The sequence below is a fragment of the Trachemys scripta genome, chromosome 13, assembly GCF_013100865.1.
Source record: "Trachemys scripta elegans isolate TJP31775 chromosome 13, CAS_Tse_1.0, whole genome shotgun sequence".
NCBI lineage: Eukaryota > Metazoa > Chordata > Testudines > Emydidae > Trachemys > Trachemys scripta.
The window spans coordinates 8,943,012-9,015,100 of NC_048310.1; the positions used below are offsets into that span (position 1 = coordinate 8,943,012).

A 72,089-nucleotide genomic window follows, 5' to 3' on the forward strand; every position below is an offset into this window, starting at 1 on the left:
AGCTGAATCATGCTGGGAAAAAAAGCACAGAGATGGCTCAGAGTGACCCAGTGGCCTGGCTACTATTTTTCCACATGAGTTGGGAATAATTGCAAAGGTTGCAAATGACTGCAAAAGAAATTCAGCAAATTGCAAATAATGATAAATCCATTTGCAGTCAAGAGTTTAGAGATGATCCCTTGAAGCACATTTGGTTCTAATCAGGCCCCTGCACTGTAGAACATCCTGTTTGTCTACACTTATTATTACTGACAAATTATCCTCCTCTCAAATCTCAGGGAGCATTCACTTTATCCTCACATTAAACCTGATTGGAAACAGTAGGTTTAATTGGACGCAGCATGAGGCCCAGTCATAAACTGCACCAGTTCTTTTTTATTGTTAAATACACTAGATGTGTGAAAATAGTATATATTTAAGATACAGATGCCAACCTGCTGTTAGTAGTATTTGTTAAACAATGCACATAGGCACAGTATCTCATGTGCAACCTCTATGCATTCTTAGTGCACCTCTAACTGAAATGGCAGGAAAATTACATAGACAAAATTCTCCCTGAAGGTCCTGGTCCCCAGCTTTCCCTTTCTTCACAGTTTGTGTATCTAACATACATATACTCTGTATACAGATGCAATCTACAAGAACTTGTGGCTGATGGAAGCTGAATCAATCATGTGCCTTTCACTATGGAATTACAAGTGCCACGGTGAGTCACAAAGATCGGTCCTGAGATAATGAAACCTGGCCCAGATTTGTGAAAATTAGGATCTGGACTTTGAAACAGATCTAATGTTGGACAAAGAGTCAGTGCTGAGCACGGATCAATGAAAGGATGTACTCTTGCTGGTCTGTCTTACCTAGAAGATGGGCCTCCTAGGGTACATCTACACTACAGGGGGGAGTCGATTTAAGATACACAAATTCAGCTACGTGAATAGCGTAGCTGAATTCGACGTATCGCAGCCGACTTACCCCGCTGTGAGGACGGCGGCAAAATCGACTTCTGCGGCTTCCTGTCGACGGCGCTTACTCCCACCTCCGCTGGTGGAGTAAGAGCGTCGATTGGGGGATCGATTGTCGCGTCCCCACGGGACGCGATAAATCGATCCCCGAGAGGTCGATTTCTACCCGCCGATTCAGGCGGGTAGTGTAGACCTAGCCCTAGAGTTGCCTTGTGTTAAGATATCTAGAGTTTCCCCCATGGACTTAGCCCCCATGTCCAGACAGAGCTCACAGCAGTAAGGAAGACTGGAGGTAAGAAACATTAGGCTCATAGGAATATGCAAAAGAAAGGCATGCAGTCAAAGGGTGGAACTACTGCTGTTAGTTGGGTGTCCAGGAGCAGTGATGAATCCCACAGCACATGGAGACAGCACTCTGTCTTGACAACTGGGAGGACAGCACATTCAACGCAGCAGGGTGAGGTGATGTCTTTGACCAGTGCTTTGAAATGTTTTTCTCTTTCCACCGGCATCAACTCTCTTTTGCCTGCACTGAACTTCAGCCAGCTGCTTTTCATCCAGTGATACCTCCGAGACAGTGGAAAAGTTGGGTGATGGCTTAGTCTGCATTCAGTGAGAAGGGGAAGTAGAGCGAGGTGTCGTATTGATGGCCGCGAAGTCCACACCATGCCTCACACTCTTGTCTGCAGGCTGACCAAAGGCTTGATCTTTGTGGGAACCCTGGGGGCTCTCAGGCAAGAGGAGCAGCTGCCCATTACATCACAATGTTCTCAGATCTGTCCAAGAAGGTGGGAGCAAAGACAGGCTGCCAAAGCCTGCCACGTCTCTTTCGTGAGTCAGCAGCAGTTCATGATCCACACTGTCAAAAGCTGCTGGTAGATAATACAGAACTATTATCATTCAAATGTCCTGGGTGGTACAAAATTGTGGAACAGTCTGAACCCACTGGCTCTAAAGAAAGCTATTTAAATTTAAGCGACCTATAACTGTTTGTCAGAGGGTGGAGATGGATGGCAGGAGAGAGATCACTCGATCATTACCTGTTAGGTTCACTCCCTGTGGGGCACCTGGCATTGGCCACTGTCAGTAGACAGGATACTGGGCTGGATGGACCTTTGATCTGACCCAGTACGGCCGTTCTTATGTTTGTTACGATTCAAAGATGGGGAGAGGTGTGATTTGCTGAAATCAAGCATTCCATCACTGTGTGGTACTTTGTGGAAAAAGTAATATGATACCAGGGGATTTTATAGGGATAGTTACCGTTTTAAATTTAATTTAAATTGACTTTACATGTGCCATGACTGCCTAAGTTTTATTTTGTGCAGGAAGCAAAGTGGGAGTGCATGTTCTTCACTCCCGGTTTACAAGCCACTGCTTTGCTCAGGAAATACACCTCTCAAAGGTCCTCATTTAAGCCTGATTACAAGAATAAAAACTATACTGCAAAGGTGAATAATAAGCATGAGATGGAGACTTGTCAGAAACATTGCAAGAGCCCAGGCACAACCGCAGAATCTCTGCTATACTTTCTTTTTAAAAAAACCCACCCACCTCAAAATCCTTGCAACCATCAATGAAATGAGTAACATTAGTATCAGAGAAATATACAGTCCATTGACACAGAAACCTTAGCCTTCATTCCTGGGTATTAGCTGCGTGCTCAATGTGTTTGCATTTGATCGGGCACTGACTGTTTGGGGGATTTGTGAGGCTAATTCTTAAGATATCAAAGTTTAGGGCTTGATTTTAGACATGCTTGAAGGCCAGGGTGCTCAGCACTTCTGCAATTCAGGTCATCAACCTCTAGATGGCAGCCTCTAGAGACTGGATATGTTGTTTAAATATTATCCAAGAGGTTAAGTACTCCAGCACTTCTTGGAATCTCATCAGACCTTTTCCAGATGGATATTAAAGTCATTCAGTATGCATCTATACGCATTTTTTTCTTATAAAACTGCAACATGTAAGAGGGGCTCTCAAGTTTTGTTCGTCTTACTAGAGCAGTAAGCTGTATTGGCTTTTCTTCCTATTCTAGGGGAAAGGACACTTGGTACTGTTGGAAGGTGTCAAACTGACTTCAAGAGTTTTCTGCCTAGTCCTCTATGTATTTAGATGGCCCCAGCTCTGTAGTATCTAAGTGCCTCATTGCCTGTGAGATACAGAAGTACTATTATTCCCATTTTACAAGTAGGAAAATCAGGCTAAGTTGCTTGTCCAGGCACACAGGCAGTCTGTGGCAGAGCAAGGACTTAAACATGGGTCTGCAGCCATCCTAGGCTAGTGACCAAATAACTGGACCATCCTTCCTTCCCACAGACCAGGGCCAGGATGAGCAGTGTCAGATTCATCTGTTCCATGATGAGGGACCACAGCCCCATGGGAAATGGCCTAAGAAGACCCAACAACTTGCTTCCCATGGGGCATTAAGCGTTTTCTGACAGTAACAACTTTTATCTGCTACAGATCTGACCAGGATTTGAACTTGCAGCCCACACCCCATTACCAACCTCCTGAGCGATCAAGCCTTCTATATATAATTGACTCAGCAGCAGCCTTTGTCTCCTGAACAAGGTGATATTTGGGCATCTTTGCTGGTTTGATATTCACTAGGCCATATGCATATGAAATGGTTCCTTTTGGTATGTTGCTTTGGTAAGCTAAAGTAAATTAAAATATACATATAAGTAATCATTTATTTGCAAATATCTGAGTTTCTCTTTCTCTTTTTTTAAACAGTTTTCTGTGAACAAATATATTACTGAGTAGTGGCTGAGATATTCAAATGTCTTAAGGAGCTAGGCATCCAAATTTGACTGAAAGGCATCTATGACTTTTTTCATGAAATTATGTATCCCCTATGATATTTTGAAAGCAAACACACCAGAGTGGTTCAAATAGAGGTGGAACTTCTGACCTGATGTAGGTGGCCAGGACGCTTGTAAACCCCCCTTTGCAAACAGTTAACAGTAACAACACAGAAGGTTTTCATTTTTCTGTCTGGGGAATGCACTCAAAATTATTTCACAATGAGGTGATAAACAGGCGGGAACAAATATGGAGACTCAGTCTGTGTAAAACTTTAGTGCATCTAAAAAAAAAGATTCCATGAGTGAATCCTTTTCCCATGGTGTATTATTTTCCCCAGGCCAACTTTGGAACTGAGCTTTCTTTTTTCAACTGAGCAGCATAAATTAAGCCCAAGCATCAGCATACAGTGGAAAGATGGAGAAAGCTGACCATTCCCCTCAGGAGGTCAGCCACAAATTCCTTCTGTTGTCTGAGAAATGATGAGATACTCTTTGCAGACATAACTTAGATCAGTTAGCACCACAGAGAAACTTTTCAGCAGCTTAAACAAGGATTGAAATATATGTTTTTTTTAAATACTTTTAGACTACATGGACTCAATTTTTCTTTTAACATATTCTTCTACACAAAAAGCCAGTTGTGCGTGGTGCTGTTTCCTCTGGGCAATCTTACAAGAAATGTTCCCAGCTCACTTCATGCCACTACAAATATCTCTTTACCTCAGAGAAAAGGGCAAATCACTCAACTGCAGGTCCAAACAAATTCAACTGCTTGGAACTCTAACGGCGCTGGGTGACAAACTATGACAGGGAATGTATTTCACTCCACCTCCACCATACGTCTCACTTTCATTATTCAAGACTGAAATTCTTCCCTTCCAGATGGGCTGCCAGTCACAGAAGTTAGGCTGTTTGGCCAGCGTTTTGAAACAGCCACTACCTCCTGCTTGGTTTCAAGACAGAACTTAAAATATAATGGAAACTGTAGGTGCGAAGTGGCAAGGATTTAGGAACTCTTTTGTGTTGTGTTGCAAGATGGAATGAAAACAAGCTTTCAATTTCAAGTCAATGCTAAATAATGAGAAATCTTTTCAAACCTTCTGCAGAATGTTTCTTTGGGTTTTTACATTTACAGCAGCCCCATGTTTACTGACTTAACAGATGTAACCTGTTTTAGTAGGGATGAGTGAAATAGTTCAGTACCCAGGAACTTTCACCAAAAACTCACACCAAGCCTAAAATTAACCTTCTATTTTGCTTCTTAAAAATTAGCTTTTTTTTTTCTTCATAATTTCACAGTTTTTCTCTCATTTACTCTCTGGGTTCCATGCAGGAAATGAAAGTTCTTCTGGTAAAACTCCAATCCCATTTTGCTGAGTGTAGTGGTCCCTCGCTCTCCAGTGTGGAGGGAGGCCACTCTGCGTAGTAGTGGGGTGGCAGCCGCACCGGCAGGGCAGAGCCGTACGCAGTTTATGGTTTTCGGCCAGCCTGATAGAGGCAAACGCACAATAGTCTGGGGCTCCTGTCCCCACCCTCGGGCGGGACAGGGCCTGACACAGTCTTTAGCTCGCAGCCCCTAAGCAGGAGTTGACACCAATTAAGCGTTTGGGGCTCCAGCCCATGGGGTGGAGCCTGGCTGGTAGCAGGCTGTAGTCTAAGTCTCCAGGCCCAGGCAGCCAGCAAACTCACTGAGTCAATAAGATCTAGCCCTTTGGGAGTGGCAGAGCAGGGTGCAGGCTTTAGTCTGAGCTTGGGGGCTCAGGCAGCCAGCAAACATATACAGTCAATAAGCTCTAGCCCTTGGGGTGGGATAGAGCAGGGAGCAGGCTTAGCCTTGGCTGGTAAGCAAAGGCAGCCAGCAAACATACACAGTATCAGAGATGAGCACCCACACAGTCTAGGGGCTCCAGAGGGGTTGAGCACCCAATGGGCAGTCTAGGGTGCTGGTGTAACCCACACACTTCCTCTGAGAGAGAGAGAGAGAGAGAGAGATTGATTGCTCTACAGCCTTAGCTAACAGCCAGTTGGCTTTTCGCTCATGCGGTAGAGAGCTCCCGAGGTCCAGGTTCAATCCTGCCTGCTGACGACTGGGGTCTGTCAGCGTTACACTGGCAGGGGTGGTCAAGGCACACAGGCCTCCTGGCCTAAAGTGGGGAGTTGGCCACCCTGTGGTTGGAGTGGCAGGGGGATGTGCGCCTGCCAACAATATCACATCCCAGCCCAAGGCCCTAACAGTGGCAGTATGGTCTGCCACTGGGTCGGTGGGGATCCAGCCTCAACACGTCAACCTAGAAGTGATCAGCCCTATAGCCGGCTAGTTCTGGGCTACTTCCTACCTCCCTAGGGTTTGGTACTTCTGGCATCCACTGGCCCTCAGGCTCCTCTGGGTATACTGCCGACAGTAGTCCCAGCAACCTCCCCCTTCATGTGGTCCAACCTGGGCATCGGCCTGGCCATCTCGCTGTCCGTGGTGGGCGCAACCTGGGGGATCTACATCACTGGCTCCAGCATCATCAGCGGGGGATTGAAGGCCCCCAGGATTAAAACAAAGAACCTGGTCAGCATCATCTTCTGTGAGGCCGTGGCCATCTACGGGATCATCATGGTGATCGTCATCAGCAACATGGCTGAGCCTTTCAGCGGCACCACCCCAGAGACCATCGGCGCCAAGAACTACCACGCAGGTTTCTCCATGTTTGGGGCTGGTCTGACCATGGGCCTCTCCAACCTGTTCTGCGGGGTGTGCGTGGGCATTGTGGGCAGTGGGGCTATGCTGGCCGACGCCCAGAACGCCAGCCTCTTTGTCAAGGTCCTGATCGTGGAGGAGAGGGGGTTGCTGCCTGAGTGTTCCCGGTGTGTGTACAAATCAATTGACCAGTGTAAGTCAGTGTCACGTGAAATAAACATGGTTCCTGTCCCTGGGAAAAAAAAAAACTCCTTGTCTGAGTCTGTCTCCTCCAGGGGCAGGGTGTGGCCAAGCCAGGTTCAGCTCCCTGGTGCCGCAGCAGGGCAGAGGTGTCCATCTCCTCCGCTGGCTCCAGCCCAGCTGAGCTGCAGAGCCTTCCTTTTATATTTCCTGCCCCGCCCTGGTACTTCCGGCAATGAGGCGTGGTGGGTTTGGCTCCGCCCACGAAGGGGAGTGTAGTGGTCACTCGCTCTCCAGTCCGGAGAGAGGCCACTGTGCGTCAGTACACTGAGCTAGGAAGTATTGCTAACTGGTTTAAAGTTAAAATAAGATTCTGAATTTTTCCATGTTTATCACAGTCTAAACTGCAAATCTGCTGAAGATTCACCTTTGAAGGGTTGAACTACATGCCTGAAGTTTTTACAAGGTGAGGTAGAAAATACGACTTTCAATTACAGTCCCTAAATTAGGGTTAATTTGTAATGAAAGAGGTGCCGGGGCTCAAGCAATTTTAAAAATTTCATAACTGATTTGGCAAGCCCAGAGGTACTGCGGCTATGAACTGCCCAAGCCTAGAGGTGCCAGGGCTCAGTTCTGGCAAGCCCTGGCAGAAATTAATCACTGTCTCTAACCTAACCCTAATTTATATAAAAGCCTAGAGCAAGGGGTCCCCAATGAACCTGATTTTATGAAGAAGATCGTTAACCAAGCAAACAAAAGGCTTTTTTCCCTCATGTCTGTTTGGTCTGTAATCACAGTGGACTGCCAGTGCCACACACAACAACCCAGTTGCCTAACAGGATTAGTTTGTTTTTCACTCAGATTCACATATAATGGTTAGTTTAGTCAAATCTTTGTGCTTCCAGTAGTGTCATCCTGATGGACTAGTCAGTGACTGTAGCCACAGATGGAATGAGAGTGTGTTATCTGGTAGACCCTGGTACTAATGGAGAGATTTTGGTTGAGATTTTCAAAACAGTGGTTCTCAATCTTTTCTATACTGTGCCCCTATATTGGAACCATCCTCAAACCTCCTCCTATCTAGTCAGGACCTGATCAGCCATAACATCAGGGGCTCGTTCACCTGCACATCTACCAATGTGATATATGCCATCATGTGCCAGCAATGCCCCTCTGCCATGTACATTGGCCAAACCGGACAGTCTCTACGCAAAAGAATTAATGGACACAAATCTGACATCAGGAATCATAATACTCAAAAACCAGTGAGAGAACACTTTAACCTGTCTGGTCATTCAATGACAGACCTGCGGGTGGCTATTTTACAACAGAAAAGCTTCAAAAACAGACTCCAACGAGAAATTGCTGAACTCAAATTGATATGCAAATTAGACACAATCAATTTAGGTTTGAATAAAGACTGGGAATGGCTGAGCCATTACAAACATTGAATCTATCTCCCCATGTAAGTACTCTCACACTTCGTATCTACCTGTCTGTACTGGGCTATCTTGATTATCACTTCAAAAGTTTTTTTTCTCTTACTTAATTGGCCTCTCAGAGTTGGTAAGACAACTCCCACCTGTTCATGCTCTCTGTATGTGTGTGTATATATCTCCTCAATATATGTTCCATTCTATGCATCCAAAGAAGTGGGATGTAGCCCACGAAAGCTTATGCTCAAATAAATTTATTAGTCTCTAAGGTGCCACAAGTACTCCTGTTCCATTTAACAATATGGATTTAACAAAACTTCTCAGGATGAGCATATCAGGTCTGGGGGCTTGGACATAAATTTTCCATTAAAATTAATGGAAGATGTGTCTAAATTTTCCCATCCTGCAATGAAAATTTCAACCTTTTATGTTTATGAACATCATCCTTTGTATATGCTGTATCCCAAATTATTGGTTGTGATGCATTAGTTCATTCATAGGGCATGGTAGAGAAGTTCTCGTGGGTCCAGTGTCATGTTGCTCTGCAAAATTTGAGCAGTATTTCCCCTTCTAATGTTGGCACACGGGAGTTTTCAATTTTGCGTTTTCTCAGTTACTTACCAAAAACAAAGACAAAAATTCCACATACACACTGGATGATTTTTTATATTATTCACAGGTGGAATAATTTAATTGTATGTAAATCTGTGGTTAACTTTACTAGTTGGTAGATCTTTTGATAATGAAAGCATCAGCTGCAAACAACAACAAAAACCTTCCTTACAGTTCTGAGTTTTTCCTTCCTGTCTGATTATATTTGCTGCATATCACATCTACTGAGCCTACGACAGGAGGTATTGAAATGCAAAACAAAGTGCCATGTATGTCAGAAAAGAGGCAGCTCAGTTCCATTAGATTACTAGGTGCTATGGTATTACAAATAATAATAAGGTTAGTACCTGTTACAAATAGAAGGTCTGATGGGTCATAGCAATTCTGTCCCAAAATATCCCCCATTGGCCATCCGAGTCAATGGTGTTATGTTTCACAGCATGCAAACAGAGAAGTTAGACAAAAACACTCTTGCTGGAAGGTTGCACTGTAACACTACTTTATTTCTTAGAATAAAAACAGAGAGAGAGAAAGCAGACTGCTCTCTGAAACAGCGAGGCACAACTCACTCTACCTTTCTCTAGGCTGTCTGTGTGAAAAACTGGCTCTGATTGCATGCTTCCCTAGAGAGACCCGACCCCCAAATAATTTAAAGTGATAGCTCTCAATTTTAACACAAAGAATGAGGAGTACTTGTGGCACCTTAGAGACTAACACATTTATCTGAGCATAAGCTTTCGTGAGCTAAAGCCCACTTCATCAGATGCATGCAGTGGAAAATACATTAAAAAGATAGATATATATATATAGATATATATATACACACACAGAGAACATGAAAAATGGGTGTTGCCATACCAACTCTAATGAAACTAATTGATTAAGGTGGGCTACAAATGGATACACCACAAATGGATTTACACCAAAGATGAATTTTAACCTATATGTATTATCTGTTGGAGATTGCTAAGATATACATTGGTCTTTCTAAGCATTCAGTGGTTGGCAGCCAGTGGAAGTCTCTTGTAAATAATAAAATGAGGTCTTTCCTACAAGTAAGGAAGCCTGAGTAATTCATATTTAGATCTCCCCCTTTCTCTTTTTCATGCCACAATCCAGAAACACACTGTTGGAAAGTTTAAGGGACGGAGTCCATTCAGTCCTGGATGTACATGCTAATTCACGTGGAACATGATTAAAACGTAAAATCCTCACTCTTTTGACATAAGTCAGACCTGTGTACATTGGAAATGAGACTCAGTAACTATCTGTTGGAGAGGAATAGTTCCTACTGCTATATGAGCAACTCCCTCAGGGAGCAAAGAGACTCAGGACAAGTTAAAGCTCTCTAATATGAATATAAAATTTGCCATATTTGATCAGATCACTAGCCCATCTAGTCTGGAAGAATGCTTCTTGTACTGGTCAACACTCTCCTCTGTATCAGCCTGTGGACTAGGGTGACCAGAAGTCCCGATTTTATAGGGACTGTCCTGATTTTGGGGTCTTTTTCTTATATAGGCTCCTATTACCCCCACCTCCTGTCCCAATTTTTCACACTTGCTGTCTGGTCACCCTACCGTGGACCAGGCTGTGTTATACGACAAACACAATCCCTCCCTGAGCTCCCCAGTTGTGGGTATTGTGGCTTTGCACCAAGACCTGCTCTGGCCAGCTGCTAGATCTCGAAATGGCACATGGCTAGGGAAGCTGTGATACCCCTCCTGAGCTTTAGTGCAGAGATGCAAATCTTCATCATATGTAGTGCAAGTAGAAGAACAGTCTGACCAGCAGTGATACCCAGAGGCTTGTGCTCCTTCTCAAAGCCTCCTGTGTTAAATCTTTGATATATGAAAGTGCGTCTGTAACGCTGGCATGGCTCTTGAGAAACAGACTGCCAGCCTCTGACTCTTTTTCCTGACTTACGGAAATTTAGATTAATAAAAAGATCTTTTTAACATAATAAACTGAGGTCAAGAACCACAGACAGATGGCCATTTCCTCACAAGCCAGCCTATTGCCAATTTGATGGTGCAGGCAAGAGAAACATTCAGATGGAAACCTGCATATTAATCTCAGCGATGGAGAGGTATTATCTGAACTATTGCCCACATCTACATGCTGGTCCCCACATAATACACATACAAATATCTTTGTACCACAGTTTGACATCTTCCCTGGAATGAATGATTTTGGATGGGGGTACTCCTTGGAAAAACCGTTAACCACTAGCTAATGAGTATTTCCAGGGCTGCAGCCTCAGGGACAGGGGCAGCATTTTCTCAAGGTAGGATTTTTAGGAATGACTTAAGAAGCCTAATGGTTGAGCTGTCCCTCAGCAGCTAAAAAGGTGAAGGAAGAAGAGATGATCTCCATTCATCTCTTCCTCCTAGTAGAAGGAAGTAGGAAGACAGGCACTTCCTCTGGCATTCATAAGACTGGCTATCTTGTGCTATATCAAGAAGTGCTATGGAGGTTCAAAGGAAATTGGATGTGATAACAAGGATCCTGTTAAATGAGTTGTGTATAGTGTCTAAAAGGGCTGAAATAGTAATGGGTCATGGAACAATTACTCAGACTTGGAAGGTTTTGTTTGTTTGTTTGTTTTTTGTTACAAATGGAATCCCTTTTTTTGCACCTCCCACCCCAACTCACTCGATTTTATTACTCTTAACAAATCCTCTTATGTGTTTTATTTTTAAAGACAGAGACCATTTCTATAGAAATATGGGTCCAATCTGTGCCACAGTTGCCTTTGAAAGCTGAGGTTTGAAATTAGCCATTTACATTTTCAAAGAGAAGTAAGTTTTTAATTAGCCTTTTTTTCCCCAAATTATGCAGAAAGTGAAATCTGAGGGGCAACGAATTGCCTGAAATGAGGCAATGAAAAGTTCCACCACAGATTTTTCAGAAAAATATTTGCTCATGTCTCTAAAATACATTGACAGTTTTCTTCCTCTGATTCTTCATGGTTTCCCCATAAATGATAATGAATTTTACTTGTTTTTATTTTTAAATATTTGGCTCTTTGTTTAGCTGTTGTTTTTTTTTTTTTTAATGAGAGGGAAACCATTTTCTACTACACTTTGCCTTTTCTCCACCCCCAGTTCAGAATCAAAAACATAATTTGATTCAGACAGGTATACAATCTTGATACTGATACAGATACGCACAAAATCAGCTGTCATGAATTAAACCCTATTTTTCCCTAACCCCAAATAAACAGCCTGCATTTGATTGTAATAAAACACTTGTCATTTCATTGATGGCATGTTAGAGTTTTTCTTTTGAACAGTTTTATTGGAATTCTTTGGACTAAATATGCTGTGGCTTTTTGATAGCTTCATTAAAGAGCAGAAACCAGTAATGAAACCAAAAGGATGTGAAGGACTCCAAAGAGTTTGTAGTACAAAGCATAGAAATATCTTACACGGTTTTCAGTTTGGAAGCTATTCCAGCTTCAGATGCCCCTTGAAATTTATCATGTTGTAGTAACTTGGGGCCAAAGTTTGAAGTACTCACTGAAGCAAGAAACCCATTAACTTTATTTGGAGTTTGCCTAATAAAGACTGAGGGGCATGGATCAGGTTCTACTGTCATTTACACCAGTGCGAATCTGGAGTAACCCCAAGGAATTGCTTAGCATTATACCAGATTTACAGTGAGGTAAGTAAGATCTGAAAAGACTACGAACCTCAGAATGTGGCTCCTGATTATTATATGTCACGGAGTGTGGGGTGCACAAGGCCCTGCACCCCAGGCTTCCTGCGATTCACCATGACTCTCAGCCAACCAGTAAAGCAGAAGGTTTATTTAGATGACAGGAACACAGTCCAAGACAGGTCTTGCAGGCACAGACAACAGGACCCCCCCAGTTAGGTCCATATTGGGGTCCCAGGGGCACCACAGCCCCACTGGGGGTGTCAGAGCCCCGTCTGGGCTCCCCTCCATTACACCAGCCAGCTCCTGAAACTCTCACTCTCTCCAGCGTCTCCTCCCCCAGCCTTTGTTCAGTTTTCCGGGCAAAGGTGTCACCTGACCTCCAACCCATTCCTGGGTTCTCATGTTACATGCTCAGGTATCCTCCCTCAAGGCCAGTCTTCCATCCCCCAATGCAGACCGTCTTAGCCAAACTCCCCACTCAGCATTCAAAGACCACATTAAGAACAGTCCCAGTTTGTAACAACAATATGTCTCCAGAAAAGTCTTATTACAACTAATCACAGTTTATATTTAAAACTGTCTATTCTGATGCTAATTTATAGTTGCTTTTATGAAGTGTGAGATTTTGCTTCTTTCTCTTTAAGTCTCAGAGTAGAGGATGTCCAAACTGCAGGCTGATCGGTAAATGTGGCCATCAGAATCTTAAACTACAGCTTGTGGCTTCCATCTCCTGGTAAATGTGGAGTAAGGTCAAAGCTCAGGTTTTCTGGCCTCATCCTGAATCTAATGAAATCAAAAGCAAAACTCCCATTGACTTGCATGGGAACAAAATCAGGTCTTTAATTACTAGTGAAGTTGTACAGGAAGCAGTTTACTTTCATCCGTCAAGGAAGATACCAATACCAGAAATGCTTATGCACAGGGCCGGCTCCAGGCACCAGCTTAACAAGCAGGTGCTTGGGGCGGCCAAGGGAGAGGGGCGGCACCTGCGTCAATTCGGGGGCGGCAGGTGCCTCACTCCCTCTAGGAGCGAAGGACCTGCCGCTGAACTGCCGCCGCCGATCGTGGCTTTTTTTTGCTTGGGGCGGCAGAAATGCTGGAGCCGGCCCTGCTTATGCTTTTCAAACTATAACGAGGTGTCCTTGTGGCGCCTTAGAAACTAACAAATTTATTTGGGCATAAGCTTTCATGGGCTAAAACCCACTTCATCAGATGCATGGAGTGGAAAATACAGTAGGCAGACTATATATACACAGTACATGAAAAGATGGGAGTTGCCTTACCAAGTGGGGGGTCAGTTCTAATGAGACAATTCAATTAAAGTGGAAGTGAGCTCTTATCAACAGGAGGAAAAATCACTTTTGTAGTGGTAATCAGGGTGGCCCATTTCAAACAGTTGACAAGAATGCGTGAGTAACAGTAGGGGGAAATTAGCATGGAGAAATTAGTTGTTAGTTTTTGTAGTGACCCATCCACTCCCAGTCTTTAGTCAGGCCTAATTTGATGGTGTCCAGTTTGCAAATTAATTAATTTACTCCTATTAATGTCAAAATAGCATCAGACTTGCCCATGGGATGGAATCTCCATTTTCTGAACAACTCTACTGATAAGTCATAGTGGGAGTCATGCCCAACCTTCTCTGTCATGATACAGAGCTTTTGAGGTTATGATCAGTGGAAGTGAAGAGGGTGAGAAATTGAGGAGGACCTAAACATAAAAAAACACACTTTCTAATCAGTTGGTTACCTTCCAAAGACCTGTGCCTGGTATTTGATAGCCTAAATTTACATTAGAATCAACCCAATTTACTTTCCCTTTCACATTTTACTGTGTTGGACTGTAGCCCACTCTTATGGCTCATCTGACGGGATGTGAATTATCTCTATGCAGGCTTGACATAACCTTGTGCAATGTGACGTAATGTTCCAGAAAGGCTGAATTAAAAAAGAAACTATACTTATTAACAGGAAAGGAAACAGCCCCCGTTGACAACTGGTGGCTGGAAATCAAGGGGCACTTTCTCAGAAAAATCGTTTAGGACTATATAGATTACTATTATTTATTCAGGGGGAAGAAATACCTAATGAACCTATAACTAGAATCAGCTGGCTAAGTAAACTACAAGGGACAGGTATTTGTGTATCACTGCCAGGTAGATTCAGGCAGCAAGGGCTCAAACCCGCTCCCAATGGCATCAATCAAAGTCCCATTGACTTTGATGGGAGCTGAAGCAGAACCTAGATTGGCATGTTTCATTAGTTTCCCCTCTGCAACAATGGAAGCTGCCAGAATACAAGCATTACCCCAATTTCAACATTCATGTCCCGCTCATTTTTCAGATTGCCTGTGCATGCAGCGTACTTGCACAAAGCTTCCATTCTGTCACCTCACAGTAATAATACTCAGTCATCCCTCCCCCTCTGAGCTATTACGGTCAGACCTGCATTCCAAAGGCATGATTCGAAACCATATCCCTTTAAATTCCAACAAATTGGAGGTCTGAAATCTTCACCGTGTGAGTGTGCGTGCTCACTTGTGAACTTTTTACCTTTGACCCAGCAGCAGCGCAGCACACGTTACCCATTCTCCACCTCGCTGCTGCTGGTTCACAACAGGTGGAAATAAAACACTGTGAAAGTAACAGTGCTACACAGTGACTGCCTCCTTCAAGGGGAGTTGGGCCCAGCCCCACCTGCTAATAATAAGGTGCCTGCACACTGAGGCTGTGGAGTTAAGGCTGGGGTGATAGTCTGAAGAACAGCCAGTCCTTTAAAAGGCAGGTGAGCTGAAGAACAGTAGAGAACAGGTAGGTTCCCACAGGAGTCCCTACTTCAGGGTAAAGAACCCAGCTGCTAGGTAATTCTGAGGCAGATAGCCCAGGGAGTGTGAACTGTGGAGACTTCCAGGGTCAGGGAACTGGCTGAGAGAGGCAGTACTGCCAACCACTAGGGACCAAAAACGATAAGTCCGAGCTCAAAAAAAGTCATGAGATTGGCCCCACAAATCACGAGATTTTACAAACATCAGCAAACCATATTTTTTAGTCCATCTTTTGACATTTTAATGCCTCGCTACCCTCTGGCTACGTGCATGTAGGAAAGGACTGAACATTGCAGAGCATACCACTTGGGGAAAATTCAGAACTGGGTGGGGAGGTGTTGGGGTCATCTTGCCAGGTGCAACCAACGTTGGTGGATTCCAGAGCGTGGCTGGGGTGTAACAAGCAGGCTGATGGAGTCAGAGCTGCTTAGCACACAGACACTCAGTGCATGCATGTCCACTGGTCGGCTGCATCCAGGCTGTGAGCCACAGCGGCAGAGCATTTGAAGCACTCAAGGCTACAGGGCAGGTAGTGACACAACCCCTCACTGATATGGGCTGCGCCCCAGCATGTGACACCAGGTTGAACCTATTTAGTGGCTAACTTGAGAACTTCAGTCATAAAAATTCAAGTAATAAAACAATAAATATCTTCAGGATTATACATCTGAGATCCGAGGCTTCATTCGCTACATCTCAGTCTTGGTCTGTGGCTTCAATCTTTAGGCCCTTTAAACTAACACTGTATTGATTCATAAATTAAAATGAAAGGTAAAAGGGAGAGCACAAGAGTTATCTCACTATTCCCCATCTTGGCCTACTGCTTGCCTTCTGAAATCATGCTTGAAGTACATACATGTAGGTTTTTTATGGATGGTCACATGTTGGTCAATTGCTTAGCTAAGATCTTAGGTACCAATTTAATTTATTTTTTCCCCTTTCCAATTTCAATTTTGTTGCTGTGAAAATCAGAGTCTAACTGCAGTGACTACAGCCAGACATATGGGGGTAAGCAATGTCAGGCTTCCCATACATCTCTGCCAATTTCTCCCTGTCTTGACCGCAAACACCCCCTGCCATTTCAGGCCTTTGTGAAGACTGAAAAATGAACTGATACTGAATTCTGTGATACAGACAAATATCCAGTATATGGGGCTACTTGAAGATCATCATATTTGTTTTGCAAACTTACTATATCACGTAAAGTGCTGGTCTAAATCTAGGAAAGATGAATAGAATGAGAATATATTTTCTGAGTCAAAGCATTGCAGTTAACGCATTGTAGTACACTAATGACAAGTTTAAATCACATCCAAATTTTAATGAGTTCTATTACAATTTAAAGTGGAGGGGTCAAATCTCAGTTCCTTATTCAGTTTTAATTCTACCCTATTCCCACTGAAGTAGCAACACTGACAGTCCCGCTCTCAGACACATCAGTGTGAATCTGGAGTGACTCCACTGGCTTCAGAATCTGGCTCTTATCTTTTGTCAACTCTCTGACAAATGTGCTTGAAATTCAAGGGCCCAAGTCTTTCCCCTCACATAATCATGTGATCCTTAATCTAACAGAATGCTGGGTTTTATGGAAAAACTGAACCTTCCAGTACATGCAGAGGAAATTCCAGAGCAAACTCATTGACAGACATGCCTTGGAAGTTAGCTAGTTACTTTGGCAAAGACTCAGAATTTTTTTCTTTTTCTTTTTCTTCTTCATTTTCCCCCCTTGTTCTTCCCAACCAAAGCCAAAAATGGAACCAACCAAACAAAAAAACCCACCAAAAAAACACACAAATTCTTAGGAGCATAGGATGCTGAAGACCAAAACAGAGCAAACTTGGCACTTCTGGTTGCAGCCCTCTTGCGGGTATTTGTTGTGTATGAACAGCACGAAGGAAAGAATGCTATTTATGTCATAGAAATTTGGCAGTATGAAAAACCTACAGAATCATTGGGCAGGCTCTTTTGTGTTTAGTATGTGAAAATGGATATGCTTTTTTAGAAGATATTAGTTAAACAGTTAGTAAAATGTTGCAATCTTACTGGATAAGCCCGATGTAGTTCATTAATATTCTAAGCCCTCATCGAAGCAAGCTACGACAGCTGTATCACATGTTACAGAGACGTTAGGGATCTACTTGAACAATGTGGGGGGAAATACCTGTAAATACTGTAGCCAAATGGCTCTAATCTGGTGAGAAGCTGATTTAGTGGAGGAATGACTGAAGTGCTATTGGCATTCTGAACCCCAATCAGTGCCAAGTCCTGGAAAAATGTGTATGAGCTCCACAGTCCGTAAATGCTTAGTGCCCTCATGGAACTACATAAAGAGTAGATCTTAGATAGATCTTTAAGGGCCTGATCCGAAATCAATGGGAGTCTTTCAACTGATTTCACTTGGGCTCTGGATCAGGCCTCAGTTGCATTACAGGCATTAGGGGATTATGCCTAGCAACCCCACTGTAATATATGTCAGCATTGTCATCCAAATTGTGCAGAGAGGCGAAGTACCTGCCCAGGGTCACACAATGAATTGGTGGCAGACTTGGAAAGAGAAGTCATATCTCTTGACTTCCAGACGTGTGCGTCAGCTCAAACGTTATCTACTCTCCCCTTCTTGGGGGGTTGGTAGAATGTTACAGATAAATATTTGTGTAAATTAACTCAGTTTTGATCATAGTTCTTGAAATCCAGTGATAATCGGAGAAGAAAAGTGAGAGATGTACCATCATTCATTAAAAATGTAACACACACACACGCACACACACACACACAAGCCTCCCAGCAAGTTCAAGACCATACAAATGTTGCATAGCCTTTCAGTTTCACTACCCTACACTTGGGCATGGGGGGTAATGACACTGGTAGACCTACATACCCTCAAAGCCACCATGGTGGCCAGATCTCAGATAAATCTTCACCAGCCTCTGTGTATTGGTGGTTTTCAGCATCTGAGCCTAGAGTCCATGATGGCAGACAGAAAATACTGGCCATTTGAAAGTGGCATTGTCTCACCCACAGGAGATGAATCATGGGGTGGTAAGAGAGGAATAATGGGAACTGTTGAATAAAAGTCCCAGAATTCCAGTTGCTTTCAGTGACTTCCACTATGTATCCCACAGTGAGACAAGTCCCAGAAGTCATGGAGTGAAGCAAAACACATTGGATGCCCATGCAGAATGCCTCACGTTTAGTGTGCACAAAGCCCCTGCCTTGTAGAAGCATTGATTTGTACTGATGCAGAAAACTGTTGATTGTGTGTATGCAATTATTGCAGACTAATATGCACCAGTCAAGGATGCAAAATCTCAGTGCGAATTAACCCCCCTATGTAGACAAGGCCTTATTTCCATAGGCGCTCCTGCATTGACTGTGTGAGCACCAGGCTAGCTCAAATAATGTTCCCCAAAGTAGGTGTTTTTGACTTCCTGTTTAAAAGCAGCAACTTTTGATGAAATCTGGATGATTTTTAACTCACTCTCCTCTCTTCACCCCACCGTTCAGGTTGACCATGAGGGCAAAGAGTTGCCTCATCTTATCCCCAGATTTAGCTGCTTGGGATGTTTGAGATCACATTGTTGTAGATGGGATCCCTAAGATCTTGGCCTCTGACTTCTAGCAACAAAGTTCCATAGGAACAAGGGAGGGGAGCCAAACATTGGAGAGACGCACAAAACACATTTTTTCCAGTCTTCTCGCTCCCAGGCTGATCCTGGTTTGTGGCTTTTCTGAGTCATCCTGTAAATACTGGTCTCCTCAGCAAACCGAAAGAAAGAAAGAGAACACATTTGTTATTGCACAGGATCTTCCTGGCCAGATCTGACCTGAAAACACTGGTCACCAATGAACCATCAAAGGCCTTTCACATATCTAGCAGCTGCAGGGAGGATTACTGTAAGCACTTCTATCACTTTGACACCTCAGCGGTGGACAACGCCAATTGTACACTGTCGCGGGCTCTGTTGCAGGGACCACCTTCAATGCTTTGGCTCAGAAGAGCAGCCTTTTTCCAATTCATTGACACAGGGGGATATATATCTAAAAACTTGGCTGCGGCAGCTAGTGCATGCCTTGAGGATTACATACCGAGTGAACTTTGTCAGCGTAAGCCCTAGTCAATAGAGGGAATTAAGTAGAAAGACCTCTATTGTTCCAGCCAGCCTTCTGAAGGCACTGATTGGCAGTAAAATGTCTTAAGTGACAGATGTAAAGTAAATATTGCCTGGGCCAAGGTCTCTATATTACTTTGATTAGCTACCATGAATCAATCTGTTCTGTGCCTTGTAACAATAACGGCTGCTGTTATACTTGAATCCTCTGTGATGAAGCCCGAAGTATAATTGATTAACAAACTGAAGAGAAAGGTTATACTAATTACATTGAAATATACCTTTAAAAAAATGTGTAGTGTGTGTGCTTGTGTATGTATACATACATATCCAGGCATATAGAAATATATTCATATACCAAACATACAAACAAATATAACCCTTTAAACTTGCCAGTTGCCTTAGATAGCTTGATAACATTAGGCTGGTATTTAAAATAGTCTCTAGGATTTTCCTATAGTAAATGTAAAGTACAAGGAATACTGCACTACTGAGGCTACCCTTAACTATACATCTAAGGCAAAATCAGAAACGTTTCTAAGGTGACCACTTCATGTACGTGAGCATACATCATGTGCACTCCAGCCAGCGTAACTACAACCATTATTCATGGTCATAAAGTTACTTGTTCCTTTTTAAAAATGCAGCCACAGTATTTGCTTTGATGACCTCCTTTAGCAGTGAATTCCACAAATTAATGATACACCATATAAAGTGCTATTTCCTGGTGTTAGTTCTAAATTTAGAGGATATTTAAAATCACGGAATGACCACTTTTTCTTGCCCTATAGGACAGGACAAATAATTCTGAACATTTCTTATTCTCTCCAGGCTACATAATCCTGTTTTCTTGAAGTCTTACAGTTAATGCAAGCCCCACCATTCTGTATGTTATAAAATGAACTGATGTGACTTTATAATACAGAGTGAGAAAGGTAGAAGCAACTTTTTAGATAGCATGGTCTCATAAAACTATCTTTGCAGATAAAAAATGCACTAAATTTCCTATTAACAATTGATACGGTAGATCATTACACAAGGGAATGTTAGATTCAACCACCCTTTCTATAAGGATAGAGGTGAAACTGATTCCAACAATCTCTACCTTACATTTCTGTTTTATGGTGCATTACTTCACTTTATCCCCACTTCAGTCATTGCAGGCACGTGCATTAGCATAAAAATGCTGAAAATGAAGCACATTTCGGGATTCTCTTCACATGCCAGGTCACTGTTACAGCTTGATGTGGGATGAGCTTTAACAGACAGTGAAATCCTGATTTCTGAAGCAGGGTCACAGCCAAACTTTTTTGTGACAGCATTTGAATGTTTCTTTGCAGAGTACAGCAGCCTCATGGTTGGGCATGTGCTACATCAGTGGAGATAAGTCTGTTAGTGTTTTAAAGTGGGGTTTTTTTTGCTTTTCTATCAAGGTTTCAAATTGTCAGAGTCAAACTCAAATATAACTGGAGCATCTGGGTTTCTGTTTGGAAATTCAGCATTAAACAGCTTCTCGGATTATTGAGACATTTTTCCGGCACTGACATCACTGCATCCCTTTGTTTTACAGCAATGTCATAAAATAATGTGGCTGTATTGCCATTTAATCCTATTAAAACTGGGAGAGAGAGAGAGAGAGAAACTTTTATTTGGAAGAACCGTTTTTATATGAGCTAGAAAAGGAAGGTTAATAGTAGTTAATGCACTAGCCAGGGGTTCAGAAGACCCAGGTTCCTTTCCCTGCTCTGTCACAGACTTCCTGTGTGACCTGGGCAAATCACTTAGTCTCCCTGTGCCTTAGTTCCCCATCTGTACAATGGAAATAAGAGTACACTCCTGACTCACAGGGATGTTGTGAAGTGCTCAGATGCTAAGGTGCTGGGGTCTATGTAAGTACCTCCATTGAAAATGCTTTGTAGAGTTAATTCTTGTACATATAATCCTCCCTGGGCAATTAAGTGAACAACATTGGAGCCCAATTGAAGTCAACGGCAGTCCACCTGTGTGGATTGACCTGACATTGCAGGATAAGGGCCATAGAGAGAAACAATAATTAACTCAAACACCGAGTTTTAGGCACCCATATTTTACCTCCATCTGCTTCATTTTGAAGGCCTACGTGAATTGTAGATATCAAGATTGAGCCTGGTGCCTGCTTTGGCCCCATTGGGTATGTCTACACAGTGAAAGGAAGTCCACAGCGGTGATCTCAGAGCCTGGGTCAACAGTCTTGGGCTCACAGGACCTTGCTAAAAGTAGCTGTGTAGATGTTGAGGTTCACGCTCTGAAGCCCGTCCCCCTCTCTAGGCTTCAGATCCTGAACTGCAACATCTACATGGCTATTTTTAGCATGATAGCCTGATCCTTGTTGACCTGGGCTCTGAGATTGCTCCCATGGGCTGCTGCCCTCTGTTTAGACATACCCATTGTGCCTTTCCAGAAATGCAAAGGAGCCAGAGAGCTGGAAAGTGTGTGTGCATGTCTGTGTAGAGGTGTAACTAGGAGACAGAGAAGATCCATGAAATCCTGTAGGGGCTTGGGTCTTAGTGGAGGAGCAGAGAGAGCGGATAATGGAAACTGTAAAGAGAGAGACAAGTTTGGGAGAGTGCGGGAAACCAGAGAAGGGTGGGAAGCAAGAATGGAAGAATCATTTAAACCAAGACTAGATGTCTCTCTAAAAGCTATGTTCAGTCCTGGCTATTGGGCTCCACGCTGGAATCACTGGTGAAGTTCTATGGCCTTAGTCAATAAAGAGATGAGACTAGATGGTCAGAATGGTCCTTTCTGGCCTTAAAAATCTGTGACACTATGAAGCTCGAAAGGTCAGAAAAGGTTCAGAGAAGCATCTTGATATGGACATAAAATATCAAAAATGCATCTCAGAAGCTTCTGGGAGTCTCCTGTCTCTGCTGGTTGTCTAGAGTTACAATACCTATTATACTTCCCTTTAAGGTATTTCAGAGGCAAGGCGTTCAAGAGTAGTACCCCAAGCAATAGCTTGAGTAAAGCGGATTTGTTTAAAAATACCATTTTTCTAGGGAGGAGTGGGTCAGCTGCAGCCCTTACAGAGCCCTGATGGTCCCTCCTTTATTTCCTGTGCTTTAACTGGTCCACTAACCCTAGAGCCAAAGAACTACATGGAGTTCTCTTCAGAGCCAGGCTTCCCAGCTTAACATGTTTGACCTTTATGACATTGTGTTGTTTGTCTTGCAGCACCACACAATGGCAAGGCATAATGTGATGACCTTGTGCCAATGAGGAAAGAAGGCTAAGAATAATATCTTATAAGTCTAGTCGTCAGATTCAAGCACCAAGCTCATCGTCTCTTTAGCACATCTGGCCCTATTTGCAAGAGTGGGAGGAGATGCTAGAAATGGTGTAAAACTCAAGCCTCGCCAAGTGACTGAGCAGATCCCAAGGCCACCGTGCTGGCATTCATGCAGAGGCCATTTTATTACCTTTAACATTATTGTCTGCACCACTAATAACTGCTTGGTTAGTATATTGGTTCCTATGTGACAAATTTATCTACAGAATTAGCTGGGGTGCCCCACATGCATTTTTGGAATGACTGTTATGGTAAAATCATTAAGGCCACCCATCCCACCAACATCTGATCTTCCTAATGGTTTGGCTTTGATTAAAAGGAGGCATTACCAATAAGGAGCTGCAAATTTTCAGATGCTCCTAAAAACTGCTATTTCTCAGTGGTCTTCAGCAGCCGTCGACCACAACTCTAACCAAAGTTCTATTAAGTATGCTATTTATTTACTGTCGCTCCACAGTGACTATGCTTATTTAGCTTGCTGCATTAGGCGTATTTTCCGATCAAGTCAGTAGGCCAAATGGCCATAGAAATGTCTGATTAGATGGATTTTTCTATCCTTTTTCTTGTTTTCTTGCATATAACTTTAGCCTTCCAAAGGCTATGTAGGTGGTGAACTGGAGGGATCCAAACGGCAGGAAAATAAATAACTGAATTTTTTTATTATAGGTGGATGGATTTCTTTTCATCATTTTGTGGGTGGCTGCATTTTTCACATGGTCAATACACCCAAGGCAAATTACAAGACGGAGGTAATGTGACAGTTTTCATCAAAGTTTAGATAGATTTCCTTCTGAAATATACTCTCTTGGGGATGGCCCCGCACAGTGAAAAACGGCTGCAAGTTCATATAAATAAAAGGGCAGCACGCCAGAACAAACAGAACTGCACAGCTCTCCCTGTGACATGGAATTCTCTATACCTTCAGTTCCTGCGGCTCTCTCTGCCTGCAAGCCAAAATCTGGTTTTGTTCTGGAAAACAGAGCGGGTGGGACAGAGCATTGTTAACACAATCTGCAGCATTCAAAGACTTATTTGTGCACCTTAAAAGGAAGATTGAACTGAGGTGGACCTATTTTTTTCCCCCAAAACACAGATGGATTTAGAAAGGCTCCTTTATAGATAATATACATCGTAATTTCTTTACACAGAGCATTTACGTTTACAGTACAAAAGCTTCTATCAAAAATAGTACAGAGCTTCACAGATACAGCTCTGATTTGTGATTCAGTCTTAGGACTTTTTACTATCTGGCTCAGAAAGACGTCAATGTTGTGAGTTGAGCAGCAGACCTGCAGTAATGACGACTGCCCAGCAAAATAGGAGACAAGGGACTGCCAACCACTATCGGGTCAATGACTAGGGCGGCTAGGCACTATGACAATACAAATATTAACTACTAATGATAAGCTGGCTTGTTGAGATGAAAACCCCAAATTAGATGTGCACAAAAGGGTTCTTTTGACCGTGCATGTGTGGGAAAGCATTTAACGGAAACTGGAAAATGTAACTCCTTGGGAAGGTAGTGTGGTCAGTCTGGACTGCTCAGAGACGCTCGTAGCAACTCCCAAAATCCAAGGACAATATGTTCTGCCTAATACAGATGGGCCTGAGCAGTAAATGTTGGTAACAGGCTTGAATCTGATTTTGGAAACTATCACCCACATCATCACCAAAAAAGCTCAGATTCAGAGTCCTGGTTCAGACCTATCTGCTTTCCATAGCTAAAATATAACATGACTGCTTCATAGGTTTATTCCACAACCTATGCAGTATGGGATATACTCTTAAAGAGAAAGCCTATTGACAATTTAAGTACAGCATAGTTTATAGTCAAATTGCAAACAAGGATCAGTCAAATTATAGGTTCTGGATAAATTATTTCACCAATATAATCCCCTTTTTCCATATTGCTAAAATGTCTGTGAATGAGTCCTGATTTTTCACACTGTAGTAGTTATTTGCAAGTATTTGTTGGACAGATATTGGGTACAAATGTCAGAGGATGACAGTTCATGAATACTTTGGCTATTATTCTTAATTATTTGTGGTGTGTGATTGGTCACCTAAATCACATGTCATTAGTTCTGCTTCCTGATTGCATGAGTGCAATCTTTAAAACAGGAGAATAGAGATAAATGAACGGTGAATAGCAAATCTCCAACAGTGAACAATGAACAGGAAATACTATTGTTTGAGTACAAATGTCCTTGTTTCATTGCAAAACTAGTGTCCACATCTGTTTTCCAAACATTCTTGCAGGCATAAATCTCTTTGGTGCATTAGCACTGATCATCTTTGCAGGAGAAGTGCATTTTAAGAAGGTTTTTCATAGATTCTAGGACTGGAAGGGACCTCGAGAGATCATCGAGTCCAGTCCCCTGCCCTCATGGCAGGACCAAATACTGTCTAGACCATCCTTGATAGACATTTATCTAACCTACTCTTAAGTATCTCCAGAGATGGAGATTCCACAACCTCCCTAGGCAATTTATTCCAGTGTTTAACCACCCTGACAGTTAGTAACTTTTTCCTAATGTCCAACCTAGACCTCCCTTGCTGCAGTTTAAGCCCATTGCTTCTTGTTCTATCCTTAGGGGCTAAGATGAACAAGTTTTCTCCCTCCTCCTTATGACACCCTTTTAGATACCTGAAAACTGCTATCATGTCCCCTCTCAGTCTTCTCTTTTCCAGACTAAACAAACCCAATTCTTTCAGCCTTCCTTCATAGGTCATGTTCTCAAGACCTTTAATCATTCTTGTTGCTCTTCTCTGGACCCTCTCAAATTTCTCCACATCTTTCTTGAAATGCGGTGCCCAGAACTGGACACAATACTCCAGCTGAGGCCTAACCAGAGCAGAGTAGAGCGGAAGAATGACTTCTCGTGTCTTGCTCAAAACACACCTGTTAATGCATCCCAGAATCATGTTTGCTTTTTTTGCAACAGCATCACACTGTTGACTCATATTTAGCTTGTGGTCCACTATAACCCCTAGATCCCTTTCTGCTGTACTCCTTCCTAGACAGTCTCTTCCCATTCTGTATGTGTGAAACTGATTGTTCCCTCCTAAGTGGAGCACTTCGCATTTGGCTTTGTTAAACTTCATCCTGTTTACCTCAGACCATTTCTCCAATTTGTCCAGATCATTTTGAATTATGACCCTATCCTCCAAAGCAGTTGCAACCCCTCCCAGTTTGGTATCATCTGCAAACTTAATAAGCACACTTTCTATGCCAATATCTAAGTCATCGATGAAAATATTGAACAGAGCCGGTACCAAAACAGACCCCTGTGGAACCCCACTTGTTATTCCTTTCCAGCAGGATTGGGAACCATTAATAACAACTTTCTGAGTACGGTTATCCAGCCAGTTATGCACCCACCTTATAGCAGCCCCATCTAAGTTGTATTTGCCTAGTTTATTGATAAGAATCTCATGTGAGACCGTATCAAATGCCTTACTAAAGTCTAGGTATACCACATCCACCACTTCTCCCTTATCCACAAGACTTGTTATCCTATCAAAGAAAGCTATCAGTTTGGTTTGACATGATTTGTTCTTTACAAATCCATCCTGGCTATTCCCTATAACCTACCACCTTCCAAGTGTTTGCAGATGATTTCCTTAATTACTTGCTCCATTATCTTCCCTGGCACAGAAGTTAAACTAACTGGTCTGTAGTTTCCTGGGTTGTTTTTATTTCCCTTTTTATAGATGGGCACTATATTTGCCCTTTTCCAGTCTTCTGGAATCTCTCCCGTCTCCCATGATTTTCCAAAGATAATAGCTAGAAGCTCAGATACCTCCTCTATTAGCTCCTTGAGTATTCTAGGATGCATTTCATCAGGCCCTGGTGACTTGCAGGCATCTAACTTTTCTAAGTGATTTTTAACTTGCTCTTTTTTTATTTTTTATTTTATCCCCCTTCCCATTAGCATTCACTAGGTTAGGCATTCCTTCAGACTTCTCGGTGAAGACCGAAACAAAGAAGTCATTAAGCATCTCTGTTATTTCCAAGTTTCCTGTTACTGTTTCTCCCTCCTCACTGAGCAGTGGTATTTGAATATAATGGGAGATTTTGTTGTCCCAGGATTACAGTATCTGACCTTTTAAGATTGTCTCACCAAATCTAAGGAGAAGTACATTGATAGAGCAGTGTGGCAAAATTTATTCTACCATTGTCCAATCTGTATGTCTTCTCTGGATAAATAAGAGGCTATGCAAACCAAATGACATTCACCAGCATTTGTTTGCAAAGTTAATAAAAAGAATTTCCAATACTCTTTTTTTTCAGCTCCGGAGAGCAATAAATCCAACATCAGAGCATATTTTTGTCATATATAAAATAATAAATAAAATGAACACCAATAAACATATAACGATGCATAATAAGCACATAAAATGCTTCTGAAGGAGGCATCTACTTTGGAATGCTGTAAAAAATACCACAGCTGCTACGCTGCTCTCAAAGATAAGAGGGGGGTTACAGGTTCTCTTTTCTTTGGAGATGCCTGCATGAAATTACAACAGGAATCTTAACAAAATAAGATGTATTAAAAACAGAGAGCAAATGGAATTAAAGCAAACAAAAGGTTTGCTTCACATATCTAGATTTACACTTCATATAAACTACACTAGATCAGACACTCAGATGAATTACAGGGGGAAAACAAGAATAACAAATAGCTTACATCCCCTGAATGCAAACCACTCTCTGACCACTCTTTCGCCAGACTGTCAGCATCACTTGCTGTCTGGATGCCAATTCTTCTTGTTGTGTCCAAAGCTCTCTGTTATCTAGCACCCCCTGAACCCAAACCGTTTTCTCCAACTACTTCAATAAGGATTGGATACTAAAGATACAAAGACAGTTATTGATGATTAACGGCCGCTTTTCAAAGGCTTAATGATCCTGGCCAAGTACCACCTTTTACAGACCACCTGCACTGGCTTTTACTAGTTTTGGACAGGACTCTTGGTAAGCCTCCTATGTAGATTTTTTTTGTCATGAACTATGAAGTATGAACAGAGATCCAGAATCTCTGCCACACTAACATATCTATTTATTTTGTCACCCAGTCCTGACTCCTCCGAAGAGATGGCACCTCGTTGTTTTTGCTGATACAGACTAACATGGCTACCATTCTGAAAGCAGACAGTAATGCGAACCTAAACTAGACTAAGAACAAAATGGTGCCTGGAACTGCTCCCTGCAGATCTTCCCAGAACTGTCTCCATGTGCAGCCTCGTTTCCCTTCACATTCTGGCTCAGCTTGACTGTCAGCTCGCTGGCTGGATGCAATCAAATCAGCAGTGAGGGTGGGAGGAATTTTAGGCATATGGAGGACTGTACAGAACTCCATGGTTCTTTTCAGCTTAGAACTCCAGGAGCTCTTTAAAGGATCAAGCCTCCTTTGACCCTACCTCACAGATTAATATTAATATTTTACAAGGCAAGTAAATATAATCATGTTACAGTTATGGTCTAGTGGCTTGGACACAGGACTGGAGCTCAGGTTCCTGGATTCTATGTCTTGCTTGGTCTGCTGTCTGACCATGAACCATTCACTTGACCTCTCTGTGCCTATGTTTCTCCTCCTATCTTTGTCCATCTTGCCTATCTATATTGCATTCTCCTCAGGGCAGGGACCATCTCTTACTCTGCATGTGTATTCAATACCTAGCGTAACAGGGACCTAAGATCATTTGAGTTCTTCAGGCACTGCTACACTTCAAACAATAATTAATGAATGGCAAATAAATAAATAGAAATAAAGTTGTCCATTGATCAAGCTATTTTCAAGTTGGAGACAGAATCCTTGTGCCTGAGTTCTGAGGAACGACTCAGACCCCAGGGAAGCTGAAACATTCATAGTCTTATTTTTATTATTATTATTATTCTGCAGATGTTGGCATGCAAGAACTAAAATATTCTTTGTGTGATTCCATCAGGATGCATTTCAGGGGCATGCTTTACAGATGGCTGTGTGTGTTGTATTTAAAAATATGCTGGGTGTGTGCGGGTGAGTGGGAGGGGGATATTTAAAAAAAATGTTCTCTAGATGTTGTAGTCAAGCTACCCGGATGTGACCACAACACAATTTACAATGCTGCACATTATTTCTCAGATCTCATTTAGCCAGATCGCAATCTGGTGATCTAATTTTATGATATAACCCTTCGTTATACCTAAATACATTCAAGAACATAGACCTCAGGCGTTCCAGGGTCATAACTCATGTTGAGCTAACCAAAGTAAACACATTTAGTGTCTGGTGGCCCACAATGTAGCTCCATTATGTATCAGAGAAGTCTCCAGGGGTGTAAGAAAACCCATAGTTTCTGCAGTGACTATTTTCTTTGTAATAAAGAAAAATACTCTTCTTCTTCAGCAACAAAAAGGATATATTTCAGGCCAGGTGATCCATAATCCCAACCCCCCGGGAGAATTCAGAACAAACGGAAGACGTTTTAATGTAAGCATAAGATGTGTCAAAAAACACGGTCTTCATTAAGCGAACGCAGCCCGCCAAATGCTTAAAGTTGTATCCTTTGCATGAAAGGGGCTGAAATTCAGAACAGCAGACTGGAGCTGAAATGTGAGCTGTACATTTACTTTTGGTGCCAATCAAGGAAATTAATACAGCCCAGCTTGTCAGGGTTCCCCGCATCAACGGCAACATGAAAATAAAAACGTAAGCATAGTCGAGAGGCTCCTTGGTTTTTTGAAAAAAGGAGATTGCCCTAAAAATATGGTGCGGATTAACCATTTTCTTGTGATCTTCTTGAGTGGGTGTGTATGTGGGGAGGCGGGGTATTTGCGCTTCAAAAGGAAAATATTTAGAGCTTGTACATAACCATAGCTGAGAAAAATTGTTCAAGATCTAAATACCATGACTACATGAATTAGGCTGACGACATCTGTTGTGGCGGGTAATAGGCTGCTGGAAAGAATTATTATATGAAGCAACTTTGAGTGTGCAATGGACACTGTTGAACCAATGTTTCTGAGGTGATTTCTCAAACTATGTGTAATATAGACACAACTGCGGACGTGCATGTATATAATACTGAATTTTTAATGGGTGCACAGTTCATTACGACCTGTATGAGTTTCTGCCTATTTTTATATTAGTACTGATGGATGATCAAATTTCCAGAGACTCTTCCTCTTTTATGCTGCATTATATTAAGAGGCCTCATTGGTGATAGAGGCGACTGGATTGATTTGGAAGTTAGCTACAGTATTTGTTTAACATGCACTCATATTTTTAACCTCTGGAATGAGCAGCGTGGTTAAGTTTTAATTCTAAAGGAGAAAAAAATACATACCTTAATGTTCATTTAAAAGGGGAAAAAATATGGCTTTAATCTACTATTAAAATCACCTGGATATTTCTATATTGATGCTTTTGAATTAAAATTCAATTGTTGATAGCAGTAGTGATGGTGCTGATATGCAAAGAGCCATGGGCTAGAATCCTTATGCAAGTCTGTTGTTCCTGTAGTCGTCGGGGAGTAGTAAGTGCAGCAGAGCATGAAAACAAATCATCCAGATGATTAAGGAGAGACAGACTCTGAAGGGAATTCCATCCAGTCCCACTCAGCTGGAAGAATGGCTGTATCCATCCTGGGGCATGAAGGATATATAGTGTGGGGCTATGACAGAGATGCAGAAGACCCTTGACGGGAGTGGAAAAAAAAGCAAACCTTGTTCAGCGAAATCCAGTGTGATTCATGAATCTATTTTATGTTCTTTAATACTTCATGGAACTGCCGGCTGGAGTTATTCTCGTTAGACTCCACACAGGCTGCCACCAATGCAGAAGAATTGTGGTTGAAAGAATAGTATTCAGGTCCGATTGAAGATATTTGTTCCCTTTTGTTGGTAATACAGATGGAACACACTCAGTAGGGAACTAGTAGTGAAGCTTAACCACAAATATATCTGAGGCCTGATAAGCCACACATAATTTGCGGGCAATTGAATCATGAGACCTGACATCACCAGAGGCTAAGCTTTCCATACATTACCGGCATCCACTGTCTGTTCTGCATTGCCCTGACGTGTCAGGTTCCTTTTGTCAAACCAGCTTCTCGGGGAGATCAGAGTCTTTCTGGTGCTAAAGCAAGAATAGAAATATGTCTCCAAATTACATACACGTGAGCTCATTTTTCAGCATCAAAACTGTGGTTTGTTAAGCATGAGAAATGTGGTTTTGAACGAGGTTTCCAGGAAGAGTATGTCAGCATCAATAACAGGATCATCTGCTATCTCGTCACCCTTAAGAAGGTAACCATTTCATCTTCAAGCCCAGCGTATTGCTTCCCTTATGCTGCCAGGGTCTTTTCAGGGCAGCCCTGGGCTGTTTAAAAGCCATCACAGAGCTAAAGGTAAAGGAAGTTGAGATCCATTCCCAAGCAAGACAGCACACACAACATGAGCACCCACTCACCTCATGGTGGAAAGTTCTCAGTCACCCTCCACACATGGAGCCCACTGCATTGGCTGCCAATTAGGACCAGATGGGGGTCCCACACAACAATCCAGAGAAGAAATCGATAAGTGATGCCTCACCCCACCTGAGAACACAGGCATAACACGGACAGAGATATTGCTTCCCTCAATGACTGTGTTATTTTAGAGTTAAAATATATTATTTTCAGTGGAAGCAGCTCTCATACTTATCTGTGACAATAGCACAGCCAAGCTGCTTGTCCAGCATATCTCTTCTACAACAGAGTTGGGTGTTAGCCTGTTTAGTAAATCCTGTAACCTAGTCAACCTCGTGTTCATCTGTGGAGTCCTTTGAGCCCTTTATTCGTTGGAATCTCTTGTATTCTTTTTATTTATTTTTTCCTTTTATACCAAAGAAAACTTTTCAAAGACACTGCTCCAGAGGAAGAATTGACTATTCTCTTCAGCCAATCACTGGCCATTCCCACCTATCTCTAGCTCGCTTCAGAGAAGAGAGTTCCACTTCCTTCAAGTGATTTCCCCCAATAAAACAGACAAAACCCAGTTCACATTAGATTGAGGCAAAGCATTGTTTGTTGTCATTTTTACAAGATAGGAGAAAAACAAAAAAATAAGTGACATATTAAATGCATGAAAATGAACAGTGGAAAATGTCTCATCAGGTGGACCTTTAGTTACGCAGGGAAGGAGTTCAAAGCAATAAAAGTTACCTGGCAGCTTCTGCCATTAATAAGCTGTCCCCTTTCAAATTAGAGAGACATCTGTACGCCCACATCTTGAATACTGTGTACAGATGTGGTCTCCTCAACTCAAAAAAGATATACTGGCACTAGAAAAAGTTCAGAAAAGGGCAACTAAAATGATTCGGGGTTTGGAATGGGTCCCATATGAGGAGAGATTAAAGAGGCTAGGATTTTTCAGCTTGGAAAAGAGGAGACTAAGGGGGGATATGATAGAGGTATATAAAATCATGAGTGGTGTGGAGAAAGTGGATAAGAAAAAGTTATTTACTTGTTCCCATAATATAAGAACTAGGGGCCACCAAATGAAATTAATGGGCAGCAGGTTTAAAACAAATAAAAGGAAGTTCTTCTTCATACAGCTCACAGTCAACCTGTGGAACTCCTTGCCTGAGGAGGTTGAGAAGGCTAGGACTATAACAGGGTTTAAAAGAGAACTATATAAATTCATGGAGGTTAAGTCCATTAATGGCTATTAGCCAGGATGGGTAAGGAATGGTGTCCCTAGTCTCTGTTTGTCAGAGGGTGGAGATGGATGGCAGAAGAGAGATCACTTGATCATTACCTGTTAGATTCACTCCCTCTGGGGCACCTGGCATTGGCCACTGTTGGTAGACAGGATACTGGGCTGGATGGACCTTTGGTCTGACCCAGTATGGCCGTTCTTATGTTGTTATGTTATGTTCAAGATGGATTGGTTCAATAAAAAATATTACCTCACCCACCTTGTCTCTCTAATACCTTGAGACGGACATGGCTACAATTATACCTTTCAAACTAGTTAGCATCACTTTCAGGCTATCAGAATTACCTCAGAGAATGAAAGAAACAAAACAGCATCAGCCCGAAACTCAACTTATAGTACCTCAAGGATAGGAGTTTCATAAGTGCCAAATGTTGGCTAAGTCTGCACCCATTGAAGGCAGCGGTGAAACACTGCCCCAAACCTGGGCGATGTTGGCTGGGTCCAGGGGATGAGTGTTGACTAGGTTATTAAATTCGAGGCCACAGGGCACAGCCCCAGAGTTCATCTCACTATCCCGCATCTATTCAACGGGTTGTTTTTGCCTCTATTACCACCAGCACAACAGACAACAAGATTAAGTAAACCAGGGTACAGTTTTATTTGATAAGGGAGAACTCCCAGATAACTAAACAGATAACAAACACTGCTTCTGTGACAGGCATACACTGTCTTTCACACCGCATTGATGATGTCTCCTTTACCGTTTCCTGTATCTGCGACTGATGATGGACTGGACAGGAGTGACTCCGTAGAGGTGAAGTGCACCCATGTACACAGGCAAACAGTCTTTCCCTTAGACATAGTAGGGCTCCAACTGGCAGACCCTAGACCTTCCTCCCCTCTTGCGGCATCCTGTATGGTGGCTATCAGATAACAGATGGAAGCTATTTCGCATGCAGGTAAGTATCCCACAGATGTGACCAAACCTTGGCTCACCGTCTGCCTCAGGGATGGGCAGCCCCCACTGACTGGCGGAGTGGCTTTAAATACTGGGCAGATTATATCTGTCATGTGACAACTGCTTTCCCGCTCTTTTTGCCTAAAGGTGCCAAGCTCTGACAAGTAAAGGGCTCCAACATGGAGTCCAAACAACAACTTCCATACATTCAAGATGGCGAAATAACATAACACCTACATAACACAGTGATGTGGTCATATTTCCCAACATGGCCAGGGCAGTCCGGGAATGAATGCTGGGATTCAGCTGCAGCACAGTGCCTAAATGCCCTGCATCACAAGGGCTTATGTTCATGAGATTAAATCTGCTCGCCCCAGTAGAAATCCCATAGGAGGGGACGCAGTGGCATTGCTGTTGGCCTGCTTTTGAGTGACTCCTCCAAGAGGCACAAAAGCCCTAGCAGATGCACCAGCAAGACTGAATCTGACCCAATAGTGCTTGCTCCACAGGGATGTTATTATGCTGAATTAATTAACATTTGTAAATCATTTTGGGTCAGATTCTGCTACCTTCATGAATGTTTCCTTGCTCTGCAAATTGCCCCACTGATGCTTACTCACTGTAGCCATCTGCATGGAACTTGGAGAGAGGAGCACAGGTCACAGGAGTGAAAAATTTGGAGGAGACACTAGGAAGTCCTAGTCCTTGGGGGGAGGGATAGCTCAGTGGTTTGAGCATCAGCCTCCTAAACCCAGGGTTGTGAGTTCAATCCTTGAGGGGGCCACTTAGGAATCTGGGGCAAAATCAGTACTTGGTTCTGCTAGTGAAGGCAGGGGGCTGGACTTGATGACCTTTCAAGGTCCCTTCCAGTTCTAGGAGATAGGATATCTCCATTAATTTATTAAGTCCGTCTCTGTGCACATGGCAGGAATGCTGTTGCCGCGTATCCTAATAGTTCTAGAGACAATTTAATTTTAGGTCATGTCTACGCTAGCACTTATGTCAGCAAAACTTTTGTTGCTTGGGGTGTGAAAAAAACTGGAACTGGAAAAGGTTCAGAGAAGGGCCACAAAGATAATCAAGGGTATGGAACGGCTTCCATATGAGGAGAAACTAAAAAGATTAGGCTGTTCAGCTTAGAAAAGAGACAGTTAAGGGGGGATAGAAGTCTGTAAAATCATGAATTGTGTGGAAAAAGTGAATAGAGATGTGTTATTTATCCTTTCCCACAACGCAAAAACCAGGGGTTACCCAGTGAAATTAATAGGCAGCCGGTTTAATACAAACAAGATGAAATACTTTTCACACAACACACAATTAACTTATGGAACTCATTGCCGTGGGAATGTTGTGATGGCCAAAAGTTCAAAAAAGGACTAGATAAGTTCATAGAGGATAGGTTCATCAATGGCTATTAGCCAAGATGTTACCCCATGCTCAGGGCAACCCTAAACTCTAACTGGCAGAAGCCAGGAGGGGAACACAGGGGTGGATCTCTCCAAAATTGTCCTGTTCGGTACACTCCCCCTGAAACTTCTATACTAGCCCCAGTTAGAGACAGGGTACCGGACTAGATGGTCCATTGGTCTGACCCTGTATGGCAGTTCTTATGTTCTTATAGGGTTACCATATCTAATAAATAAAAAAAGAGGACCCTCCACGGGCCCTGGCCCTGCCCATTTCCCCACCCCAGCCCCGCCCCAACTCCGCCCCTTCCCCGCCCTAACTCCGCCCCTCCTCCCTCCCACTCCGAGCCACGCGGAAAGGGCTGCCCGAGTGCTACTGGCTTCACGGTTTGCTGGGCAGCCCCCAGACCCTGTGCCCCCGGCCGGCGCTTCCCCAGCGCAGCTGGAGCCCGGGAGGAGAAGCGCCCAGCCGGGGGCGCAGGGTCTGGAGGCTGCCCGGCAAACCGTGAAGCTGGTAGCGCTTGGGCTTCGGGCAGCCCCCTTGCCTCCGGACCCTGCGCCCCCAGCCGGGCACTTCCCCTCCCGGGCTCCGGCGGCACATGGTCCGGAGGCATGGGGGCTGCCCAAAGCCCGTAGCGCTCGGCTCTTAAACAGAGCCAAAGAGTCGGGGAGGAGCAGAGCCGCCGCGGCTGGAGGCTCTGCTCCTCCCCTGACTCTTCGGCTCTGTTTAAGAGCTGAGCTGCCCCAGCGCTACAGGCTTCGGGCAGCCCCCATGCCTCCGGACCCTGCGTCGCCGGAGCCCGGGAGGGGAAGTGCCCGGCCGGCGGCTGGGGTCCGGAGGCAAGGGGGCTGCCTTAGCCCATAGCCCTCAGGCAGCTCGGCTCTTAAACAGAGCCGAAGAGTCAGGGGAGGAGCAGAGCCGCCATTTTCCCGGACATGTTCGGCTTTTTGGCAATTCCCCCCAGACGGGGGTTTGAGTGCCGAAAAGCCGGACATGTCCGGGAAAAAGAGGATGTATGGTAACCCTAGTTCTTAATCTGGTCCCTGAGATCCTGAGATGAAAGGCGCTACATAGTATAATTGCCAAGCGTTAATGCTGTCATTTCAAATAACTTCGGTCATCCAACGTTCTTTTCCATTCTCATTGAACAGGATGCACTGTTGGCCTTTTTCCTCTAAGTACTAACGTCAGGCTTTAATCTTTTCAAGTCGTGGCTGAAATGAATGCAAGGGGAAAAAAGGATATGCAAATATCAAGATTGGGAAAAAGAGCTACAGCTGCCAAAGCATGATGAAAAAATTCTGTTTCTTCTGCCTGCTCCTTGCCCTGAGACTCAGGTTTCCTCAACAGTGGAACTGAATCTAATTAAAATAGGTTTCTAACATTGACTTCATGAGCTAAGGCTTGCATGACCAGACATACATAGAGCATGAAGCAGAGGCTCTACACTAAGAACCTCACTAAACCCTGAATCCAACTGCCAAAGAAGTCAATGGGAGTCTTTCTATTGACTTCAGTGGGAGTTGGATCCAATCCTACATCCTCCCAGAAAACTCAATGCATATATAGTGTTCAGCTTCAGCTCATGTGCACTATGTCAGGGCAGGTTTTTTGCGCTATAGTTAATGAGGGACTAACTTCAAAAAGGATCTTTTGGAGATAAGTAGCTCAAAAGTTTACACGAGTCTGAGCTATCTGCACCTAGAGTCTGCAAACTTAGGTTAAAGATCATGGTTTTGTGGCTGTCAACGTTTACTGCTTCCAGGCAGGCTGCAAATACCATTAGAATAGCCTTTCTCAGACCACTTGTCTATATGAACATTTAGTTCCTGGCAAGCTGGGCTGTATATTTACTACACACGAGCCTGCTGCACACTGCGATCCTGCTCACGAAAAGTTCCCTACTGCACTCTAATCTGCACCCATTTCCAAGTGGGGTAGAGCAATGCGCACGAGAGAACGTTTACTGCATAGCAGCAGGGTTCATGAGGACACTTGGTGTACTCCAGCTGTTAACACAGGTTAGTGCAAGCAGAGCCGTCCTTAGGGTATGGCAAATTGGGGTGACTGCCCTGGGCCCTGTGCTTTGGGGAGGCCCCGTGCTTCATGAGGAGGCGGGCGGGGAGGTGAGGCAGGAGTCGTTGGGCAGGTGGGACGAGGAGGAGCCCCCCCTTACTAACTTCCCTCTCTCCCCAATGCCTCCTGCCCACCGGCTGGCCCTGCTGATCAGTGCCTCCCCCTCCTGCCCAGTGCCTACCACCGATCAGCTGTTTCACTGCATCTGGCAGCCCTGGGGGGGAGGAGAGAGGCGCAAGGGCGCAGCACGCTTGTGGGAGGGGGCGGAACTGGGAGAGGAAGAGGCAGGGTGGGGGCGGAAAGAGGTGGGGTGGAGGTGGAGCAGGGGTGGAAAGAGGCGGGGCAGGGTGGGGCCTTGAGGGAAGGGGTGGAGTGGGGGTGGGGCCTGGGTGGAAGTGGGGGGGAGCACCCCCCAGCAGCTAGAAACTCGGCACTTATGTCCCAGGCCCCACACCCCCCTAGGGACAGCCCTGAGTGCAACTTAGTACATGGCAAGCTGGGGTGTAATTCTAAGTGCTACTCAGACATACCCATTGCCCTTCAGCAGTGGAGGTTGGCGGGAATCAGGAATTACAGAGGCTTAAAAAAACGAACAAACCCTCCAACTTCATTTCTGGGAGGAGCTTTGGGTGTGGTGGTGAGGGGTGGTTATTTGAATCTAAATTGATTCACATAGCTCTGGCTCTCATAGCAGACCCAATGGAACACCTCATGTGCATAAAGAAAAACATGTGCTTGAGTGTTTGTACAACCAGGAGTCGATGTATTTATACAGTGCAATAACCCCCTATTCTTAACTGGGGCCTCAGGGAGTTACTGGAATATTACATTACTAATGGTAAAATAAAACTAAGTTAGCTAAAATGTTTTCAAACTTCAAAAATATTTGATTCAAATATAGGGTGAAATTTCAGGGCAAAGGAGAGGGCCTTTATTTTAGCTGCACCTGTTCACCCATCCCCTGCCAGTAACATGGGAAATGAACAAAAATGAAAGCATTGGGGATGAAAGGAAAAGAATAATAGCATTTAAATTGCCTTAAATATATGTTTTTTTCCACACGGACTTAAGTAGTGCCTATAACAGCAATGCAAATATAACGGTTAATTTGACAAGGCTGGATGAAAGGCTCTTTCAAAACCATTATGGTAGAAAATATAACACGGTTTGGAACTGTCTCCTGTATTTGTACAGTGATATTGCTTCCGTCTGTCCTTTTCTTGACTCAAAGGCAGACTCAGAAGTTGAAGTTCCTACTGTGTTATAAAGGCAAGAGCTAAAAAATTGCCTCCCCTTCACACCCTGGGATTTGCAGTTGGGCGCATAAGCTATTCACAGACATTGATTCATAGGTAAAGGCCCACTAAGGATCCTCTTCAAGGACCCTCTTCTCAAGGAAATAGCTGCCTGAACGCTAAAGCGCACAATTTATTATTCCATATATTTTCCCCTTAGTACAAAAATAAATTGTGGTATGTAAGTGGGCCAAGTGGAGAACAGGTGGTGTTAAAGCAGCTAGCTTCACTCACTGATATTAAACCATATTCCATAGCTGCCAAGCCGTGACAAGTCCAAGGCTACCGTGGTGTCCTAGAGCTCTAAAAGAAAGCGTGTAGCAAGCTCTCTCACAAGGCTCGGTGGAAAACAAAGAAAGAGAGGGAAGAGCTGAGTGGTTCATAGGGTTCTATCACTTGTCCAGAGCGTGAGGATAAGTCACCGTTGTACTCAGAGATAAGACAAGAGAACCTGGGCCTTTACATTCTGAAGCAAAACCATGCTCTGAAGATTCCCTCGCCTCTGTTTTCCAGAAGCTGGGAATGGGAGACAGGGGCGTGGATCACTTGATCATTACCTGTTCTGTTCATTTCCTCTGGGCACCTGGTGTTGGCCACTGTTGGAAGACAAGACACTGGGCTAGATGGACCTTTGGTGTCACCCCGTATGGTCGTTCTTATGTTTTTTAATCTTTAGATAGTGAATCAGTTTTTTTGAACATTCTGGTGCTGCAATTTTCACCCCTACATGCCAGAAGTGATCTATGTATCAAGATGAATACGATGTTAGGATAGGAAGTGTGAAATTTAAGAGTTGCTCAGCAGTCAAAGGATAAAGTTAAAGGTGATGATGGACAGGTGGAGAGAATACAGTTAGCAAATGGGGGGGTAAGGAAGAAGTTCACAGGGAAAATGAGTTCCAGTGCTTTACAGGATGACAGAGGATTAAGACGTGGTTTTAGGGGGAACAAAGTCAAATTTGAGGAGTCAGTAACTGCTAATGGCAGGGTCAGACATGTGCGGGGAGGGAGAGCAAAAGAAGTTTGAGATGATTAGGTCAAAAGTGTGACCCTTGGACTAGGTGGGAGGAGAGAAAGAGGAGGGATGGAGTGGTAGCTAGGTGGGGAGGGAGGGAGGGAAGAGAGGTGGAGAAAAGATAAGGACAAGGTTTGGAGAAGTCACCTACTAAGTGATGAAGGGAGGGCTGGGTGAGTTCAATAGGAAATAAGATGATAGCAGAGATGGAGACAGTACTGGGGAAGAAATGGGTGGATGAGGCATGGAACACAATAAGGACCCGAGCTAGGCCAGAGCAAGCACATATCAAAAGACCTGCCGGATGTTGTTAATTGGTCTAAGAAGCACAGAGCCTGGAAGAACCATAGGGTGACCAGATAGCAAGTGTAAAAAATCGGGAGAAGGGGTGGGGGGTAATAGGTGCCTATATAAGAAAAAGCCCCCAAAATCAGGACTGTCCCTATAAAATCAGGACATCTGGTCACCTTAAATAACCAGAGAACAGTGAGAAGGAGCAAAGAGTGGTGACACCTGGGACAGGCAATTCTGAGTGAAATAAGCAACAGGGGACATACAGAAAGTGAGAGAAACAAGCAGCCAGCTGCAGAGAGGGTGCAAAGAGGGAACCTCTTCATGACCAGTGTTATTCCCAAACAGCTTGCAATGAGAGCGCAGCCAAGTCTGGAGAGTAATTGACCCAAAATATTATCCATAGGGACAGTTAACCACAAGCTTAGCAACCAGCATATCCAGAAAAAAACCAATGTGCCCACTTCCTTGGATCATCATAATCCTTTGTAGAGTGAGGCAGGGATTTTCGACAAAATACATGGGGCCCAAGGGCCTTGTCCATGGGTTTTAGCATCTGGAAATCTCAATCATTGGCACGCAAGGGGTTAATCCCCACTGATGTTTTGCAACTGTGTATTAGTAACCTCGTGTATTCCCCACCACCACAGATGTACTATATTTTGGTAATACAAATAATAAACAAATCATTTGACATCAATGGTTGGAAGCAAAAAAATGTTTAAATGCCATACTTTCCCTATTAAATGTTAATAGTCTCCCAAAGGCTTTCACTATATTACACAGGTCCAAGCTCTACCACTGAATAATTGAATCTTTAATAATAATACCATGTGCCTTTCTGGTGTGTATGTGAGCAGAGGAATGCTGGACACAGAGTTTAAAGTACATAGGGGACTGCATGGTTATCTGTACATCTCAGCAACTATTTTAAATGTAGAAGCAAATCAGAAAGGAATGTATCCCTATTACAATGTATTCTCTCGCTATAAAGCTTATTGGTGCACAGTCATATCTTTAAGACGAAGGTATTGTTACTTTAACTTCCAACTCCATTTGAGAAACTCTCTGCGTAGTTCATACTTTTTGCCACTTTTTAGTGGTACGGTGGGCTAGTTCTGCTTCTTCTTATTTCTTATTATATGGATTATTCTAGCACCTATGGGCCTCAGTCTTGGACCAGAATCCTGCTGTGATCAGTGTTGTATAAATGCAAAACATAAAGACAGTCTTTGCCCCAAAGAGCTTACAATCTAAATATGAGACAATGCTGTTATCTTTAGAGGCCTGGGCTCAAAAATGAATCCTGTGTATAAGTAACTAAGTGAAAATGTCCTTGGCAAGATCATCGAAAAAATCCCCTACAATTGTGTGCCAGAGAATCTCTGCCCAGTTAATGAACTATTATTACTGTGTGAAAATCAGGAGGAACTGCACTGATCTCAGTGGAGTTACAGCAGTGTCAAACTAGTGTGAGAGGAGAATTAATGTGGGGTCTTCTTCTTTTTCTTTTCTTTTCTTTCCTTACACCAGGAAAAGATGATAAAGCAATTTCCTTCTCCTGACATTCCACAACAAATCCTGACATTTTGAAATTTAGTTTAATTCTGTATCAGAATGGTCCCTACCAACCTACCTAACATACAACCAACCTAACAAAAAAATCATTTCCTGTCAAATGAAATGTTTGAACAAAAATTGCTTTGGTCTCGTTCAAAACATTCCATTTTGATACAATGAAAATCTTTCATTCTGATTTTGACTTTATTTTATTATTGCATTTTACAGGGGGTTCCACTTATTAGCAACCTCTCAGTTCTCAGCAAAAAGTTGCCACTAGGCAATGGTTGCTAATAAATGAAAGGCAGACCTGCTAGTAAGCTGCAGCCCATGCTCATCACGTCCCAGTGCTTCTTTCCTTGGCTGCAGCACTGCAAACCTGCCTGCAGCCAATACTAGGCTCATCCCTGAGTTTCTTTCCTTGGCTGCAGCCTTGCAACCTGCCTGTGGGCTGCAGCCAGGGAAGCAAACGTGAGGATGTGCTGAGCCCAACCCCTCAGTGCCAGGGCAGGGTGCAGCCCAGAGAGCACAGGGAGAGATACCGCGCAACGCTGCATATCCCCAGTTCCTCATTTCCCTGTGGAGTCCCTCTCCTTGCTGCTTCCCTGCCTGCAGCCTCCCCTCCTAGCCAGAAGCGCCGGGACTCTGGCAGGGGCTAGCTTTAAAACTGGTTGACTTTCTGTTCAGGATCAAACTGTATACTGGTTCTGAACTGATAATAGGTCCTAAGCTAGAAACAGGTGCCCCTCCACCTAATATATCTAAATATTTCCTCTCAGTTTCATTACAGTTAAGAGAAAGCTATATATGGGAAGACTGCAAGGTAGCTGACAATACGAGCATAGATACAGATAGGGCAAAACTGGGAAGAAACTACACTTTCATAGACTTTAAGGCCATAAGAGTCCATTGTGATCGTCTAGTTTGACTTCCTGCATAGCACAGGCCATAGAATTTCTGACGGTAATTCCTGCATCAAGCCCATATCTTGTTGTTGAGCTAGAGCATATCTTTTAGAAAGACATCCAGTCTTGATCTAAAGACTTCACATGATAAGAATCCACTCCACCTTGAAAGTGAAAAGCTTGAATCTGATGTGTTGAGGAAGGGATTTGAGGAAAATAATGTGGCTGATTATGAAGCACTTGTATTTAACTGGTGAAATCATGAGTCCAGTGAAGTCAATGGCAAATCTCCCCAAACTCCTATTGATTTCAATGGGGATAGGATTCACTAGGAGGGTGGTGAAGCACTGGAATGGGTTACTTAGGGAGGTGGTGGAATCTCTTTCCTTAGAGGTTTTTAAGGTCAGGCTTGACGAAGCCCTGGCTGGGATGATTTAGTTGGGAATTGGTATTGCTTTGAGCAGGGGGTTGGACTAGATGACCTCCTGAGGTCCCTTCGAACCCTGATATTCTATCATTCTGTGATTTCAACCAGTGTCTCACCAGAGACACCTAGGAATGATAAAACCTTAATATTGTTCAAGCCCTGTATCACTCTTGCCGAGAGGCTGCCAGTTTTGTGATAATTTGCTGATGTGCCCAGCTGGAGAGTAGAATGAAGCCCCTTCTCCTCACAGCTCATTTTAATTTCTGGCCTAAAGAAGGGTGCAGACTTTGGTCTTCTAAGGTAAAGATAGTGCACTATCACAGAGCTATTCTATTCCTTTCTTTTCTATTCTATATAGGTTCTTATATCACGCTCATCACCAAAGTATCTGAGCACCTCCAGTTGCAGATTAAGTAAATAAGTAAGTGTCTGTCAGATGGTGTTTGTTCTCTCATCCTCTCCCCAGAAGCAGAAGTAGTGTGTGAAGTGAGTGTTTTGTTTTTTATTTATATAATATAGTAAAATATGTATCTATGCACATGTTGCTATAGGTTTATGTTAGAGAAGGCAAGGTCAAAGAAATGCATATTGCACTTAGAGTGGAAGGTGGTGAGATTTGTGATGGTCCCTAGTTCCTGTGGGAGTTTGTTCCACAGACTTGGACTGCCCTCAAAAAAGTTCTGTCTTCTGCACAGATGAGCTTTATCCTTATGGCAGAAAGTCCCATTTTACTAGAGACGTGAAGTTGTCTATCATGGTCTTCATCCTGGAGCTCTGACTAATCTTTTAGACACCCTGTGCCCAGACCACCGAGAACTTTAAGATTCAAGGCTTCATGCCCCGATATATTGCTGTGCTGTAGTCTAGCCAAGAGGTGACAAAGACATTAATAATTGAGGTCAGGTCATCATTCTTCAAGATGAGATGGAGTCTCCTAGACAACTGGAGATGGTAGTTAGTATTAATTATGGATGCTGCTATGTGAAAGCTTAGGACCGGTGAGGAGTCAAGAAGCGCTTCTAAGCTACAGCTCAAATTAACCAATTGTGGTTGTGCACTTTCAACCACAGGAGACTGCTCTGTGGCTGCAAACACCTCAAAGTGCTTTCCTCTGCCCACCAGCATCACCTCTGTCTTGCCTGGGTTCGGCTTTAGCCAGCTGTTCTTCCTCCATGAACTCATTTCATCCAAACACTGAGCCACCTTGGTGGTAGTGGTATGATCATATGTGGGGAATGACAAGCAGAGCTGTGTGCCATCTGTATATTGACGGCACTTGAGTCCATGTATTCTGGGCACTTCACATAGTGGCTGCACGTAGATGTTGAATAGATTTGGAGAGAGAATTAATCCTTGTGGGACTCCACAAGTGAGGGATCTAGTGGTGGAGGTGCAGTTTTCCTTCACTACTTGTTGGGTGCATCCCACCAGAAAGGACTCGAGCCGGTTACCCTGGATTCCTGGTACCTGTCTCAGATGAGACAGAAGTATGTTATGGTCAGCAGTATTAAATGCAGCAGAGAGGTCCAGGAGGTTGAGAATGGATGTCCATCCTCTATCCACTGGCAACATGATATCATCCATCAGTGCCACTAAAGCAATTTCAGTTTCATGTCCTGGCCTGAATCCTGATTGTGCCATGTCAGGATATTAGCGTCATAATGCACTGCCCAGCCTCACTGGTAAGAGAGGTACGGCTAATATAACAAATCCATGTGCTGTGTAACAAGACACAGTTACTAGAGAAATAACACTAGTGCACATATCTGCTCAGACCTCCAGAGCTGGGACTATAAACCTCATACTTCATCTTCCAGAATGTAAGCTTCTTCCATGTGGGCCCAAAAGAGAACTCTCTTAGCTCATAGCAGTAGTAGTTCTTTTATCCTGATTGTGGACTAGCTAAGACAACATCACTCACACATACACAAAGCCAGTACATTACACCACCCCTGCCAAAAGGTCCGTTCAGCACATGCTGCTTGACTAAGCACATGCCAGTACAACAGGCAATGCTGCCTTCTCCCCTGAGGAACATGAGCCAGCACTAAAAATGTACTGTTGTTCAAGGCCAGAAACCTAAGATGCCATTAAAGAGACCAGGAGATCATGGAAGATGATGAGAATTCTGAGGTGGGGAGAGAACACTCCAAACAACTGGAAAAAAATAAGTCAAAATATTTATGTCCTTCCATGCCAATTAACCCTGAAAAATCAATTCACAGATTGAGCTTTTTTCGCTCTCTTCTCCTTACAAGAAAATAAATTATAAATATTAAAAAAAAATCAGAGACAGAAGGAAAGAAAGTTTTGGAGAGAGTAGCCAAGAGTTTTATTGCAAGCCCTGTTTCTCATTAAGGCCTTAGCAGCCTCACACACAAAAGCTAATTACTAGTTTTTTGTCATGTTATTTTGATTCATATTTCCTGTCTGAAAAACAGACGGGAGTTTTAGGCATGGTGCCAAGGCCAGGGCCATGGTGTAGCATAGGCGGGAACCTGCCGAGTGGTGGAACAGACAGACAAGAGTCTCTCTTTTTTTGGTTGTTTTGAGGAGGAAATGGGAACTTTCCATGTAGGCGTAGTTCGCTCCCAACAATTGTTGTTCTCCAAGGGTAGTGGAAAGAAAGAGATGTCACACTGCTCATTTCTGGTCAGGAAATGCCCCTGCAGACAGGACTTATGGGATTTCAATAATAATAACACTCGGTAATAATTGTGCTTGCAGTAAAAGGGAAAGTAATGGCTGTGCAACCTGTTCAATTTTAGAAAATAAATGAATTCTCCAAGGACTAAAAGACTATTCTTGTCCCTGTTATCAAAACACAGACAACATGTGGCCATCTCAGTAGGACCTATATATAAGTGATGTGGGGGGGGGGGGGAAACACAACTACTTTTACTGCTGAGGATTTCCATGAGGTAGCAGCAAGAAAAAAACAAAGGTCCTGTGAATTGCTGGGACTTTTCCATCATATAGGAGCAGAGATCTGGGGCAAAAGTCATTCCTTGTCCAGAGGAGAGCGTACTTTTGGAGGCTGACTTTGCTTTCTTTCTGGAAAACAGTGAAAAAATCTCTTCAGACCTATTTCTGTCTATCTGTCTTAAGTACTTATATGGCCCCCTTTTCCATAGTATCTAAGTGCTTCAAACTTTTCAATATATTTATCCTTACAATATCCCTGTGAGATAGGGAGCTGCTATTATCCTCATTATACAGATGAGGAACTGAGGGATGAGAAATTAAATGACTTGCCCAAGGCTGTGTAATTTCAGCAGACTTGCTTTATATCATAATAAGGGAGGAACATTCAGAGTGTGATAAGCATAAATGGTAAGCTAGTCTAGGGTAGTCAGGCTGGAAAAACCCCAGCGAACAGATCAGGCTGTGGTTGGGGGGCCTGAAATAGTGTCTGCAAGGAGCAGGAAAATCTGAGTGAAGGTGCCGGACTGGCTAGGAGGAAAGGTGGTGGGGACAATTTGCTGGGAGGAAGCAACATAGGAGAAGCTCTACAGGGCCCAGGAAGCAGAGGACTTCAGTGTAGCCCAAGAGCGGTAGAAAAACTATTAGTTCAGCTATTCATTGGGATTTCATAGCATATCAGGGTTGGAAGGGACCTCAGGAGATCATCTAGTCTAACCTGCTGTTTAAAGCAGGACCAATCCCCAATTAAATCATCCAACAGATTTTTGCCCCATATCCCTAAATGGCCCCCTCAAGGATAGAACTCACAGCCCTCAGTTTAGTAGGCCAATGCTCAAACCACTGAGCTATCCCTCCTCCCTTACAGCTGGATCTTTGGTTACCCCAAAAGGGAATTGAATTTTTAACTGACCTGGCTGAAGGCCCACACCATGGAAGACCTGGACAGAGAGAGGCCACCTCAGGTGCAAGGAAAAAGTTACAGGAGGCACTGGAGATGAGGTCCCGTGCAAAGCAGCATCAAGGAACAAGGGAAGCTCCTTGAGGTGACAGTGCACCATTACACTTGGTCTATAATTCATAACCAATCATTTATTTGTGCAGCTCTTGCCTGTTTGCATATTTCCTGTGAATACATAATGCCTATAATAGTTTATAGCATATTAACAAGCAGTTTGTTGTGAGATTCAGTAATCAAAATGTGCATTGCTTTGACTGGGCACATAGGTCAGGTGGTGTGTTTATTTTTCCTGACTGGATAAGCATAACTCTTAGAGTCAGGGTTCTAGTCCAAATATGATTAAAAATCAAAGCATACTCCCATGCACCTATTCCTCTTCTTTTTTTCCCTCCGAGAAAATTCCTGCCTAAAAACTCGCTCATGATATCATTGGTGGAAAGCAGATATTCTACGGGTATAAACAAAGTCCAAGTGAATTCATTTGAAAAACGGAAAGATTATGGGCAACATTTGCAGGATTTGCATAGCATTAATAATAGCCCAGGATAATAACCTCATGCTGATAGCATTTTTTTCTTTCAGAAAGATCCAAAAGCACATAAGAGCAGCCATATTGGGTCAGACCAGTGGTCCATTTAGCCCGATATCCTGACTTCTCACACTGGCCAGTGCCAGATGCTTCAGAGGGAATGAACAGAACAGGGCAATTTATCGAGTGATCCACGGTCACTCAGTCCCAGCTTCTGACAATTGAAGGTTTAGGGACATCCAGACATGGGGTTGCATCCCTGATCACCTTGGCTAATAGTCATAGATGGACCTATCCTTATCTATGAACTTATCTAATTTTTTTAATCTAATTATATTTTTGGTCTGCACAAAACATTCCATGGCAATGAAGTCCACAGGTTGACTGTGCATTGTGTGAATAAGTATTCCCTTTTGTTTTTTTTAAAACATACTGCCAATTAATTTCATTGTTTGACCCCTAATTTTTGTATTATGTGAAGGGGTAAATAACACTTCCCTATTCACTTTCATACTATTCATGATTTTATAGATTTCTGTCATATCCCCCCCTTAGTCATTTCTTTTCGAAGCTGAACGGTCTTTGGCTTTTCAATCACTCCTCATATGGAAGCTGTTCCATACCCCTAATCATTTTTGTTTCTCTTCTCTGTATCTTTTCTAATTCTAATCTCTCTCTTTTGAGATGGAGCAAACAGAACTGCATGCTGTATTCAGGGTGTGGGTGTACCATGGATTTATATTGGCATTATGCTATTTTCTTTTATTGTTTTATTATTGATCCCTTTCCTAATGGTTCCCAACATTCTGTTTGCTTTTTTGACAACCGCTGCTCGTTGAGTGGATGTTTTCAGAGAACCATCCATGATGGTTCCAAGATCTCTTTCTTAAGTGGTAACAGCTAATTTAGAACCCATCATTTTGTTTGTATAGTTGGCATTGTTTTCCAATGTGCATTACTTTGCATTTATCAACATTGAATTTCATCTGCCATTTTGTTGTCCAGTAACCCAGTTTTGTGAGATCCCTTTGTATCTGTTCACAAACAGCTTTTGACTTAACTATCTTCAGTAATTTTGTATTGTCTGCAAATTTTGCCACCTGACTGTTTCCCACCTTTTCTAGATCATTTATGGATTTGTTGAACAGCACAGGACCCAGTACAGATCCTTGGGGGACCCCTCTATTTACTTCTCTTCATTGTGAAAACTGACCATTTATTCCTACCCTTGTTTCCTGTCTTTTAACCAGTTACTGATCCATGAGCTGACCTTCCTCTTGTCCCATGACTGCTTAGTTTGCTTAGGAACCTTTGTGCGGGACTATCACATCAGAACACACAATATGGGACAAAAATCTCATGCATCTCATGAATGTCTTGACTAAATGAGCTTTGCTCAAAGGACTTAAAATAAGTGGAGACCAGTAGTGATAGAATGCTCACTGCAAGAGAAAGCCAGGTTGCAAAGCATACATAAAGCCAGTCCGCTGAACTTACTGCAGCATTGATTCTATAATAGTGGCTGTAGACAACTGCATTTTCTTCTCTGAGCTTTTTGACCAGTGCTTTGAATTTTCACCCCAATGTGAATGTCCCATCCTTTCTGGGTCACTAACACCCCTGCATCAGTGGTACTGTAGTATCCCTGGCTTTTTCCGGCCCACTCTCAATTTTGTATCAATTTTGCTGGAGTGTGTGTGTGTGTGTGTGTGTGTGTGTGTGTGTGTGTCCCTGCTCATGACAGGACAACCAGGATTTTCCTCTTTATGAAGACAAGAATTACTGAAATGCCCCCACCTCTGGGGTAGAACACAGTAGCAGTTTAACAGCTCGCAGAAACAGTGCACAACAATTTAGGACAGAAAATTAAGAATATAATACCCAACTGAACGTGTAGGAAGAATGCTTGGTTACTAGAATGGAAAATTACCCAGTTTGTCACCTTACCAAAACACCGGGGCTAATATTTTCACCCTAACCAAAAATGCCATTGGATGTTAAATGATCACGAGTAGTTAATATACTCATTTGATATTTGATCTGAAAGCCAGCGCCACTAGCAGCACACCACATCCTAGCATCATGCAGTGGAATTGGTTCATTATTGGAGTATGCCACTTGCTGAATTACCAACACCATTTCTTGTACCATGTAGTTGCATGGTTTTTCCTGCCGTGTCATCCTTCCTTATGGATTCTCATTGCTGTGATGCTTTCCAGCGAGACTGGTGTTGGCAAGAAAGGAGAAAAGTCACTGACAAAAACAACAACAACACTGAAAAGAAATGAAAAAGGACAGCCCTTGGATAAAGAGAAGCAGATTAAGAATAACAAAGAATGGGTTATAGGAAATGTCTCAACGTTGCAGCTATTTTGTTAGGTCCATGGTGCTTATCCTCTGTTAGGGAGATACTTAATTCAGCTCAATGAAACTTGGAAGTGCCATGAAAACAAAAGTGAAAATCAGGACATTTTATCTAAAAAAACCCCAATCATTTCATTTTCTGTCCCAGCTACTTTTGTTACTGATTCCTTTTGTACTTTAGCCTGCTCCTTTCCTGGGTCCTTGATGAATTAGATCAACCTTTCCAATCTAAACACTGTATTTAGTAAGCAAGCACTTTACAAGCAAACTCCAACACCGCAAACAGGGATGTGGAGAAAGAGAAAAGCCTGGTTAATTTTCATTAAGATTGCATTACTTTTCCCAGTAGGACCTCAAATTTAATGGTATTATGTTTTAAGCTCTTTGGCAAGTCTTGACAAAACAGTTTAGTGTATTTTACTAATAAAAACAAAAGCCATGTAAGAAACCAGTCCTCTGTTGAATAAAAATAAGAAGAAAGTGATCCTTCTGAGTGTGCAGAAATTTCCTTTGAAAGATGCCACTGCTGATTATGCAAGGCCACATTGAGGACCAAATTCTTCACTTTGTCTTTATGTAGGCAAAACTGCCATTCATGTCAATGGAATAAAGAACGAGCAAGAACTTTGAGCACCAACCCCCATATTAATAAGTAAGTGGTAAGTTTAAAGAATGGCTGGGTTGATATTGTATGGAGGTGGAGCACCTCTGAGATGCAGGAAGCATACAAGGAGGTTGCCTTGCAGATGGTCCTGAAATATTGGAGGTTTTTCACTCCTGCTCTCCACCCCAAGAGTTTCCTGAGACCATCACAGCTGTAATGGCTGCTTATATCATGTCATGGCTTTTCCTACCCTGTCTCTCTCCCTCAGCTACTGCTCAAGATATCGACAGGTGCCAGTCTGAGGAGAAGCTGTTCACCAGAACTGATCAAAAAGTTTCAATCAAAAATGAAATTTCAACCAAAACAAATAAGGAAATAAAATGTCACCATTTGTTGTTTCCATTTTCCAACCACACCTAACTGTTGTGCAAATGGAAACAGTGACCAGTGAAGATGATGAGGAGCTTAATAAAAATTCAAATGGCAGAGGAAGAATATGGGGATAACAAAGAATGGGATAACTTCTTCTGTCTTGCTTGCCCTGCCCACACTCCCGAAAAATCCAGAACACTGACTACCTCAGGAGACTGGACACTCATTAAAAAGTCAACAATTGCTAAAAGCAACTGCTCCATGCCATCTGAGATACCCCCTTTTCACCTATACTTAGAATGGGAAATGGCTGGGTGTCCAGATTCCACTGTCAGTAAATGTTGACTAATCCAAAGCCTATTAAAGTCAATGGAAAAGATGTCCATTGACTTCACCAGATTTTGGATCAGGGGCTAACATTCTGGTGTCACGGTAATTTTATTTATTACAAACAGGAAGGAGACCAACAGCTGAGAGGAAAGGCTAGAGTCATGCTTTGGTAGCAGCCAGGAATAAGAAATCAGTGAACCAGGAATTGTATTGACTCTCTGACATCCTTGCTGCCATCATCATATGGCATACGTTTTTTAAAAGCTAGGAGCCTCACCCAATCCTAGTTTCAGTAGGCAATGACAGTCTGAGAGGAATGAGTCTCTTTCTCTCTTCTCCCTCTTGTGAACCAGCCCTTGTTTTCCAGTGGTCTTAAAGGCAATGAGACTCCCCATGATTCATGACCCCAGGCAAGGTGCAACCAGGTGAGGGTTTCTACATGTCCCTCACGGGTCTGGAGGCACCATTCCAAAATTAGAAAGCCAAAACAATACCAAAGCCCATTAGCATTAGTAGGAGTCTTTCCATTGGCTTCCATGGGCTTTGGATCAGGCTCATTGTCGGAGGGAAATAGTACATTTGATCTCAAAATATTTGGAAACTTGAATCTAGAATGAAAGCTTGTTTGAAGCCTTAATTAAATTCCTGTGCTAATTTAAAAAGGATCATTCCAAGGTCAAGGACACTGCAATTATTGCTTTAAGTTCTTGTTATAACTAACATTTTAAGGGCTTGACTCTTCCGGGGGTTTTTTTAAGTTGCTGTAATGATCCTTATTTAAACTATAAATTGAATTAAAAACTCCCATTTAATATTTAGTTATGATGTGGTTAACAATTTTATGCACCAGGCAGTTGCTCTTTTATTTGCTTACAATGTTGTCTTTAAAGTATGCCAAAACCATGCTGCTCAAATGAGTAAGCAGATGCCAAGTTATTAACAATTATTACCTTTTACAGTAATTTTTGGCAGCCTTTTGCTTTTTTGGTGGTCTAATAATTTCAAAACAGGGAACTTTGAAATATTACACCAAGACCAAACAGCACCAAGGATTGGTTGACATCCTCTTTTTTGACTTATTCCAACTAGTTTCCTATTGTGAAATATTTTTCCACCCAATATTTGCCCAGCATGCAGTGAGGTTTGTTCCTGCAGCTAAAAGCTATCCTCCTGATGAAAAATAGCAGTTATAGAGGTCCACAGACCACGTCCAACTACTGTGTATAGCATGCAGAGAGAAGGAAAGTCAAAAACGCAGTGTAGGATTCAAAAGGGAGTTCTAAACTGGCTTTCAAAGTAAGTAGCATGCCATGTATGCAAAGTTAATGGGCCTGAATACACTGATGTAAAACAGGAATAACTCCACTAAAGTCAATGGCCAGATTTGTAGCCGCTGCTAAAGTCCCTTTCTACTCCCAAAGCAGCACAAAGCGTTCTTTAATCAAAGCTGAAGAGGCTGCTTAAGAATTGCCCCAGCATGCTTTTCACCGACATAAGAGAAATCATCACCGTAAAGCTGGTATTAAACTACCCACTTTCCCTACCCCTGCTATGTTGTAGGGGCAGAGCCAGAGCATACTGCTCTAGGGGTCCTCTCCATTGGATATAATTCAGAGCAACCCCTAAGTTGCCTACATCAGGGGTCGGCAACGTTTGGCACACGGCTCACCAGGGTAAGCACCCTAGCGGGCCGGGCCAGTTTATTTACCTGCTGACGCGGCAGGTTCGGCCGATCGCAGCCCCCACTGGCCGTGGTTCGCCGTCCCGGGCCAATGGGGGCGGTGGGAAGCAGCGCGGGCGAGGGATGTGCTGGCCGCGGCTTTCCGCTGCCCCCATTGGCCCAGGACGGTGAACCACATCCAGTGGGGGCCGCGATCGGCCGAACCTGCCGCGTCAGCAGGTAAATAAACTGGCCCAGCCCGCTAGGGTGCTTACCCTGGCGAGCCGCATGCCAAACGTTGCTGACCCCTGCTCTACATTATTCAGGTGGGATTTTGGCCTCTGGTGGCTCCAGGATTAGGAGCAGATAGATGCCCGAGAGTCACTTCCCCCCACTTCTTTAGCTACTCCAAGAATTTGATCTCAGATAGTCATACTCGGATAAAAATGGTAAAGTGGTGGGAAAAATCAGGCCCAAAAGCTTAATATGAACTTAAATTAGTCAGCCTGGAATGTTGGAGGTACTCGAAAGCATGTAATCTATTATATTACATCAATATTATTCTCCACAGAGTATTGTTTTTCTTAGTCCTTTAATTTTTTGGCTCAAAGTGAATGAGACATTATATATTGGAAATCATCTCCTGGACTCCGTATGGTTATAGGTACATGTGCTTACCCACACAGGCATACGCTATTCTGTTGTTTCAATTGGTTTGCTACTGGTCACTTCCCAGTTCTCAACTAAAACAAATTTCTCAGATATTTTTTTCTTTTCAATGGTTCTGCCTGATTTCTCTTTTTGCTTCTTTTAAGTTATTTTTATGAAAATAGAAGTGAGCAAACTAAATGCATCTCATCCTTTCTCACCGGCATCGTGCCCTCCGAATTTAAATCCATCACTCTTCGTTTCCAGTTGGAAAGAAAAGAGCTTGAACTGTATTTCATAAATTAGAGAAAAGCCAACTGGTAATAATACAGTTTTATGTATGATTTTTGAAAATGGGTTAAAAATAGTTTGGAAGTTTGTGGCTGTTCCTTGCCCTCTGGAGGGGTGTGTATATGTAAGCATTGGTATTTCGTATACTGTCTCTGTTTCCTCTCCCTCTGTCCCACCTTTCTTAAATAGCAATTTGCACAAAGCCGAGCCCATTAAACCACTGCAGAATGGAAACTATGATTGGCTGCTATGATGACAGTCACCAAAATAATGCCATTCTTTCATGAGTGGCAAGACAGCCTGTAGTTACTTCTCCAAAGTTCCAAATTCAGCAGATATGGCCCTGGCACAGTAAAGCACTCACTTGCATGAGATTTGAATTCAGCCCATATTGTTTATGGAGCCCTCTTGTGCAGTTTCCAGCATGCCCATCTCTTTCTAGTCTGATATTCGTTTTTTCTATATTTCCTCTTATTTTTCATATATCCATCCTGAAGTGGTTTGGCTTCCCATCTGCTTCTGAGTGCAATACAAGGTCCTGCTGCTAGATGATAAAGTCCTATGTAGGCCTCAGATTACTTCTCTCCCTGTGAGCCATCAGGTGAGTTTGTTGGCATCTCTAGAGGCACATGTAATAGTAGGTACTGGAAGGAGTGTATACTGGTCAGGGGCCAGGAAATACATGCCAGCAGTCTCTATCAGCTGTCTTGTGTCACACTTCTATTATAGTGCCCACTTGGAGAGTAGAGGAGGTCCATTGCTTTAGGAGAGTGTTCTCAGCTTTGAAACATGTTCCCTCTCCTGGCCTGGAGGATCTTCGACTGATAATTGAAGACCAGCCCTGCAACCTGTTCCAACGGGAGTCCTGAGTTCAGATGGGGCCAAGCCTCTGCAAAGAAAACCTCATGGAGATTTCCTCCCATGGTGGCTGAATACAACCAAGTGAAAATGCAATATAACAGAGAAATCATTGTTTTTATATACTATTAAATTAATGTGATTGTTTCTTAGATCCCCAGATTGCAGGGTTCCAGGCCAAGGAAGTCTCTGCAGTGCTCAATTTTTAGATTAATGTGGTATTTTCCCTAGGTAGAGGGACTTCATTTGACAAACAGATGATGACTCAGAAATGAAATACTGATCAGTTTTAGTCAGTTATTGACACTGCTTTTCTCCTTTGCATTGTGTCGTGTTTATTTTAAAGAGAAGGCACATTTTATATCTTATCTCCTTTTGAAGTGATGAGTGGATTGAATTCTGCTCCTGTAACCTAAACATTTGGAAGATGTTTCTACTGCACAATGATGTTGCAGAAATAGAGCAAGATTTAAGAAGTCACTGGGGTAAGATCTTTAAAACTTCTCATGGAAGTTATTAAAGAGAGATGATCTACTACTTTTTACTGTGATTGATAGTTAGAACCCCAAGTATCCAAACTGCTTGGATATCGGGACTCAATGAACAATTAGCGGTTCCTTAGAAAGAGAGGTGAGATAAATGGAGTGCGATTCCAATGAGTGGAATCCTGGCCCCATTGGAGTCAATGACAATTTTTCTTCAGTGAGGCCAGGATTTTTTATTGTGTGTAAAAAAATATGTGCAAGAAGTATCACATTTTGCTGCATGCATGCTCCTTTGCATGTCTTCTGCTGAGCACAGGACCTGAAAGTTTGCATGAGACCGAGGATTTGCCCCATAGACAGAACTACAGCCAAGAATGGGAACCCAGCGCTCTGCATCCCTGAGGCAAGAACCATAACCTGTGAAAAACTTTTAAATAAAATTTTAGCGGAAAAGAGGAAATTCCATTTGATTAGCTTTGTGATATGGTTCTGGACATAGGTTGTGTAAATACTTCTTTTGGATATCAGTGATTGGTCAAATGGCAAGTAGGGCTGGTTTCATGAAATTTGTTTTCCAGTATGTTGAAGGTTTTCTATTTCTCCGAGTGACTCACAATTATTATTTTTTCTTTGTATTACAGTAGCACCTTTTCATTCAAAGATCAGGGCCACATTGTGTAGGGGTGTGTTTCACAGACAAATAACAAAGAAGACAATCCCCTGTAGATTTTCCCTTTGAAAACAACATTTCCCATTTTTATGCTAAGAGAAATGAGACGAGTGTTACTGTCTATCCATCTGGATACCTGTCCAGCCAGCCAGCCACACCCACCCATCTGTCCACATCTGTATAGATAAATAGATTTGAGATATAAAAAGTACAATAATTACAAGTTATAGGAGGAATTTAAATCAGGCTATTTACCTGATTTTTGGGGGTCTGTTCTGTACATGCCCACTGGACTGAAAATGTGATTTCTTCACCTTGTTATTTGTGAGGATCACAGACAGAATTCCAGTAATTAGCCTGAGCCAATCATTTGAACCCGGAATGTGTATGTTTACAGAGATACAAACTATGAAGGTAGTATTTATCTTATTGTGGCAAGATAAACTCACCATAATAGTGCATTGCAGGAACAGGAGAATTTTTCACAGTACCGCAAGAGGTAAAAAGTACGAGAAAACAAATGCTAGGTTGCTTTGTTTTGTTTCTCATTGGTATTTTTCAGCAAAGCTTCATCAATGGGATTTTTTGAGAAAGTCACTGGAAATCTTGGGATCTTTGGAAAGGAGAAGAGTTACTTAGTGGGAATTCATATCCTTCCTCCTGTTCACAGCCCTAGAATGGAGTTTTCCATCTGAGGTTGAGCCGTATAGTTGGCAGTCACGCTTTTTCTCTGCCTTTTATTCCCTTCTTCTTATCCTTGTTTCTTGCGTCTTCCTTCCTTTTTATCTTTTTGTTTGTTTGTTTGAGGGGGGGTGTGGAAAGCCCTTAGAGCTAGTGGCCTAGATTTCCTGCTCCATGCTTAGTGGCAGGAAGGAAGCAAAATGACTGAGCTGATGCCTTCATATCAGCTGCTTGCAACAGAGCCGTCCTTCCTGATGTAACACTGTCCATTAGGTTGTTTCCATTCCAGAACATGGAAAGAGATGATGTATGGCAATTACCAGTTACTGTAAGGCCTTGTCTACACAAAAAGCTACGCTGCTTTAATGGTACTGATATAGTTAAATGAGTACAACTCCTACTAGAATGGACACAGTTATTCTTATCTAATAATTTAAAACTTATATTGCACAGGAAGGGAAATAAGCTATACTGGCATGAGGCACCTTGATACTGGTATAACTGTGTCCACACTAGGGATCGTACAGGTATAACTACATCAGTAAAAAAATCCTATCCCCTACCTGACATAGTTTTGGTATTGGTATAACTATGTGTAGACTAGGCCAGTGGTTCTCAACTAGGGGTCCGTGGCCCCCTGGGGGTCCGTGAGCCCTTTCAGGGGGTCCGCGGAGCCCTGCAGCTGAAACCTGGTGCCCCAAGCCCCAGTGCTGAAGCCAGAAGAGGCACGGGGCTGAAGCCGGTGCGCCCCCCGCTGCAACCCAGGAGCAATCTGGGTCTGAAGCTAGTAAACCTCCCCCCACAAGCCAGAAGCCCCAGCGCCGCCCCCGCCCCCGAAGCTGGGAACTGCACTGGGAGCCCCCCGACCTGTACACATCCCCTAGCTACCCCCTGCCTGCACCCTGAGCTACCCCCCCTCCCTGCACCCTGAGCTACACCCCTGCCTGCACCCTGAGCTACTCCCCTGCCTGCACACAGCCCCTAACAATCACCTGCCTGCACTCTGAGCTACCCCCCTGCCCGCACACAGACCCTCGCTACCCCCCCATACACCCTGAGCTACTCCCTGCCTGCACACATCCCCTAGCTACCCCCTGCCTGCACCCTGAGCTACCTCCTGCCCGCACACAGCCCCTTGCTACCCCTGCTTTCACCCTGAGCTACCCCTGTGCCCACATACAGCCCTGAGCTACCCCTCTGCCTGCACACAGCCCCTAGCTACTCCCTGCCTGCACTCTGAGCTACTCCCCTGCCTGCACACAGCCCTTAACAACCCTCTGCCTTCGCCCTGAGCTACCTCCTGCCCGCACACAGCCCCTCGCTACTCCCTGCCTGCGTCCTGAGCTACCCCCTGCCTGCACCCTGAGCGGTTTTCAAACTTTTTGAACTGAGTCCTCCCTTTCAGTTATATTTTTGGTTGCATCCCCCCCACAGCCCAGACAGGCTGGGTGGCCTGCTGAGTGAGTCAGAGGGCGGAGGTGGCGCTCCTGCCCTGGACTCTGCTGTGCGGAGCTGGCTCAAGCCCCGCCAGCCCTTGACGCCCCAAAATAGAAGTAAAATTATTCCTATGCCCCAGGGTCGTCCCCTTGGCCCAGAGCTCCATGCTCCCCCCACTGAGCGCTGGCATTTTTATAGCATGTGGAGGGGGGGCCTCCGCAAGGAAAAGGTTGAGAAGCCCTGGTCTAGGCTAAGGTGCTTTGTCCCCACAATTAAATTCCTATGGAGATACTGACTGCAGGACTTGCCTGGATGTTCATCTATTTATGTTCCAAATATCTGCGATAGGAAAAATTAAAAATGCACCGACTTTTGATGTGTTCTTCTGGGAATGAGCATAGAGCACTAGTGAAAAAAAATTCATTCTGAAATTTCAAGTATACACAAGACAGTCACATTTTATAGAGAAAAATACATTTAGAAATGACATAAAATCTATCAAGAATTTATTTACCTTTCATAAGAACATTATACATTTAGTGGGGCAGCTGCCCCACTCCATGAGAAAAAGGGCTGGAATAGGCCAGAGAGGCTGCACAGACCAGCAGCCAATCATCAAAGGCCTGTGGAGAGCCAATCAGGGCAAAGAAAGAGGCAGCCAATCAGGGCTGGGTTGGTCCTATATAAAGGCTGCCTAGCAGGGGAGAAGGGAGTCACTCCCTGACTAGCAAGGGAGGAGGACTGGCTTCTGAGGTAAGGAGGTAGTACCTTGGACACAGCAGTGCTGGGCGGGCTTGGGGGAGCAGAGGAGAGCTCCGGCCCAGTTACCTGCCAGGCTGCGGCCCCTACTAAAAAGGGTCGAGAAGGTGCACAGGGCCAAAGGGGAAGTGGCCCAGGGAAGATAGGTGGACAAGAGGGGAGAGAAGGAGGGCAGAGGGAGGCTGCTACTGGAGGGTCCCTGGGTTGGGACCCAGAGTAGCATGTGGGCCTGGGTGTCCCCCCCCTGCACTGCACCTGACCACAGAGAGGTGTGGCCGAGACACACTGCAACTTGCCCTGAGGTGAGGGGCAAGACTTTGGGGTTGTGCTTGGCCACTGAAGCAGGTGCAAGCTGAAGGACTGCCGTTACGTCCCGTTCCTCCATTCTCCTCCCCGGAAGTGGGTAAGAATGGAGTAGTGGGTGCTGCCGGAGGGCAGTGTCCTGAAGCAGACACCGCCAATCAGGGAACAAGGTGGTTCCCAAATCAGCAAAGCAGACAATGGGGGAGACACCACATGCAGAGGGCACTCCACAGCTGACCAGAGCTAATTCCCAGAGCAACCAGCAGGAAGTGCCAATGGTGGTGAGTCCTGACCCTGTTACAATACACATGAGTAGCATGTGTTGTAGAAGTGTTATAAGCACATCAGTACAAGGTATTTGGAACACGGCAGGTAACAACTCCAGCACACATAGGTAGGACTTAACTTCCTTCTTGTACTTTCTACCCAACCAATCACAACAAAACATTATATCAAGACAACAGCTTATCCTAAAATAGAGATACTGCACTACCTATTGGTGGAGCTATTGTCTGCACTGATCATTACAGTATTATAGATGGTTATAAGCAGCTTGCTGGACTCCATAACAATCAATAACCATTGATATACCATTTATTAAAACAGCTATTCAATACAAACAAATAAACACATATTTATTCACCCTTTATAAACTATTTAGAAATGGACCATTTATATAAAGTGTGACCTACAGTATTATACATGCTGAGTTTCTTTCTTCCTTACAACCAAGATTCACAACTTACTGAGGGTTGTGATGGATTCTCCATCATTGTAGATGAGGCCTACACATTTTTCTAAAAGATATGCTACAGCTCAATCAGAAATTCTTGTCCTGATGCAGAGATAATTGGGTGAGGCTCTTTGGCTTCTGTTGCTCAGGCTAGAGGATCAAAATGGTCCCTTCTGGCCTTTAGATCTATTAATCTTTGACTCTCAGACTATACAGTTATGTGCAAAATAGTTGGACTAGGCAAGACTGAGGGAAAACTCCAGAATTTAGAGATGTATGTCCTCATCCAGCTCCCATTGCGATCAATGGAAAAAGTCCCATTAGTTCAATGGTTCAGAAGCAGATCCTCGGTGCCGCTAGCCATTCATGCTGAACTAACTCTCGTAGATACCAGAGGGAATTCAGCATATGGATCAAGGACTGTTTACCCCTTTATTCCAGGGTAGATCATTTGCATATCCCCAGCCCCTCTCTTGCTCTGTGACCTGGAAAGCAACCTTCAGGGTACATACCATTGTTCTGAAGTCAACCTGTATTTTCTTAACAACACTCGTCTCTCCTTGAGACCTCATTTTCTTTTGAACTAGGGAAAGCACAGCTGTTAAGTAAAGAGATACAATATATCACCCCACTAATATGTTTTCCTCGGCAGTCATTAAAGTCAAGTGTTAGCCTTCAGCTGGACTGTGGTAAAAAATAAAATAAATAAATAGATACCACTGGGAAGAAAATGAAACTATAATTTCAGCCACATTAAAATTGCTCTCATCCCCAAATGGATTCATGCTTCAAGTCGGATTTCAGAGGTGTGAGAGGGGAGGTAATTTAGATCTTTACAGTGCCCAATTAAAGGTATCTTTTTATAGGTGATAATTTCATACAGGAAAGCAATTCAAGTTTTAATAATTTAATTGATTTTCCTTTGAACCTGTCGAGGGAAAATATGGAGAGAAAACACTTTTGATGGCCAGCAGTCATGAGTTAAGGGATCAAAGGGCTTTGAGATAGCTCAGGCCTGAAGAGGTTGACACATTAATTTTTTCAGGTTGTTATTCATAGCAGGAATGGACTGAGGTACTGACCCTGCCACCACTGGATTTCTGATGTTACAGCAAACATAATTTTGCTTTCTCTACAGAAAAAAACTTGGGTGTGATTTTTTTTTTCTCCTGCACTTTCCTTGTGGGAAGTCCAAGTTTTTATGCTGGGATATAAATTTGGACCCCATTGCTTGCCAGGGAAACATATAGAAAGGCCAAGTGATTGACCAGAATCAAAAATACACCTCAAAGCTTCATGATAAAAAATACCAAATCACTTAGCAACTTCTATTCCAAAGGATCCCGAAGCACAGTACAAACCTTGCTATCGAGCTATGCAGGTCTTATTTCACCAGTCACCAAAATTCAGCTTGCACAGTCGGGGAAGGATAGCTCAGTGGTTTGAGCATTGGCCTGCTAAACCCAGGTTGTGAGTTCAATCCTTGAGGGGGGCCACTTAGGGGTCTGGGACAAAATCAGTACTTTGTCTTGCTAGTGAAGGCAAGACAAAGGGCTGGACTTGATGACCTTTTAAGGTCCCTTCCAGTTCTATGAGATAGGTATAGGATAGGCATTCAGAGCTAACTGCATTATTCTACAAATAGTTTGGAATTAAAAACAAAGACAGAGCCCTTATCTTGTGGTTGGAATTGTAGGTAGGGAGACTTACTCAAACTGAAAATGGGCCAGGTCAGTGTGATTCAGGAACTGCAGGAGTGCCTTTTTAAGAGTGAAAGGGCATAGATTTGTCTCCTCTGCCATACCCTCCTCTTCCTCTCTTGGATGCCCTACCCCATCAGTAGCCTGATGCATGATGCCGTTGGCCTCTGAGCTCCTACATCCACCCCCACGCAGGAGTTTCAGCCCTCATGAGAAACCCCCTATGAGTGTGCAACAAAAAACCCCAGCAAATTACATCTCTTGTCTAGCAACCAGCAAGAGAGTAGAAAAAGTGGCCACGCTGGTCAAAAAATGGCCAGGAGGCAATGCTATTTTCCATGTACCTGTTTAAAAGTGGCTCTGTGGCCTATGGCAGGATAAATCCCCCTAAGTGTAGAGAAAAAAAAAAAAAAAACCCTGCCTAGGTATTTTTAAGAACTACAAGTATCCAGACTTTCAGTTTTAGGTTTAACCTGAAAGACAGCCCTGCTAGCAACACAGTGCTCGTTAGGGCTGCCCAGAGGGGAGGCAGCCGACAGAGCATCACCTTCTGATTCACCAGAACGACCGACGGACAAGTGTTGCATGTAATTCACTTGTGGGCTCGCCTGTGTTTGAATGTTGCCATTTCCTCTGTGGGGTTTGGAGCTTTTCGGCCGAATGGCTGTGCAGAGCTGTTTCATTCACACAGCTCTGATAAAGTCTGAGTCTACTGCAAGGAGAGAGATGATGTGCTTGACTCAGTCATGTTGAAAACTTTCCTAGCTGTCAAAAACTGGTTAGAGGAAGTTGATACTGAAGCAGCTTCAGTGCATATAGGTGTTGTAAGTTATGTGGGTGTGTGCTCTCTCTGTATGCCGTCCCAGCCCTGCGCAGATAGCTGCTTCAGCAGACCTCGATGGTGCTACCCAGAAAGACCACAGACTCGATGCAGTGACAAAAGCACTCGGCCAGGTTTATTGCCCTCAACACAAAGTCCTAGCACCCTGTTCTGTGGAGACAGGGACACTAACACATATGTGCCCTGTGGCAAAGAATGGCTTTGTCGGCAGTGGGAATTTCTGCTGTCCCCCATACAAAGGGTTAAGGCGAGGTACCCCGGCATTTATAGACCAAGACACTCAACTTACGTACCACTTTGTGTTTCATGACATTTGCTTGTTACCTCCCCTTGTATCATGCTCCAGGTGTCTTGGGCAAAACATTCTCTTATCTGGTGTCTCTGGGCTAATCATTAGAAGTGTGTTCTCACACATATCCAGAAGCTGTTGCTTCTTAAAAAGTGCCTGTGTTTAGCACTAGCAATATCTTTTTCAAGGTCATATATTAGACAGTGAATTTGTAAACATCTACTTTAATACATGGCCTAACCAGGGCCGGATTTATACCTTACGTGCCCCTAGGCATAGCATCTTCAGTGCCCCCCATCTACAGCTGACCTTTCTGTTGCACACAGTTTTAGAGAGGTAAGGCACCCCTAGAACACAGGTGCCCCTAAACACGTGCCTACTGTGCCTAATTGGAAATCCGGCTCTAGGCCTAACTTTGGTTCATAGCCTTTAGTGCAGGCCTCAGGTCTTGCACCAGGCCCAGTGATCCAGGCTCTCTCTCTCTCGCTCTCTCTCCTACAATAGGCAATTGGGAAGCCTGGTATGCCAGGTATTCCTAAAAAGGCAAGTTTGCTTTTCACTAACTTCCATGTGTGGTCTAGACATCCACATTCAGTAAGCATGGGCTACACAGGGTATGTAGGGTTTAAGGCTCTCTTCGGACCCTGTATTGTATCAATGAAGATGTGAAGGTTTAGCTAATTTAAATAGAGCAAAAAGTATAAGTGGGTTAGCTTCCTGCTCCTGCAGTGGACTTCCTGTGTGACCACGGGTAAGTCATTTAACGTCTCTTTGATTCAGTTCTTCATCTGTAAAATTAGGATAACACCATCTTGTCTTATCTATTTGCAGTGTAGGTAGATCTAAGTGAAATTTTTGAGGTGAAACTTTTGTCCAGCGAAAAATGCATATTCAGCAACACTGAAAATTTTGTGAATTCATGTTGGTTTTGCCAAATTGTTGATGTTAAAAGAAAAAATTTAATGTTTTATTTCAATCCTTTTTGATTCAAAACAACCTTTTGTTTTGGAAATGTTCTTCAGATTTTATTTATTTTTTTAACTTTAAAAAAACCTCTTGAAATCTAAACAAAGCATTTAACTTTTGGTAAAACTTAAATGGTCCATTCAACCCCAAATGACTTTATTTACTATTTTTGATTCGCCAAAAAAGTTCATTTTCGGGTCACCCCAAACCGTGTTTTTTCCAGAATGGCCAGTGATCTGAAAAATCTGTTATTCGCACATCTCTAAATGTAAGTGCTTCAGGAATGAGTCATTCTAGGGCCTTGATCTTGGTATTATAATACAAATAATATCAGATATCATATACAACATAATGCCATAATTTGTGTCAACATCGCACATACGCTAGCCAGATCCATAGCATAGAATGCATTCAGCTGTGGGTTACCATTTAAAGCATAACACATTAATACCCAGACTGTGACAAGAGGCCTTTATAGAAGCTGTTTAGTTTTTAAATATGAAGACATTGCGTAAAACCTTCTCTTCCTCCCAGTGTGGAACACAGCAATAAATAATCTGGTGAAGGCAGAAGAAAGTTTCAGAGCAGGGGTGTGCAATCCAGTTGGTTCTATGCCGTACAGCACTGTTGGATTAGGATGGGTGTTTTCTTGGTCAATGAGGACAGCAAGCTTTTCATACAGATGTTAGTATAAAAGTGACTGTTTATAGCCCAGGGCATAAAAAAGCGGCTGTGGGAATGATACATGATGGTCAGGCGCACAGGAAGGTCAGCTTGTATTTCAGCGCTTCACACAGGAACTGTTGTCTGGACCAGCCATTCTCCAGCTTTTCACTCCGCAGTCTACTTTGTCACTGAAAGAACCTCTCAAGCATCCTTTCCTCTTTCCAGACTCCCACACCGTTTGGTTTGCAAAATTCTTTCATTTTGTGGACTGCTAGGGAGAGTTCTGAGGACTGCAGGGCTCCAGAGGACACAGTTTAAGAACCCAAGGAGTGAACAGGGCTCAACGCAGAACACAAAACACGTTACTCAGATGACATTTCGGAATCATAAATGTCCACCTCTCCTTTGGCAATGCCTGTATCTGTCCCCTGAACCCCAGCATGTGGTTGTACTAGTAGTCATATTAATAGTGGTACAATGACTTCCCTCTTCTGCAAGGAGTCTGTTAAACTTGGCATTAATTACATCACCAGTCTTTCCTCAACCTACATCCTGCCACCAAGCCACCTATACAAACAACTCCCTCTACACCAGGAACTGTCTTTTCCCCTAGGCCAAGCTTTCCAGAAGACAAGCCAATAGATTTTCTTTCAAACGTCAAAGCTATAAAATGCCTGGGATGCTACAGACAAGATTAGAGTATTGGCAAAGCGACACAAGAGCAGTTTGCATCCCTAGCCTATACCTGAATCCACACTTTGCTGGTGCCATCTGATTCACACCTTCACGATCCATAAATTTCACTTAACACCTCTAATTTATATTTATTTGGGTATTAATATTGCTAGAGCTGAAAATAAAAATAAAAGTCAGCTGTGTTCCGCAAGACTGCAAGAAAGGCCACCTAGGTATTTTGGCAGACTTCCTCATGTTCTTGGCTGAACTTCGAGGTCACTGTTAATAGGATAGCACTGTTTATTATCTCATAAAGATCATTATAAATAGATGTTGTTAAAGATAACGACACACTGTAAATAAAGGCGCCATATGAAATCACAATATTTAACTAGCTGCTGTTGAAACATTTTTTCACTAGAAAGGATTCTAACAGCAAATACTTTACTGAATCCAAGCCATGCACGGGTCTCTGGAACAGATTTCTTGTAATAATACTTTGATTTATATTTTAAATAGTCCTTTACACTTATATTATTATCTAGTCTATACTGTATATAATTTCATTTATATAGCTATAGATATGAGTGATCTCAAAGTGCTTTACAAATATTAATTTTAAAGCCCCACAACAACCTTGTAACCCAGGCAATCTCTGTTTTTCAGATTGGGGGGAAACTGAGGCAGAGAGCTACTGAGTGACTCCTTTTGAGTTACACTGCATGTCAGTGGAACAGCCCAGAATAGAGCCCAAGGGACATCTGCTATAATTTGTCATAGCTCGGTTAGCTAAAACTATTTGCATTTGCCACCAAGAAGAGTTCAGTATCTGATTTGAACTACTAGATAATGCTCCCCTTGAAGTGACAATGTGCCTTGTGTTGTGAGCATGACAATATACTAAGAAGGAGCGTGTTTCCAGACATGCATGATAATGTTAGGGAGCATAAAAGAGTCTTGAATTAACAGCACCTCTCATCAATTTCAGTGTGAAGTCAGATTCAGAATGATCAGTCTGGAGATTAATGTTCCTTAAGGAGGAAAGGAAACCAAATTTCACTGGTGTTTCGGTCATTGTGTTTTCTCAGGAAAATAACTTGCCAACAAAGTGGAAAATGTACAAAAACTGACTAGTCCATTTACCTCTAAAATGTCAGACGTCATCATGTTCCTCACACACCGAGCTCCCTGTTCCTAGCGGAAACTCCAAATTACTTGCAAATTGCCCCTTCCCAGTTTCTGACTGTACCCCATTGGTACATTTGCTGGCCCGCCATATTAGAGCTATTAAAACGGCTCAGTTTTTTAGTCACAGGCAGCCCTTTGCTTGGCAAACTACATGAACCATTTAACAACTGCAGGGAGGCCCAGGGACTGAAACTCAGAGGGTTCATGCTGCTTAAATAGTCTGGTTCACAGACAGCGGGCAATCACTTCTGGGAAGCTGGTAGGTTAGAAAAGGTTTAGAACATCAAGGGATGAGGGAAGGGAGGCTCCAAGTGTTAACTCTTTCAGTGATGATCTTTAGAGAATATTTTAAGGTAACTTTTAGCAATGCCTCTCTTTTTAGATTCAAGATGTTACAGTAAAACTTCCATTGACTTATATGGAAACAGGATTTCACCAATTTACTTCAATAAAGCCAGGATTTCACTCTGTATATATAATATGGCTTGTGGCACAATACTGCTCATAATAAAATACAGTCGACTACACTCAGACCCCAAACTGCAAGTATCACTGTAGTAGACGTGTGGGGCAGTAGCACTGTAAGAACTTGTTTTTGTATATGATGAAAACCTCTCTCACTCAAGAATAGACAGCAACAAGCTCTCATAGCCAAAGTACCAGTGCTGTGCCCCCTGCAAATGGTTGTGTGACAATAGGAAGCCCAATGCTTGTTTTGTATTTTTGTAACTATGGCCTAATATCAGTCCTACCTCGTAGGTAGTTTTATCTCCAATATTTACACTAGTCATTCCCTGTGTCAGTGTTGTGATTGGTGTTACGTGGGAGTTAGGACTTTTGAGTTTTAATCCTGACTCACCGGGTGACCTTGGATAAATTGCTTAGCCTCGCTGCATCTTTGTTTATTCATCAGTAAAATGGGCTAATAAATATTAGCTCCTTTGCAGTGCTTGGGGGGGAGAGGGGGAGATGACGATGACTAATCAATAGGCCAAATTCCCCAAGGGCACAAGTCAATGTAATTCCATTATACTGATAAGTCACAGATTTACTCCTGCTCTGGCTCCCCTGTGGAATCTCGTGCCTCAGTGTATCTGTCTGACAACTTTATGGAGCTCCTGCTATGGGCTGAAACGTAATGCGGCAAAAAAGTGAGCTTTTTATCTTTCCTCCCAAATATTTCCGTCTCCCCTTCCTCTGTCATCATTGGCGGCATCTCCTTATTGGTTGGTAAAGTGCCCTGCACATCCATGCTGCTATAATAGTAAAAAATAAATAAATGCAAGAGGTATCATGCAAGGTAATTCCAGTATTTTCTAACATGTTAGTACCCCTCTGCCTCCCCAACTAATCAGGACTAGGTTGCCATATCCTTATCACAGTTACTAATATCTCATCAAGGAGTAATCCCACTGACATCAATGGAGTAGAACTCAGTGTAACTAAAGGTTCCTGTGTGAACAACAAAGCTATCCCAACATTCCTAAGAACTGACAATTTGCAATGTGTAAGGGCAACATCTCAGGGTCAAACTCACCTGTCTCTGCTTATAGGAATGCCACCATAAACATCGTTCCCATAAATCTCCAAAGCCGTTCATCTAGATCCTTAGGAAGAATAATATGCTCCAAAAATAATTTAGGTATCAGCTCAAAGTAGTTCCCATACCAACTTCTGCATAGATCAAAAACACAGGCATCCACCATTCGTATTCTTTGAACTGCTCTTCCCTGTCAAGTCAGTATTGAGAATCAGGATGGGGAAATAATTATACAGGATGAAGGATCTTACTTAACAGACCCTAGAGGAAGCCCAAGTCGGGCAGAAGCAGCAGTATGATAAGTCAGCCAGGGCAAAAGGTCTGATTGCTATTTCCCCTCCTGAGACCGTGAACAGTTGTCTGAGAAGCAAGAACCATTTCATGTTCTGAGATAGCCCGTGGCCTTTAACTATGAAATACCCACCCCACCAAGAAGAGGCAGATGTTTCATGTAAATCTGTCATAGGACATAAATGTCCAGAAGGTCAGCTGACTGGCTGGATCAGATGTGCTGATAGGGATGGGGAGATGGAGGAAACTGCCTTTCCCCTAGAGAAGTATCAGGAAGGATTTTTCATTAGTGTTTCGGATCCAGGAAATGCAGAACCTTAGAGCTAGTAATACAAATGGCCTCTCACAGGCTTCATGGAAGCCCAAGAAGACCTGGCATCAAGGAATGAGGAAATGACAAGTAGTTTTAGAGCCTTAGAGGCTGTTTCATCCATGAATGAATTTGTAACAAAGTTCTACTTGTTCCCTCCCAGAAGAAATGATATACCGATCTGCTGCTGTTTCACTGATTTATGGCCAGCATCTAGATTCACCCACCGGCGAGCTAGGTGAAAGACAGGGAAGATGGAATTTGGTCTGGGTAAAGTCTATAACAATGCTTATAATGTATATCAAGAGGCAGGCTACCGGGATACTGTTGTGTTTATAAGGTGAACATTGATGCCATTAGGGTCTCCAAAGGAAGTTGAGAAACCTGGGAGGGTGGTTGTGATGCAGCTCCTGGAAGTAGGTATAGCTCAGAAACAATGGCGGGGTCCCCAGGATTTTTGCAATGGCACCTAAGTCCTGCTAACGCCTGCTTGTAGCATGGGGCTGAAGGAAGGTTGGTTCGGTGCTTTGGGCCCACTTGATCACAAATAGAGACTCAGCTTAGAACTCAGAAACTGAGTTCAATTCCCTGCTCTGTCACAGACTTGGGTGATCTTGGGCTGGTCATTTAGTCTCTCCATGCCTCAGTTCCCCAACTATACAAGGGGAATAACAGTACTGCCCTACCTCACAGGGCAGTTCTGAGGATAAATACATTAAATGTTGTGAGCTGGTCAGATATTAGGGTAAGACGGGGTCCCTATAAGTACAATAAATAGACACAAGTCTTTTGTCATCCTTGTAAGGCTTTTGAAACAGATTCCTTTTGTGAGTGTCATGGGAATTTTTGAACATAGGCAAAAGAATGGAGGAGACAGTCATTTTTGTTACAGATTTTTGCCTGATTTTTGGCTGCAAGTTGCACTAATGGGTATAATGTCAAAGACACAGCTAGAGAGAGTGCAGGGAAAAGTTCCCTACGCCCAACAAGGGTTCCCCTAAAAGCAACAGAGAAGCTGCTCTGCAGGTCCTCTGGAATGGAGACGTATTCCAGACTGCAGACGTTTAGCAGTCCGTGTGTCTGTGCCCCGACACAGACATGTGTACCTTCATCCAGCACATATTACTCCTCTTCGGGAGAGGAATAAATGGTACAGAGTGCAAACACTTAATGCTGGTTTTATGCAGCATTTATGCATACCTATTTTCTAGCCAACACTAAAAGGTTCCAGAATATTAAGTCTTTTCTCTTTAGCAATTGCATTCACTCACCGGGACCTTCAGCATTCTGGAATTTTTTTCTCCTTCACTCTTATTTCTTCCCCTTATCTTAGCTTTCACTGTTAAATATATTATGTACCGAAACAACAAATAATGAGCCTTGTCTCTGCCACAGTTTCCCAATCTGTAAAATGGGGAATAATATTCACCCACAACACACATTAATTTCACACCACTGTGAACATGTAAAACACTGGGTAAATGCTACATGTTATTACAGTATTATGCGCCCATAAAACCAGAGGGCAAACAATAAAGACAAGTGCAAAGTACTACACTCAGGAAGAAAAATACAAATGCATAACTACAAAGTAAGGAATAACTGGCCAGGTGGTAGTGCTACTGAAAAGGATCTGGGGGTTATAGTGGCTCACAAATTGTATATGCACCAACAATATGATGTAATTGCAAAAAAGGCTGATGTTCTGGGGTGTATTAACAGGGGTGTCATATGGAAGAGTTGGACAGTCATTGTTCCGCTCCATTTGGCACGGTGAGATCTCAGCTGGAGTACTGTCCAGTTTTGGGCACCACACTTTAAGAAAGATGTGGAGAAATTGGAGAGAGTCCAGAGGAGAGCAATGAGTGTGACAAGCGGTTTAGAAAATCTGACCACTGAGGAAAGATTAAAAAACTGGGCATGTTTAGTCTGGAGAAAAGAAGATTGAGGGGGGACCTGATAATAGTCTTCAAATATGTTAAAGACTGTTATACACAGGACAGTGATATTTTTTTTCTCCATGTCTTCTGAAGGTCGGACGAGAAGTAATGGGCTTAATCTGCAACAAAGGAAGTTTAGGTTAGATATTTGAGAAAACTACCTAACTATAAGAATAGTTAAGTACTTAAATAGGTTAGCAAAGGAAGCTATGGAATCCTTGTCACTGGAGGTTTTAAAGAATGAGGTAGACAAACACCTGTCAAGGATGATTGAGGTATAGATGACTGTACCTCAGTGCAGGGGGCTGAACTAGATGACCTCTTGAGATCCCTTCCAGCCCTACATTTCTGTGCTTCTGTAAACCTACATACAAACTGCTGGCACCAGTAACATACTAATATATCTTCAAGTTCTTTTAGTTACTTTCTTTTAGTTACTGCTAAAAAAAGGCAACATAATTTTAGCCATTCCCCAGGCTCTGGTATTCACATTATTTAAAAATAGCAGAAGAAAATTTGCCTAAAATAATGAAAACAGAGCATAATATTTTCAGGCTACATGCCTCTGAAAAGCTAGCATTTATGCCAGATATTACCAAAAGGAAGATAGAAAGAAAAACGGAATGCTACCCTATTGCTTTTAACAATGCCAATGGAACATAGACGTTTACTGGCTTTGTTGGGCAAAGTTCCATTTTTCCATTACATGTAGGTAGTTGTTTTAGATTCTCTAGCTTCTGCTATCCGCAATTAACAATTCTGCTCCAGTCACCGATATATCAAAGTTAGGAACTATTGCAAAATTTCAAAACATAAGCCCAATTTTATCATTCATCATTTATATATTCCCCAAGGAAATAGGGAAACGTGACCTAAAATGGTGCATATACATACGTGCAGGGCTGTGTACTGAAATAGGGTGTCTGGTACTTACCTAGACCTTACAAACCTTGTTGTCTCTCAGGGTCCAATCATCCCCAGGGGAGAACAGGGGGGTCTGAACCCCAAAGAATGGGCCACTGAACCAACTGATGGTGTACAAAGTTACAGTGTATCAAAATATGTTGAAAGCAACAGAGGGTCCTGTGGCACCTTTGAGACTAACAGAAGTACTGGGAGCATAAGCTTTCGTGGGTAAGAACCTCACTTCACTTCCAGAAACCACCCTGACATTATCATCAAAAAGGCTGATAAAGGAGGTGCTGTTGTCATCATGAACAGGTCTGACTACCAGAAGGAGGCTGCCAGACAACTCTCCAATACCAAATTCTACAGGCCGCTTTCCTCAGATCCCACTGAGGAATACACTAAGAAACTGCACCATCTACTCAGGACACTGGACACAAGTCAGATATCAGGAATGGCAATATACAAAAACCTGTAGGAGAACACTTCAACCTCCCTGGCCACACAATAGCAGATGTAAAGGTAGCCATCTTACAGCAAAAAAACTTCAGGACCAGACTCCAAAGAGAAACTGCTGAGCTCCAGTTCATTTGCAAATTTGACACCATCAGATCAGGATTAAACAAAGACTGTGAATGGCTATCCAACTACAGAAACAGTTTCTCCTCCCTTGGTGTTCACACCTCAACTGCTAGCAGAGCACCTCACCCTCCCTGATTGAACTAACCTCGTTATCTCCACACTGATATATACCTGCCTCTGGAGATTTCCATTACTTGCATCTGAAGAAGTGAGGTTCTTACCCACGAAAGCTTATGCTCCCAGTACTTCTGTTAGTCTCAAAGGTGCCACAGGACCCTCTGTTGCTTTTTACAGATTCAGACTAACACAGCTACCCCTCTGACACTTGAAAATATGTTGAGTAAGCTCTTTTATGAAAGCTGGTAATCATAAGCTTAATAATCATTATGAGATATGTATATAGGCTATGGTTCTGAAGTTAAGTATTTGTGTATATAGAAAATTGTGCTGATAATCTTTGATGCAGCTTCACCTCCACCTCCCAGCAGGGTGATGGGCAGTCAGGTAGGGAGGGGCTGCCCCCTCAAGCAGATGAGACTAGCTCTAAGCACCTAGCCTTATACAACCCAGGAACAGATAAAAGATAGGCCATTAGAGTTAATGGAAATACACTGAAACATCCCTTAGAATTTCTCTACCCTGACGAACCATGAGTCACCATGGCAGGAGAGAAAAAACAAAAAAGGAAAAAGCTGTTTTTAAAAAGAGGCTTGAAACTAAGGTTTTGATCCAGAAACTGAGGCCAGGTGAACCCTACACACTTACTTTGGTTTAACCAAAGTGCTCATATAGTGACGTAGTTATACTGACCTTAACCCTGACATGTAGACAGCACTATGTCGGTGGGAAAGCTTCTCCTGTCACCATATCTACTGCCTCTCGTGGAGAAGGAGTAAGTAAGCTGACGGGAGAACTCTCTACCATTGCCTTAGAGCAGTATTTCTCAAACTGGGGTTGCCGCTTGTGTAGGGAAAGCCCCTGGCGGGCCGGGCTGGTTTGTTTACCTGCCCCGTCCGCAGGTCCGGCCGATCGCAGCTCCCACTGGCTGTGGTTCACCACTGCAGGCCAATGGGAGCTGCTAGAAGTGGCGGCCAGTAAGTTCCTCGGCCCGTGTCGCTTCCAGCAGCTCTCATTGGCCTGGAGCAGCGAACCGCAGCCAGTGGGAGCCGTGATCAGCCGGACTTGTAGACGGGGCAGGTAAACAAACCGGCCCGGCCCTCCAGGGACTTTCCCTGCACAAGCGGCAACCCCAGTTTGAGAAACACTGGCTTAGAGCATCTTCATGAAACTGCTTCAGCAGCGCAGCTGCACCAATGCAGTGTTTGTAGTGTAGACCTGCCCGGAGGGACAGTAGCTTGGCGGGT

The 72,089-nt window shown here is 43.3% G+C and overlaps 1 protein-coding gene across 1 annotated transcript; it reads left to right on the plus strand.

Annotated features, from left to right (window-relative positions):
- The first annotated feature begins 6,190 nt into the window (after window positions 1-6,190).
- Window positions 6,191-42,641, plus strand: LOC117886747 (V-type proton ATPase 21 kDa proteolipid subunit-like). Its single transcript, XM_034788791.1, has 2 exons — window positions 6,191-6,651; window positions 42,583-42,641. Exons 1-2 carry the CDS (start codon window positions 6,198-6,200, stop codon window positions 42,639-42,641), a joined length of 513 nt encoding a protein of 170 aa, XP_034644682.1. The 5' UTR covers window positions 6,191-6,197.
- Window positions 42,642-72,089: the final 29,448 nt, after the last annotated feature.

What these genes read in the sequence shown, in the direction of transcription:
- LOC117886747 (XM_034788791.1), top strand. Translation starts at nt 6,198, where the DNA reads ATGTGGTCCAACCTGGGCATCGGCCTGGCCATCTCGCTGTCCGTGGTG. An exon ending in GTACAAATCAATTGACCAGT is followed by an intron (nt 6,652 to 42,582) that starts GTAAGTCAGTGT and finishes TATTCTATATAG; the next exon opens with GTTCTTATATCACGCTCATC.